We start from the raw sequence: 72,089 nt of genomic DNA on the forward strand, positions 1-72,089 counted from the left end.
ATATATCAGTTAGTGAAGGAAAATGATTAAATCAATTTTCGAAAGCTAGTAAGTAAAAAATCATTATATGCGAATAATTTTTTATACATAAATATTTTTTTCTGTTCATAGATAAAAGACCATACTAAAAATGTGAATTTTAATATAAATGATAAAACTTTTAATATACCTTATGAATTAAGTCAATTAGAATCTGAAGATATGGAGATATTGAAGAAAATTATTACATTTTATTGCGATAATAATCTACCACCATTTTTCCGTTATTATAAATTTGAAGTTTACTACAAATTTTTAAGTCCAGAGCATATAATGCGGACGGTAAATATAAAAGAGAAAATATTTCATAAATTTTTTAATATCAATTTCTTTTTATAATCGAAACTGTTTTTTTTCACAGAATGGATACAGTGCTGTAGATACATATTATTTTTTAATTGACAATGACGAAGATCGTAATTTTATCAAATGTTGTATTGAGAATGAATACGGAATAGAATGAAGTTAATAGTATCAGTGATGAAAAAGAGAATGATTTAATCATAAAACACGTAAATATATTGTACTTAAAAACATTAAAAAATATTACATATTCAAGACACTTTTACCTATCCTTTCTCATAAAAAATATATATTACATCATCATTTTTATATTAATTTACGTACAATACCACTTAATGGTTTATATTCAATAATCTGATCATGAATAATTAAACAATATGCGCTAGTATTCTCAGGTATATTAGAATCACACTCAAATTCTATCTTAATATCTACAGTACCACTTTTAATTGATTCGTTTTGATGAGAACAGTCAATCGCAACAAATGCACCATAGTCTATAAAATTTTCGAAATTAAGCATAGGCATAATATACTTTGATTCACTATTATAATACGAATTAATAAATTTATAATACATATCATATAAAATAGCATAGTTATTATTGGCAAAATTAAGATTTAATTTATAGTAGGGATATGATGCTGAATTTAAATATAATTTTAAATTTCTCAAATTACAATGATCAAATTTAGCCATACTCTTCTTTACATTATCTTTCCTATTGGTTTGAAATGCAAACACTATAAAACGTGGCTTTTCTAATTTTGTTGAAACTTTTACTGACCAAGAGTGGTTTTGAGTTTTGAGAAGCATAGGATATTCATACAATCCCCATGAACGATACGTCATTGTAATAGGATGATCTTTTTCAATAATGTTTAAAAATTGTAATTTTGTATATTCTTCCAACGTAATGTGAGGTATTTTCCACTGAATTTTCGATAGTACTAAGTCTACTTTAACATTAATATTATCCATTGTACAATAAACAGCATTAGAATCATTGTGCGATCTTATTAGTATGAGTTCACGACGTGCATTTACGATAACACGTTTATAATCATCAAAAAATCCCATTGTTTGTTCAACGGTATGCAAAAGCTGAAGTATGCGAAATTCTTAATTGGATTTTTACTATTAATATCAAACGATGCTGATTTCAAAGTTGTTCTCTCATGTGATGATAATAATGCATAGTTTCGCAATGTAGTAGTAATACCTACATTTTTACAACGATCAACTTCAAAACCATTCAATTCATAACGTATTTCATTAAACCAAAAAGCAGCTCCATTTGAATCCAAGAACAATTTATTTTCATCAATAGTGGCATTATTAGTAGCGATTGCAGATACATCTCCTTCAATAAACAAGAAACTTTCGCTTGGTAACACAACGAGGTCCTGTTGTTGGGTAGGAATGCGTATTTCGTCGTTGTGGTTGAGTGATGAATTCACATATGGATTGTAAGAGTGTATTTCAATGTTATTGATACGGTTATAGTAATGAGGTGTTTCGATAATGTTTAATAAATCAACCATTATTTCTTCTTATTTCAAAACTTTTAAACCAATTGATTTTAAAAACTTTTTATTTTTAATATTCAGCTTACTCTGTCGTTTTTTTATCTTTCTTCGTCGCCCTTGTCGTTGTTGTGTTGATTTCGAAGTTTTATTCCAACTAATTCCTGCAGTTCGTGGAGATTGTAATTTATATGTAAAATCTTTGTTGTAGATTAACATTTTCGTAGATGGAGTCTAATTGTAATATATTCACCACTGAGATCTACAATATCGTTATCTTGGTCGACAATGGAAACAGTTAAACTATCAATTACCTTCACGATTATCGGCAGATAAATGACATTATTTGGCGTTTCCGAGATTTTATATCCCGGCTCAACGTTTGGAAAAAATTCATGAATAGTGTGCACAAGTTCACTATTATTGTAGGCTCCTGTAGTTATATTCGTCATTATTCGTATAATATTTATTTTCAATATATTCACAGGCATGTCAGATGCATGTAATTCATTAGCTTTGAGGACTCCTCTTTTTTCCGAAAAACCCAACAATTTTCCTATATTATTTTTTTTACTAACGTAAACATCATATTTACATTTAATTTCACTTTTCAATGTATTATTATTAGCACGTATGATTAATATATCATCTATACTATTATCCGCATCATCATCATTTAACTGATCAAAAAGAGCATCTTGTAGATATTCATTAATAGCGCGAAGCTCATACGATCCATGTGGAATTTCGATTTTTTCCTCAATTTTATTTTTTTCATAATAAAATGTATTATTCGATGAATTTATATTTTGAATTGTATTAAAGGTTTGCAAATCAATCAAGCCAAGCTCATATTTCCCATCACTATTATTTATTGGTGGATAAAAATTAGCGTTCAATATTGAAGAATTACCCGAAAGCGTAATTGTTAAAGAATTCATTATTAAAATATATATATAGACACCAACTCTAATTACTTAATTATTTTTTTTTTAATTTAACACACAACTGACCACATATTGTTTGATTGTACGACTGATATTTATTATAATTATATTCAATGTTTATGTCTTTATTGTACCCATTTTTATCACGATGGAAATACTGTATTAATTCTATTGGTGGCTGCAAATTTCCAAAAGAATCAAAATAATCTATGTTTTTACCATGTTTAATATAACCCACCCAATGATTACCTAAACCTTCGTAATTATCTAAATTGATAATTCCACATTCATGTTTGAATGAATCGGTGGAAGTTTATTGCGCATAAATACACCATGAAAATTTTGTGTATTTTTACACATATCGAGTAATTGAAAATTTGTTGTTAATCCGCTTATTAGTTCTTTCTTCTTTTTCTCCCTCTTAACTTTTTTTCCATGCTTTATACCACTACCACGTTTATAAGGTGTTAGATAAAGACCACGACCTTCCATGGCTCTATTATGACGTTGTAATTCATCCAACTGTTTACGAGCCTGCTTTGCTTTATTCACTGCATTCGCTACACCAGCTGCTCCTCCAACTAATGATCCTAATGCACCCAAAATTGGTAGAATAGGTAAGAATCTACCACGTTTTGCAACTTTTAGTTTTCTTGTCTTCTTTCTTTTTTTCAAACCCATTCCTACTTTTCTTTTTACATTCATTGCAGCCCAAGTTGCTGCTGAAGCGAGTCGTTCACCAAATTTAGTGTCTTTAGAAAAAACTATTTTTTTAGCCTTCTTTGCTAAAATTTTATCTGTTTCGTGTCTTTTCAATAATTCTTTACTTTGAGAATATGCAATATCATGTTCTTGACATGCAGCATCAAGTTGATTTATACTTTTTTCACCGCGTGATAATCTTTCCCGTAATCGTGTTCCGGGTCCACAAAATTGATATCCTGGTACGTGAAGCTCAAAGGGGAGATTGTTTATTACACTATTAACAAATCCTTTACCTTTCTTTATTAATAACATATAACCACAATTCAATGTTATTTTCGAAAAAAATCTATTTTTTAAAGAAATCTCATATAATTGAACGAAAGATTTCAATGAAACTAAGTTCTTTTTTAATATGATTTATATATATAAATATGTGATTTTTATCTTTTTTCCTCATTGTAACATTACTGCTGTGTGTAATTAATGAATTGTCTATTTTGAATTTAAAAAATGCGTTTTATAAAACAACGTTTAACAATACCAATTTATAATTTAAACTATAAAACCATTAAAGAACAACGTAGACATGGTGCTTTATTACCAAATACAATACGTGGATTTATTTGTGGACCATCAAATTGTGGTAAAACTAATGTTTTATGAAGTTTAATAGAATGTTCAAATGGTTTAAGATTTGAAAATATTTATGTATATTCTAAATCTCTACAACAACCTAAATATAAGTATTTAGAAGAGGTTTTGTCAACAATCAATAATATTGTTTATTTTACATATTCGAATAATACCGATGTTATATCGATAAATGATGCATTACCAAACTCTATTTTTATATTTGATGATATAGCATGTGATAAACAAAATCTTGTGAAAGAATATTTTTCTATGGGTAGGCATTCTAATATTGATAGTTTTTATCTGTGTCAAACATATGCAAAAATACCAAAACATTTGATTCGCGATAATGCAAATTTTTTAATTTTATTCAAACAAGATGGAACAAATTTAAAACATATATATAACGATCATGTAAATACAGACATGTCTTATGAAACATTTTTAAAATTATGTAATCGTTGTTGGCGAAATAATTACAACTTTTTGGTAATAGATAAGGATAGTTCAAGTGTTGAAGGACGTTATCGCAAAAATTTTGATCAGTTCTGTGTGTTATAATAGTGGCGATATTTGATTTGAAAATCAGTTGATTTCGTGTACGCGTGTACATTACATTGTTCGTTAAACAAAAAAAAAATCATGGATTTTACCAATAAAAAAGTTTTAGCTAAAATTGCGAAAGCAAGTCGAGTGATTAAAAAAATATAAGGACTTAAAAATGGGAATAGCAGATGCTGAACTATCTGCTGAAGAAGCATATAAACCTATAGTTGAACCATTAAAAAAGTTAGTTCATAATTCATTACAAGTGAAAAAAGGAAAGATTAAAAATGAAGAATACAATGATGAAGAAGAAGATATGGAAAATACATTTAAAGTGGATAAAAAGAAGGGAAAAAAAGAAGAGAAAAAAAGTGGAAAGGAAAGTTTGGAAAATGTGTCAGATAAATCTCTTGCAGAAAAATCGGACCAGTCGATGTTAGTTGATGATCCAGAAGTTTTTTTCGATACTGAGAATAGTATTGGAAATTTATCCTTTGAGTATATTCAAAAATTTTATAATAATAAAAATGTTGACGTTGATCGTATATATGGAGTGTATATGGATCCTATTTCGAATCAATTAATGTTAGGAAATGTATTATTTAATACCGATGAAAATGATGATATTATTATTGGTGAAAATAAATATCCTGGTACACGTGGACTTTACGAGCTTATTTTCATGAAACAACCGAACGAATACACTAAGGATGATGAGAAGAATTATAAAAAAATATTATTAAAAACTAATGCATATCGACGAAATAGGTCATCTGAAGATCAAATTAAAGGTAGTGGAGGTAGTAAGTATAAAAATATTATTTCTAATTTAATAACGAAAAAATCTGCAACAAAATCAACAACATCTAAATCATTATCTGGTTTATCTGAAAATCAATCAAGAACAAGAGCATCTAAAACATTATCAAGTTCATCTGAAAATCAATCAAGAAAAAGAGTAGCTAAAACATTACCAAGTTTGCCTGAAAATCAATCAAGAGTAAAAACATCATCTTCTTTGGAAAATTCTACAACACAGTTAAATACAAGACCAAGATCACAATCATTTTCGGGGAGTGGATTTCAATCATCCTTATATAAACAAAAAAATTATTTATCTAGTGATGATGATGATGATGATGATTATGATGACGATGATGACAACGATCAAAATCAATTGATACCATCTAAAATGTTATTAAATAATCATGTAAAAGATTATGTTTACTGGGACAATCCAAATGAACTTGTCGATAGATTGAAATTATTAATAACATTAAAAAACGCTGGTCATACTAATCATGATGATGAAATCATATCTATTATTGAAGAACTGTGTGAGGATGGTATCATTGTTTAAAACATTATATTCTTGAAAAATTTTGTCAGTGTTTGTTCATAACTCAACGAAGCAAGTCATAAGTTCGTTTTATAGAAGTAGTGAGAATGTCTATTAATAACTTTGATGGTACTAGTGATAGTAGTAGATATAAAGATCATTTACAGTATAAAAGAAAAAGAGAAATATCAATGAATTTCAATTATTCAGAGCGTTCTTTCGACGCTCAAATTAAAAAAAATTATTAATGTATTCGATCCTGAGAATATTAATGATGCTGTTACTTTACAATATTTATATAATCTAATTTCGGAAAACAATGATAAAATTTATCAACATATTCATGAGAATACACTTTCAAAGATTAATGAAAAAGATGTTGATATTCGTAAACATAAGTAGAGGAGCAATGCGGTTCCGATGACAGGGAGTGGGGGAAGCTATTTTGTGGTGTGAAAGGGGGATGGGTGGGGATAAGACTCTCTTAGTATGGTAGTGGTGGGTATGAGGAAGGAAAGGGTCTTATAGTGGGATCGAGTTTGGTCAGGGAGGGTAGGGGTATTTTTCACCCTATGTCACAGTTGGAAGGTCTTATAGTGGAACCGAGTTTGGTTAGGGAGGGGGTATTTTTCACCCTATGTCACAGTTGGAAGGTCTTATAGTGGGACAGAGTTTGGTTAGGGAGGGGGTATTTTTCACCCTATGTACCGTTGGTTAGTTATCCTACGGGGACCTAGTTGAGGGAAAGTTTTTTCACCCTTCGAAGTCGATGGTTAGTTACCTTACGTAGTCTAACTATTTCCGACAGGATAGTAGGAGGGATGAAGAACAATTTGCTTGAAGAGAGGGGGAAATTTTCATGAAACATGCATATTTAAATAGAATTATTTTAGTATAAAAAACGTAGGCATAATGGCACCAACGTTCGTTGATTTTCAAGGATTCCGTTTGACGGATAAGTCATTTATAATCAAAGAATTTGCTGTTGTACAAGAACAAAAAGTGTTCCATATTTTATTTTCGCCTCCCTATTCATATTTATGGCTAAGTGAAGAGGAGCGAAAGCGGACAGAGTAAGTATATGAAAAAGAAAAAATATATATTATTTTTGTTTAATATAATGTTTCTTTTTAGCTGGTTCTTTCTAAATTATCACGGCTTAAATTGGGCGGATGGCTACTCACCCTACTATAAATATAAAGATTTATAAGGAAGTATATCTATGATGATGAGGATGAGATTTTTGTGAAAGGAATTGAAAATACAAATTGGTTAAGAAATATTTGTAATTTAGAAATAACTAATGTAGATAATTTTATGTGGGGGGATTTTGATTTAGAAGATAGCTTGCATAATTCACATCTTCCAGCATGTTTGAATCATGAAGGTGTATATGCCTTAAAAAATGTCTATTATATGAAATATATGTATGAGCAAAAATCTGGAATATATGTATAACTGAAAAAACGCTTGCATCTATTTTCTAACATGTCGTTACCTGTCCTCAATGTTCTTTTACCCCCTGAAGTGTTTCAGAGATCCTTTATCTAAAGAGAGCTCAGTTTTCCACCCACTTTTCCTCAGTTCCTGATTAGTCCTCTCGAAGAAAAGAACAAAAGATGTCTCTACGAAATAGAGTTTTGAAAACGCAAGAAGAATATCGCGAGTGGGTACGCGAGTGTCGTGAATATATTCATAAACTCAGAATCTCTAATCGCAACGCACCTATAGGCACGCTGCAGAAAATTGTTGCAGAAATTGCACAAATACAGTGTCTTCTACTTAGAGCAGCTAAGGATAAGAGTTATTGTTTGAATCATGCTCTCAAGAATCCTGATTTAGGAAATCAGCATAATTATCATGAGTGGGTACGCAAGTGTCGTGATTATATTCAAAGTTTAAGAGATGCTAATAGATCTGCAGCTCCCGATACAGTACACAAAAATCTGACTGAAATAACAACTATCCAGCGTCTACTTCTGCATGCGGCAAAAAATAAGAAATCAATTGGAGTGAGAAAGCTTATTTGGAAAGATCTCGAGTCTTCATTTAAATCTCGAATATGTAGCGGAATGGTTGTAAATTATAATTATATAGAACCACGTGATTTTCTAACAGGTGCAAAAGACTTAGTACAGACCTACACAGAAAAAGTGTTTAATATCGTGAACGCAGTTAAGATAAATTGCATCTTTAACGAACAATTTATTTGTAAAGAGATAAGTGATATTAAACATATTTCAACCCGCAATGCAGTTTTATACAAAACTGATAGTTTTAGTGATTGGTACAATACAAATATAATAGACAAAATTCTAAAAGAATTGAGTGAGTTTCAAGAGCGTGATAGTGGATGGGCGTTGGAAAAAATTCTGAATTTAATTATAAATATAAATTATTATAACCCGCTGCATATAGGTTGTGCAATCGAGCTTCCAGAATCTATTAAGAATAAACAGGCTGTGATAGACATACACAGTGATGATAATACATGTTTTGCATGGGCTGTAACGGCTGCACTCTATCCGGCAAAACCGAATACTCATCCACAACGAAAATCATCATATCCTCATTTTACAACTGTTTTCGACGTTAGAAGTATAACGTTTCCGACTACATTAAAACAGATTCCGAAATTTGAGGAAGATAATAATGTCTCTATTAATATTTTTACTATGGTGGAAGAGACTGAGACGAATGAGAATACAATCATAGCACCTCTACAATTAACAAAATGCAAGAGGACCAGACACGCTAATTTTCTTCTTCTTCTTCTCGAGCATCAAGGAGCAGCAGCACATTTTATATGCATCAGGAACCTTTCGAGACTGCTAAATGGACAGCTTACTAAAGGAAAACGCTCTCATCTTATTTGTGATCGGTATGTTTTACTGTATATATATATATATATATATATAATTACTGCTTCTATATTCTAATATTACTTTTTCCCTCCTATAGTTGCTTACACTATTTCCACAATGATGAGAAACTAAAATCGCATGAACGTGATTGTGCGCAACTCAATAAAAACATCCGAATTGTGCTACCTGACAAGGACCGTTGGGTTTCCTTCAATAACATGAAGAACAGTGAGAGGGTGCCATTTGTCATATACGCTGACATTGAATTCTTGCTTGAAAAAGTTGAGCAAACGGATGACGATATTGGTATTTATCAAAAACACATACCTTTTAGTATAGGTTATTATTTTAAAAGCGTTCGTGATTCAACGCTTTCTAATTATAAATCATATCGAGGACTTGATTGTATTGAATGGTTTGTACATGAGCTTGATAAAATAGCTAGTATAGCGAGTGAAAAACTGAAAACAGTAATACCTATGCATAAATTAAGTATTAGTGAAAATTCAAGGCATTATACTGAACCCAACTGTCATATATGTAAAAAGCCGTTGCTTCCAGATCAAATACGTGTTCGCGATCATGATCATTTAACTGGTAAATATAGGGAACCTGCTCATAATAATTGTAATTTAAACTTTAAAGATTCACATGTAATACCAGTAATTTTTCATAATTTATCAGGTTATGATGCACATTTTATTTTCGGTACAATCGCTAACTTGTATGAAGGTTCAGTACACTTGTTACCTGTACATAAGGAGAAGTATATTTCATTCACTAAATTCATCCGTAAATATAATATACAACTAAGGTTTATCGATTCTTTCAAATTTATGGCATCTAGTTTAGACAAATTGAGTTCATTTTTAACGAGATCACAGTTAAAAAATTTAGAGTCAGAATTCTCATATTTAAACATACAACAATTTAACCTTCTGACAAGGAAAGGTATTTTTCCTTACGATTACATAGATAGTCTGAACCGTCTGGAAGTAACTGCTTTACCTCCACGCGAGATATTCTATAATAGATTATCCGATATTGATATTAGTGAGGGTGCGTATAATCACGCTAAGGAGGTATGGACCAAATTTCAAATATGAACACTTGGGGATTATAGCGATCTCTATTTGAAAACTGATGTACTATAGTTGGCTGACGTTTTCGAAAATTTTCGTGATAGCTGCATGCAAACTTATAATTTGGATCCTGGTCATTATTATACACTCCCAGGCTTCACTTGGGATGCAATGCTCAAACATACAGGAATAAGATTAGAACTTTTCACTGACGTAGAAATGCTACTTTTCGTAGAACGGGGCATACGTGGTGGTTTAAGCCAATGCTCGCACCGCTATGAAAAGGCTTACAATCGATACATGCAAAACTACAATCCCGAGGAACCTTCTAAATATTTAATGTACTACGATGTAAATAATTTGTATGGGTGGGCAATGTCTCAACCACTACCTACTCACGGATTTCGCTGGATTAAAAATGTTAATAACTTGGATATCTCTAATATACCGATAGATTCACCCGAGGGTTATATTTTAGAAGTTGACTTAGAGTATCCAAGCATGCTTCACGATAAACATTCCGACCTTCCATTTTGTCCCGTACGTGATGCACAACCGGGTACACGTCAGAAGAAGCTACTTGCAACTTTAGAAAATAAGGAGCGCTATGTTATACACTATCGTGATTTACAGCAATGTATGCATAATGGTGTCCCGCGTAAAAATATGATGTCTTCCAAATGAAACGGGAAGATTATTAGAAGAGGTACAAAATATCCCTTGGCAAGTCGTCTTCCTATAGCAATTGAGCAAGACTGTGTTGAAATGCTATTAGAAAGACTGTGTTGAAATGCTATTAGAAAGACTATTTTGAAATATCAAATAGAAGACTATTAGAGAGTAAATTTATGAATTACATATTTTTATTGATAAAAAAATATATCTCCTCTTATTTCACTTTCTTTCGCTCTATAAAAAACTGTTAAATAATCATTGTTCCAATATTTATTTAATTACGTATATATTTTTTCATTTTGAAAACAACTATAATTTACATTATTTTATAATTGTTAAAAGGACATAATATAGATTTTATAATTCGTCTTAATTAATTCATATAATATGAAGGTATATATTAAATTTTTTTTAAATTCTATGAACAGCTCAATACATAACCTTTAAACAATCATCAATTATTCCATTTCTACACCATTAATGGGCTCAATTATATATTGGCAATTATTATGAATTAAATTGATAAAAAAACAAACGCATTCTAAATTTTTAACATTAATTGCACAATAATCACTTTTTTCTGCGATAATAGAGTGTATAAAATCAAGTTTTATTTCAGGAATTGAACTAAATGGTTCATTTACGGTACATACTTTAAAAAGTGCGTATGCCTCTGAATTACAATTACAAAAGTTTATGCATTGACAATTTAGCGGTTTTATGAAACATTTAATTTTTCCAAAATATTTATTATTATTTAAACAAATTTACAATATGTTGAATTAGATTTTAACTGTCTTATATGATCTGTTGAGTAATATAAATATTTTCCTTTAAATAATTTATAAAACTTTAAATATTTGGATCCAACCACGTTTGCGTTTCTTAAAGCTAATTCTTCTTCGAAAGAAATTTCAGCAATTACATATTTTCCACATAAAAAGATATCATTTGTAATTTCTTTTTAGTGTTTACGGACCCAACATTATTACAAAACAGAGAGCACTTTTGTGGTAACTGATATTTTTGAATATAATAAAATTCAGTATATTTTAAAACAGATGAACAAATTTGAATTTCCGGTTTCTTACTACCATGAATAAATTTTGTCAATTGCCCATTAATTGATTCCAGCGGAAAGCAAGAGAATGTCCATAAAGGTCCGAAATCTTCAACGCATTTTGCTAGATGTAATAAACAATGAATATTACAGGTCATATATTGTTCCCCGTATAATTTTTCAAAATCCTTGACAAATTTATTTAAATTCGTGTCAGCTAATCGGATATCTTCTTGTGTTACTATTTCTTTGCATAATAATCCTATTCTAGAAATTAATAATATTAAATGATTTAAGTATTCAAAGTCTAAAATTTCAGAGAGAATGGACAAAGAGTAATAAAAGAACCATAATTTAAGCTCTGATGCCTTCCAATAAGGCAAATGCTGCTTAATTGACCTAGGATATCGTACCACAAATGAAGGAGGCTTGATAGTACACAAATTGTTGTCAACCATTTCAAGAGACGAACAAATGGAAAATGGCTTTCCTCTATACTTCGAATCAAACAAATAATTTATCAGATTTTTGGTAACACCTTGAAATATACAATGCATGGGATCAATGCAAGTAGTTCTTATATATTTATATACAAAAGTAGCAAGTATCGTTGGTCCCTTTACACCCTTTATTGCTGATTTTTCAATTAAAGCATTCTTTCCATTTAAAATAGTGTCGTCTTCCTCTCTTAAATTGAACTCTTCATAGCAATACACGTGTGTTCCGTTCAAGTGTTTTCCTTTTTGCGTACATTTCTGGCATCCATACTTTCCATTATACTGTTTCATGTTCAGGAATAAAGCTTTTGCTGGCAAATCACAGGTTCCACAAATTACAATTGCTTTTACAGTCAATTCAATATCATTTACGGTTATTTGTATTCCTTTATATAGCTGATCTAAGCTTTTGTATAAAGGCTTCAAAATTAAGTTAGGATCTGGTTTTTTATCTCCGAACCATAAAATTGATAATAATAAATTTTGAATTTGATACTGTTTGTTATATGGCAACTCATTAATTACGAATAAAAAAGGCCAAACTGTAAATTTAGACGATTTGAATGGACTAATGCCATCTGTATACCAAGTAAGGGAAATGTTTGTAGTTCTGCTTAATATTCCTTCTGAATTACTTAGTTCTTTATAAATATTTCCATCGTAAATATCTTTTAAACCGTTTGCAGTTTCTCTGGTAAATCTGTGTTTAATACTTTTAATGAAATCAGAAGAAGCAAACAAATTTTTAATTTGGTCAATTATTGGCATTTCTATGAAATAACTGGATTTTGTATTTTCGGCACAGTTTTGACAATTTTCATTTTCTTGCAAGCATTTCATGCAGGTTTTACAATAAAAATTTTTCTTTATTTGACCTTGATTTGCGAATATGCCTTTTAACTTATAAATGCTATTAATGCAATTATTTTCGGGAGGACAATGATATTCGACTAGCTTTAAAATGTCCGTTAATAAAGCTCCACTAACATTATGTCGTATAGCAACAGCCAATATAGAGCAGGCGCTTTCTTTTACAGTTAAGGCTGCATTTAGATAAAGCAACTCATCAATCTTTTCTTGTTCATCTTCAGGAATTTCATTTGTCCAATCGTCGCAGTTATAGAATAAATCCTCCTCATCTATATAAATATATTTTTTTTTTTGTAAATTACAAGGTGCAACAAAAATTATACATGACTTTAAGTCTTGTTACCCTTCGGGCAACTAGTTAAACATTCTTAAAGTCCAATTAAAATTTATGCAGTAGACAGAAGTTTGGATATTAACTTCTCACATTTTTCAATAATGGAGACTGAATAGCCGCGATGCTGTGGAATATCACAATTATCGTATCAGCATTTCAATCAGCCAGCAGTTCCTGCATAAACTTTAATGGCATTTAGAGGTTTATAATTTTACACATTTTTTATTGTTCTCTAACATTCTGAGCATCTTATGTACCTTGGGTAGTTTCACTATTTAAGTCAGAGTCAATCCTCTCATTGTCGTTTTCAAAAGTATTACACGAAGACTGCTCATAATTCGTAACTCCTCCTGCTCTATCATCTTCGACAAAATCGTTTGCTTGACTGTCATTAGCATTAAGATTGAATAAATGGTTTGATTTTCATAATATGTGACAAATTAATTTGATCTACTTACTTTATTCCGGGAAGTTCATTGTCATTACATTTTGTGCGTAATATATTTTGATTAAATATTTTCTTTTTCATATAATCTGAGTAATCATTATATAAGAATGGGCGTTTTCTTTTATCCATCTGACATTGAAATCCAGGGTTCACGGCAGTAAAATGTTTTAATATTAATTTCAAGTGAAGAATATAAATTTTTAAAGAAAGCTTGACATACCTCTTATTTTTTATCAGAAACAATGGTTTTTAATAGCAAAGTAGGTTATGCTGAAGTAAATACAGGCCAAATTTATGGCTGATTCTTAATTACACATAAGGGTGTAAAAAGTAATTTTTATTCTATAATAAATGGTGCATAAACTATACACTCCTTAGTCCTTCCGCTTCATACGTATGATGCGTTCGTTTATTAACTGCGCGAAAACTCTATGATATATGTCATATAAAATATAGGTTCACAAATGCAGCCTATACATATATAAGAGCTGACAAATGAAGAATCAATCGATTAATGTACCAAACGCATAACATCGCTCTATATCGATTTTTTTACTATTTATTATGACATGTAGCTAAAGCATTTTGAGTAGTGCAAGCAGTACATAAGTTATACTATTTATAAAAAGTTTATTGTAGAATTATAATTTATACAATGTACGCTCTTGTGCAATGGGTAAAGGGTAAAGAAGTTACTATTCTAAGTGAAGAACATTTTCCAAAAAATAAAGAAATCAGAGAAAATAAAGAGAAAAAAGTTTTATATGGAAGTAAACGTTATAAATGCATCATCTTAAAATTGAGTGGTAATTTCTATTCTTCATAAACTGTTTTGAATTTTTAGACAGTATTCAATGATATTAGATTATATTGATCATTTAATTTTTTTAATATAGGGGAACGTGATTATTTAAAAAGTCTTGCTGTAACAAAAGATGGAAAGATTTTAAATGGACATTCAAAGCATATCACACATAAAAACAACATAACCAAAAAAATATCATTTAAAAAATATAGAAGGAGTATTGAAAAAACGAACTCGGAAACCTCTGCAGAAGAGGTATTAAATATTCGATCAATTTTTCAAGAAGGTAATACAATTTATTTGTAATTTATATCAAGAAAAGTAAAATCAATTTTTTAACAATAAAGGTAAAGATATATTGAAAGATCGCAATGAAGAAAATGCAGAAATAAACGATAATAGCGAAAAACAATTCATTAGCAAAGAACAAATAGATACAGATGATGTGGGAACTAAACATGAAGGTTAGAGATCCTATAGAATTGTATCTAACATAAATAAATTTATTATTTACCTATAACATGAAATTAAAAGTTATTTATTTTTATAAATACAGGCAGAAACATAATACAAGGTCACAGTGCAGAAAATGTGAACATCAATGATAATTGTGAAAATCAATTGATTAATTACGAAAGAGAGACTTCAGAGAATAGAGCAATAGAATATGATGGTTAGAACCATTGAGGGTCCTAGATCTTTACTTTTTTAATATAGATTAATTTAAATCAGTGAACGTAGTACGAAATTAGAACATTTTGTTGCACATGTAGCTTGAATGGTCGTCGTGAAGTGAAATCATTCTTGAAACAGTAAGCTACAGGTGTAAAAAATTTCTTTGATTTCATTCTGTGTTTACTGATATAAATATTCAAAAAAAAAATAAATGTTTCTTATCGAATAAATTATTTTGTAGAAATTAGCGATCAAATTAGTACATATGCAGATAACGGTAATGAAAATAATGATGATTATCATAGTAATGAGTACAATTGTCAACAAGCTTTGGGAAATACACGCCGCCATCTACAAATTCTTTCAAAAAAAATAAGAAAAGTGTTGAATTATCTAAATGAAAAACGTTTAAAAATGCCACCACATTTAAAACAAGTACTAAACATTAATAATGTAGTTAACATGTTTAAAATAGTTATTGAATTTTTCAATTTAATCTAGACAATAAATGAAATACAATTTTTAATTGAAGCATCGTGTAACCAAGAACTAGATAATGACAAGGTAAAAAATTTCCTACACCATAGGGGGTATCTCAAACCGCCCGTCTATTTCTTTTTAAAATTGCAGAAAGCAAATTTTTCAGAGATCTGAAAATTAGTATTAACTGTTTCCAATATGCCTTCATTTTATTTAAATACTATATTTCCAGACCCAAATGAATATTGAAGATAAAAACCAATCAAGGAAATATTTGCTAAGGTTAATACGATCTTTGAGATATAAAAAAAGCAATTTTCTGACATTTAAAAAGGGCAGATGGTTGATTTGAAGCCGTATAGTGTACTCTTATTATAAATGTAAACTTTAACAAAAAATGCTCATTTATATATTTCTCTTAGATTGAAATTAAACCAAATTCTGGAATTTATGTTAGCTCGGCAGAGCTAACATATTTAAAGGTTTGGAAAGATAAACCAAATGAGATGATTCGCCGTCTTCTGAAAATGATTATAAGCCCTGAAAAAATAAAAGATATGTCAGCAAGAGGTAAAGGCGAGCGGGAAGGAATTCCTAAAGAAATATTACGTGCCGTTGAATGTAATTTGTATTACATATTTTTAACAGTAAATATAAAAATCATGCCACTTAACAAAAAATAACATTTTAAGGGTATGTGAAAAGAAATTCCGAATACCATCTAAAAAGATATGAGTTTACCCGCGTGGTGAATCTTCTCTGCTCCAATTTAAGAAATCCAAAAAGAAAATTTAATCCAGGTACTTAACATGACAGTGGTATGAACTATTAACGTCTTCTTATATATTATTTAATAACCCAATATTAGGAATAAAAATTATGCATGGTTTTCAGAATAAAAAATTTTATCTATTAAATCATTACCATCGAAGTGATTGCAGGATGAAGTACGTGCACACAAAACAATGATTGTTTAAGGAATATAAAGTTATCTATTGATAGAACTTAATAAATATTATATTATATAATGAATTCATAGAGTCGATTTATAAAATCTATATTATGTCCTTTTAACAATTATAAAATAATGTAAATTATAGTTGTTTTCAAAATGAAAAAATATATACGTAATTAAATAAATATTGGAGCAATGATTATTTAACAGTTTTTTATAGAGCGAAAGAAAGTGAAATAAGAGGAGATATATTTTTTTATCAATAAAAATATGTAATTCATAAATTTACTCTCTAATAGTCTTCTATTTGATATTTCAAAATGGTCTTTCTAATAGCATTTCAACACAGTCTTGCTCAATTGCTATAGGAAGACGACTTGCCAAGGGATATTTTGTACCTCTTCTAATAATCTTCCCGTTTCATTTGGAAGACATCATATTTTTACGCGGGGTTGTCTTAAAACACATTCATCGCGTTTTAGGATTTCAGCAGTCCACCTGGTTACGTAAATATATCGATCTGAACACTAGTTTGCGTGCAGCATTTAAAAATGAGTTTGAGAAAAATCTTTTCAAATTAATGAACAATGCGGTGTTCGGTAAGACTATGGAGAATGTTAGAAATAAAGTTGATGTGAGACTCGTGAGTAGGTGGGAGGGAAGATATGGTGCTGAAGCAATGATTGCTAAGCCTAATTTTCCCAGTCGCACTATATTCAGTGAGAATTTGGTCACGATTGAATTAACAAAATTAGCAGCTAAATACGATAAGCCTATATACGTAGGTATGAGCATTCTTGATATTTCGAAAACATGTTTGTATGATTTTCATTATGATTATATGCTTCCTACGTTCGGTAGCAAATGTAAAGCGTTATATACCGATACGGATAGTCTAATATACAGCATTGAGTGAGATGATATTTACACTATTATGAGGGAGAATCTTGCTAGATTCGATACAAGCGATTATTCTCCCAACAATCAGTACAATTTACCTCTAGTGAATAAAAAAGTCCCTGGGCTGATGAAAGATGAGAATAATGGGCAGATAATGACAGAGTTTATTGGACTGAGATCAAAAATGTACACATTTAAAGTACAAAATAAAATGATCAAAAAAGCTAAAGGTATTAAGACTTACGTTGTTGCTAGAAACATAACCTTCGAGGACTATAAGGACTGTTTAACAAATTTTACTGTACAAGTCCGCAATCAAAATTTAATTCGCTCAAAATTGCATAATTTTTATTCGATTACGCAACGGAAAGTAACTCTCAGCCCATACGATGATAAGCGTTATATCGTGCACGGAACTGTATCGACTCTACCATGGGGTCATTATAGAATAAATTAATTATATATAAATTGAATAATTTTATTAATAAATATTGTTTTTACAAAATATTATCTTTATTTATCCATGAATTATATTTATTATCGAATCCTAACCACTTCACAAAGACCTTATCACCCTTCTTACGTAATACCTTCTCCACTAGATATACATTAGGATTAGCAGTTTTTAAAAGTTCATATTCGTAGAATCCTCCGTATACAGGGTGGAACGTTAACGCCGCACTTTCTTTAAACGGGTGATTCCTGAGACTTTTCTAAGGAGAACGCCGTTAGCCGTTTTAAAATCTAGCCACTGGTTAAGCAGATATTAAAGATTAAATTTTGTATGCAATTATTGATTTTACATATGATTGCAGTAGTATTGGTAAGTACGTGTGACAAGTGCAAGTATAAGAGAGAAGTTGCTGCTATGACGTTTCACTCTCCCCTTTTATTGATTTTTTCGGATTCGTTGAGAAGTTGCTGCCGGTTAGCTGTTTTGCTTTTTTATTGATTAGCTGGAAATTTTGAGATTTAATTCGCGTTCTCGCGCACAAACTAACGCGTACGCGCAATTTACCTACGGAGAATCTTGGTTAACTGTTATTGTGTGCGTCCCCATACCATTTAATTTCCGATGCCAAATAATTAATGGGCAAATCGAGATAATGTAAATTAAATTCTATGAGGATTGAACACTTTAAACCAAGACTATGCTCCAGTCAATGAGCGCTCAGTTGTGCATATCTGTCGATCATTGACTGTAAGCGAAAAAAAGAAGCTATAGCCGAATAGTCACGTCGTTGACGATTAGCGTATTTAATGAAAATATTGCGTAATCAAATGTTTATTTACCTGATTTTATGTAGCAACTTCAAGGATGGGCAGCATTGTAAATGTGCTCCATATGGCCACCTTCAGCATCGATGCACGCCCTTGCTCGTCGGAGAAGATTTGCTTGGACTGTGGCTACCATCTCAGGTGTGATCTCCGTGATAGCCACATTCAATCGCGCTGCTAGTTCTTCCTGATCCCGCATTAGATGTCTTCCCGTGTAGACCTTTTCTTTCAAGGCCACCCAAAAGAAGAAATCTAATGGATTCAGATCAGGAGATCTAGCAGGCCAAGGGATGGGACCACCACGGCCGATCCATTTGCCGGGAAACTTGCGGTGCAGTACGCCTTTCGCAGTGGCCGCATTATGCGGAGCTGCTCCGTCGTGCTGGAACCACATTTTCTGCCGAATTTCTAGAGGAACATCTTCCAGAAGGTCTGGAAGCTGATTCTCTAGAAATTCGGCATAAATGTCTCCCGTCAATCGAGATGGTAGGATGCACGGTCCAATCTGTATACAATTCACAACGAACTTCAGTTGCAAGCATTATTAGCATTTAAGAAACGTGAATAAGTGTTAGAAACTTACCAAATATTTCCCGACGATGCCTGCCCAGAGATTTACCGACCATTTGTATTAAGATTTCTGTTCTCTTATTACATGTGGGTTACTCTCAGCCCAATGATGGTCGTTTCGCATGTTTATAACACCATTTTTGTCAAACATGCTTTCGTCAGAGAATAAGATACAATTTATGAAATCGTTATCCTCTCCATGTTTTGCGAGAAGCCAGCGGCAAAACTGCAAGCGGTTCCCATAATCTCTGGGCAATAATTCCTGTACACTTGTGTACTTATAGGGATGCATCGATTCGCCATGGAGCACTCGCAGCACCGTGGTGTGATTGCTGCCTAAATCTCTGGCTAAGGCTCGTGTGCTGGTCCTCTGCCTCTCCCGGAACTCGCGCAGCACCCTCTCCTCAAAGGCAGGAACGCGTGATGTTCTCTGCTTGCCGTTTTCACTATAATTTGGCGCCAAACTGCCCGTGTCCCTCAAGCGCTGCACAACCGTCTTGATAACATTTTTATCCGGGTGTCGCCGATTGGGGAACTTTTCCGCGTACACCCTCGCGGCCACGGTAGCCGAAGCATTGTTCTGCCAGTATACCTGGAGCATATCACAATATTCAGTGTTGCTGTAACTCATTTTTCACTAAGTTTACGGTTGAAAAACGACGAAAACGATACACACACTTCTGTCGACAAACTGGTAATAGTTTTTTCAGTTGCTAATAACAACCCTAGCGGTGCGAAAGTAGCCCTTGCTATAAAAAAAGGGAGTGGTTGTTATTAGAAACTGAAAAAACTATTACCAGTTTGTCGACATAAGTGTGTGCATCGTTTTCTTCGTTTTTCAACCGTAAACTTAGTGAAAAATGAGTTACAGCAACACTGAATATTGTGATATGCTCCAGGTATACTGGCAGAACAATGTTTCGGCTACCGTGGCCGCGAGGGTGTACGCGGAAAAGTTCCCCAATCGGCGACACCCGGATAAAAATGTTATCAAGACGGTTGTGCAGCGCTTGAGGGACACGGGCAGTTTGGCGCCAAATTATAGTGAAAACGGCAAGCAGAGAACATCACGCGTTCCTGCCTTTGAGGAGAGGGTGCTGCGCGAGTTCCGGGAGAGGCCGAGGACCAGCACACGAGCCGTAGCCAGAGACTTAGGCAGCAATCACACCACGGTGCTGCGAGTGCTCCATGGCGAATCGATGCATCCCTATAAGTACACAAGTGTACAGGAATTATTGCCCAGAGATTATGGGAACCGCTTGCAGTTTTGCCGCTGGCTTCTCGCAAAACATGGAGAGGATAACGATTTCATAAATTGTATCTTATTCTCTGACGAAAGCATGTTTGACAAAAATGGTGTTATAAACATGCGAAACGACCATCATTGGGCTGAGAGTAACCCACATGTAATAAGAGAACAGAAATCTTAATACAAATGGTCGGTAAATCTCTGGGCAGGCATCGTCGGGAAATATTTGGTAAGTTTCTAACACTTATTCACGTTTCTTAAATGCTAATAATGCTTGCAACTGAAGTTCGTTGTGAATTGTATACAGATTGGACCGTGCATCCTACCATCTCGATTGACGGGAGACATTTATGCCGAATTTCTAGAGAATCAGCTTCCAGACCTTCTGGAAGATGTTCCTCTAGAAATTCGGCAGAAAATGTGGTTCCAGCACGACGGAGCAGCTCCGCATAATGCGGCCACTGCGAAAGGCGTACTGCACCGCAAGTTTCCCGGCAAATGGATCGGCCGTGGTGGTCCCATCCCTTGGCCTGCTAGATCTCCTGATCTGAATCCATTAGATTTCTTCTTTTGGGTGGCCTTGAAAGAAAAGGTCTACACGGGAAGACATCTAATGCGGGATCAGGAAGAACTAGCAGCGCGATTGAATGTGGCTATCACGGAGATCACACCTGAGATGGTAGCCACAGTCCAAGCAAATCTTCTCCGACGAGCAAGGGCGTGCATCGATGCTGAAGGTGGCCATATGGAGCACATTTACAATGCTGCCCATCCTTGAAGTTGCTACATAAAATCAGGTAAATAAACATTTGATTACGCAATATTTTCATTAAATACGCTAATCGTCAACGACGTGACTATTCGGCTATAGCTTCTTTTTTTCGCTTACAGTCAATGATCGACAGATATGCACAACTGAGCGCTCATTGACTGGAGCATAGTCTTGGTTTAAAGTGTTCAATCCTCATAGAATTTAATTTACATTATCTCGATTTGCCCATTAATTATTTGGCATCGGAAATTAAATGGTATGGGGACGCACACAATAACAGTTAACCAAGATTCTCCGTAGGTAAATTGCGCGTACGCGTTAGTTTGTGCGCGAGAACGCGAATTAAATCTCAAAATTTCCAGCTAATCAATAAAAAAGCAAAACAGCTAACCGGCAGCAACTTCTCAACGAATCCGAAAAAATCAATAAAAGGGGAGAGTGAAACGTCATAGCAGCAACTTCTCTCTTATACTTGCACTTGTCACACGTACTTACCAATACTACTGCAATCATATGTAAAATCAATAATTGCATACAAAATTTAATCTTTAATATCTGCTTAACCAGTGGCTAGATTTTAAAACGGCTAACGGCGTTCTCCTTAGAAAAGTCTCAGGAATCACCCGTTTAAAGAAAGTGCGGCGTTAACGTTCCACCCTGTATATCAGTACCACTAGAGTCTCTAAGTAAATATGTAACAGGATTTGTTTTCTGCACTTTTATAATTTCAAATATTTCAGGTGTCCAATTTGGTGTGTATCCTTTTGCGAATACATTCTTGTATTTACTGATTCGTACAAAATCACCTACTTTGAACTTGGCACGGCCAACAATCTTTATATTATTGTATACTGTAGTCAGGAGCATATTAGCATGATCTGGCGTCACATCAACTGGTCGCATTCCTATAGTACGATGTTTTCTTGCGTTGTAGTCTTCAACTAGTCGCTGCAGTATGCCTCGCCACTTATAATTTCCATTCAACGTAAATCGTTTCTACATTTCAGACTTCAGCGTGCGATTCCAGCGCTCAACTATCGTAGCTTTCAATACGCTGTATGTTGAATAATGATTTATTCTACGTTTTTTTATAAGCGATTTGAAATCACTATTATAAAACTCCTTGCCATCATCTGTCTGCAAATTTTTGGGACATCTCCCATTTTTCAGAATCTTCGTAAATGCGTCTGTCACTTCCTTGCCAGTTTTGGTTTTTAGTGCTACTGCCCATCCAAATTTCAACAATGCATCAATAACTGTGAGAATATAGTGGTAACCTCCGTCAGTATAATTCTTCATATCAACCAGATCTGCTTGCCAGAGGTCATCGAAGCCTCGTATTATAACTCTTCTACGTTGAAAATTCCGTCTTGCAGGTACATGCAGTTCTTCGACCAATTTTTTCTTTTCTTCACTATCCATAACTCTTCAGGTATGTGTTGGGTTTACAAGGGTACAACGAGCACTGATGGTAGTAAAAGTTTCTTTTTTCTAATAAAACTCTTTGTCGAATTATTTCAAGAAGAATTCTCCTTAGCATGATTCTCCCCATGAAAAAAGGCACTTTTTTTTTTTAATTTCGCATTATCTTCATTATATGTTTCTTTGATTCAGCATCCTCTTTAGTCTGATTCTCAATGAAAATTGATGCATATTTCTTTAAATCTGCATTATCTTCAGCATGTTTCTGCATGAAATTACTCAATATCACTTGAAAATCATTCAGCCTTAACTCGGTTTCATCCAGTCTTAACGCAATACTTCGTAAAATATCACTGTTTTCTTGCATTTCATTTTTAAGGTTCTCACGTACAGCATTCATATTATCCAGCAGAACACGCATATTCACAGCACATTTCTCATCAGTAGCATCAAATCCTAAATTTGAAATAATATTCCCCTTAGCATTAAATGCATTCATACGTTTATCAAATTTTAATGTTTCATCTTCAGTTTTGCGGAAATATTTTCTCACATTACTGGCAGTGGAAATACCTCCAAATTTATTTATCGACATTGTGAAGTATGTTACGTCCCTAACCAATTAATCCCGAAAAACTAAAACTATTTTTTTAAAAGAAATAGGATAATTGAATGTGATCCCATATGCCAGAATCTGTAGGCACCGTCGCCGGGACCTTATCTTTGTCGACGTTTGCATCTTGCATCGTGCGACTCTAAGTCCGTGAGAGAATTCTACCTCCCACTCACTCTAAGATGCTTTTATTCCTATTGGCCAAAGATAGGATAAACTCATTTTAAAAAATGTTTTGATTGGCTTAGCCATCTCCCTGGATCACGATCTAGGACCCTGCGTCGGTTAACTCGATATGTCTTTAAGACAGTTCTAATTGTACCCTCAACGAAAACAGCCTTGCAAGGCTATTATACCTGTTACGGTTAATAAATAAAAAACCATTAAAAATTATCGAAGTCTACTTTGAGTGTGCTGCATCCTTCTACACGAATCCTTCATCGAATTTCCTAAAACTACTACCAGCTGGTAGGTAGCGGTCACTGGAGCCCACAACAAAAACTGTTCCTGAGTTTACTATACAAGTCAGGACATAACAATTGGTGTCAGAAGTGGGATACCGCTCTTTGGGAAAATCATCGAGGACTCGCCATAATATTTGGTAACTGGCTGGACAACGCTGAACGAAGCATCCTATCGCCTATCCAACACTGAATTGGAATCAACATCGAATTAGCCGCCTTGCCAAATTCTGCTTGGGTAACCTCTTCCAACGACTACAACTTCAACCAACGATTGCACCGCATCATCGCTCATCGACGACTCTACTCACCTCGTTATTCCACGATTAAATAGTAAGTCTAAAAAAATCGATATGCCTGACGAGCACGGTCCTTATGTGAGTAGATCGATCCCCTCGGGGAATCAATCAGTCGGAGAACGTTCCGTCGCGAATATTAGTTGTTCCGATCAGAGAAACATCGTTAAAAGCGTAGTCGAGGGTCTTCCTAGCTATGACGGGACCGACCCATTAGATCTAAACAAACTAGTTAAGAAAATACTTAATGCAAGGAGATACGTAGACAAAGTTGACGAAGAAGAATTAGTTTTCCAAGCAATTAAACACTGCGGAGAAAAAGTGCAGCAACGACTAAAACCGTTAAATATCGAAACGTTGCAAGGACTAGCCGACGCGCTATCTGAAAATTTCCGCCGCGGAGATGAACTCGTAGAGCATATAGAAGAAGCAGTGAAACTCGATCTTCAAGACGGAGAATCCATAGCCGACCTCGCGTGCCGTTTCCGAAAACTAGCTTTGATACTAATAAAGTACACGGAAGAATATAAATGCTTGTCTGCCTCGGAATTTATTAATAGATTTATCGCAAAACTGTATCATCGAGCACTTCCGGAAATAATCAAGAATTTTCTAAGCAATTCTTACCCGACTCTAGAAGGGATAATATGAAGGCTGACATCGAAGACTTCGTCAGAACCTGTGAGGTCTGTCAACGGAAGAAATTGGTCCGAATAAAAACAAAACAACCAATGATACTCACAGATACTCCCATGGAACCTTTCGATAAAATTGCCATGGACATAGTAGGACCCTTCGAAATTTCTGAAAAAGGCAATCGATATATACTAACTATGCAAGACCCATTAACCAAATACAGCCTCGCCATCCCTCTATCCAGAGCCACCGCTGACGATATAGCCAATGCATTATTGGAACATTTAATCCTCAAGTTTGGCTGCCCAAAGATTATCCTAACCGATCAAGGTACAAATTTTGTAGGGAAAATCATGAAAAGCATGACAAAATCCTTGCAAATTGAACAAATCAGGACCACGGCCTTTCACCCTCAATCAAACGGATGTCTCGAAAGAAGTCACCAAGTATTGGTTGACTACCTTAAGAGCTACACCAACAGGAAAGACTGGGACAAGTGGATAACCACTGCCGTATTCAATTACAATACCAGTAAGCACGAAGCCACTGGATATACTCCCATTGAGTTAGCCTTTGGCAAACCTGCACGAATCCCTTCCAAATTTCCTTTCTTGGATAATGCAATTACAGTGGACGAGTATACGCAAAATCGAAAAAACCGTTATCTTGAAATGGTAAACGACGCTCGTACGCGCCTCGAGAGGTCTAAGTTAAAATCGAAAGAAAGGTATGACAAAAACGTAAACCCCGTCGTATTCGAACCGGGACAACACGTCTACCTTACAAACAATATCAAGCATGGTAAACTGGATGATAATTATAAGGGACCTTATCTCATAACTAGAGTCATTCCAGAATGTAATAATTTAGAAATAGAAAGGTCTAAGAATAAGAAAAAAATCGTTCATTGCGATAGAGTTAAGTTAGCCTTTACTAAGTAGCATGACATTTTCAGATGACAATGTACCACGCAGTTCTCGTCATGCTGACGCTGTGTGCGATAAGCTCATGCTCAGGTTTCATCGCCTTCGACTGTGGAACGCCAATTACAGAAATAAGTAATTTCAATGCAATAGAATTAGAAGAATGCGTGAAACCTATTCCGAAACCCAAGGTCACCCAAACTAAAATCCAACTCCTACAGTCCCAAAATTTCCATTCGATACCTGTCAAACAATGCAAAATTGAAGTGAAAAGATTAATTTATCATTGTGGAATGCACTCCCACATTTCCATGGTAAATTTAGGACTCGCGGAATACATAGAGGATACCTCTCGCGAAGCTTGTCTAAAAATATTTCATACCAACATGTATAACGGGAAAAACACTATTTTCAACCAAATACCAATTAACGGAACTACTTCTCGTGCCGTGACGTTCGCCGGAACTGTAACTAACGAAGGCACTTGCCAAGGCGAAAGATATTCGGATTACTACGGGTCTTGGAATAACGTGATCGTCACCGGAGTAATTAAATTCACGATATTAGAATATGACGCTCAGATCAATTTATTGACGAATCAAATCGTACTACGCTCTGGAGTTCGTTGCACTTATCTAGAAGGCCACTGCCTAGACACGGAGGGCGGTAATACTTACTGGGACGTAATTCAAACGGACCAATGCAAATTCTCGTACTACAACGTGCTTTATGAGGGGCCCGCGGAAAACATTAGGGGAGACACACTAGAAAAACTAGGCCAAGAAATCTATTCAGTTGCTATAGGGGATACCTCCTTTGCCCTAGCCGTCAGTACCTACCAAATGGTATGCGGATATAAAATACAGAAAACCGAACACCCTACTCTATTTATTATAGACGATAAGGACGGTAAATTCTTTACTAAAAGGACTTCTCTAGCCACGCGAGATATGGACATTCTGTCATATGTGAATTCTAAAATAGTCTACGTTGAAAAGAAAATGAGAAACCAGATCGCGAAATTGTATAATCTACTCACGGTAGAACAATGTAAAATTAAAAATGAACTCCTGAAAACTCAAATAGGCTATCAACCTCAGGATCCTGCTTATTTCGCGTATTTATTTATGAGAAAATTTGGTTACACGTCAATTAGAACCGGAGACACTATTCGCATTGTCAAATGTTTACCGGTAGAAGTAAGTCTACGCGAAACTACTGAGTGTTATAATCAGCTACCAGTCTTCAAGGGTAATGACAGTTACTTCATGACCCCCATAACAAAAATATTACTTAAAAATGGAGATCATACCGAATGCAATAAAATTCTCGCATCTACCTATCTTATCAATAACACGTGGCTCGAATTTACGCCGCAAGTCAGTAGGGCTATCCCCCCTATGAAATTAACTGCGTCGCCCTCTCCAAATTTCACATACGAATCGCCGCATAACCTGGCCGCGAGGGGAATTTATTCCAACCAAGACATACTAAGACTACATGAAAATATTATGTTTCCGATGGAAAAACCCGCCATAATCCATACTATATCTCGCGAAGCCACAGGGCACAATGACGGGAATCATAACTTACGAATCAATAGTCTCCTAGATGAGGCAACACTCCAGAGCCAAATAAAAAAATCATGGGACAAGTTCTTTAATTTTCTAAACTCAATCGGAAATATTAGTGCCGCATTATTAGGAATCTTCGTGATAATTAAAGCAATAAAATTCGTATTAGATGCTCTAATAAATGGATACGCTATCCATTCGGTGGTAGGATGGAGCGTTTGGTTACTCGCCGCCATATGGAATACCTTAGCTAATTTTGTAATACATACTAAATCAAGAAAACCTAATTCGGACGTAGAAAACCCCGTGGAAAACGAACAGGGAAATAGGACGTACGCTATCCCTATCGCCCCCTCCACTAAACCAAAGCGCAACGAGTCCTTTAAACCTATCCCCCATGACCTACCTCAGCCGATTCCTCGTCAAGAGATGCCTCACCTTAACCCACCTATTTCTCAAGACCTGTACCCTAGATTATAAATTTAAGCGCATCATAAACATTTTGTATAAATGTAAGCAAATCAAAGCGAGCCTTCGCTTCTAGCCTACTGTATGTAAGCTTAATAACTTTTAAGTCACTCTACACAGGTCGACATACCAATATATTATAATCAAACCATGTAATCATTCTAGAATTAAGTTATGGACTGCAACATTGTGGCTTATGGGATTAACATCTTAAACAAATGATCGAGGACGATCTATCTCTAAGGAGGGAAGTGTTACGTCCCTAACCAATTAATCCCGAAAAACTAAAACTATTTTATTAAAAGAAATAGGATAATTGAATGTGATCTCATATGCCAGAATCTGTAGGCACCGTCGCCGGAACCTTGTCTTTGTCGACGTTTGCATCTTGCATCGTGCGACTCTAAGTCCGTGAGAGAATTCTACCTCCCACTCACTCTAAGATGCTTTTATTCCTATTGGCCAAAGATAGGATAAACTCATTTTAAAAAATGTTTTGATTGGCTTAGCCATCTCCCTGGATCACGATCTAGGACCCTGCGTCGGTTAACTCGATTTGTCTTTAAGACAGTTCTAATTGTACCCTCAACGAAAACAGCCTTGCAAGGCTATTATACCTGTTACGGTTAATAAATAAAAAACCATTAAAAATTATCGAAGTCTACATTGAGTGTGCTGCATCCTTCTACACGAATCCTTCATTGAATTTCCTAAAACTACTACCAGCTGGTAGGTAGCGGTCACTGGAGCCCACAACAAAAACTGTTCCTGAGTTTACTATACAAGTCAGGACATAACAAGTAACACAATCAACTGGGAAATTATGGAAAGTGTAATCTCTTTTATAGGATAATACGTTCTTCATGAAGCTCCTCAATTATTGATTGTATCTCATTATGATGATTCGTATGTCCTGCAGCAGATGATGCTATCAAAAGTCTCAAACGTTCAACTAATTCGTTCGGATCATTCCAATGTACATAGTTCACTGGTTTATCATTAACACACATATAACCGCTGCCTTTTACAATATTCTTTGGAGGAAATAATGGACTAATTATTTTCTTCCATTTATGACCCTTATTCCCACGAAGCTTTCCCTCGCTACTGTAATCTGCTCTGTGTACATTAGTTTGAGAAAGAATATTCTTATATGTTTTTAAATCATCTTCAGTATAATCATGTGGCTCTTTCATGAAGATCAATTCAAATAGACCAATAGTACCCTGATAATACTCCTCATCAATAATAATAAAATCTCCACCATCTACTTTAAAAGCACATTTTCCAATTCTCATTTTGTTAAGACTACCATCTTGTTCAACTCCAAAATTATAATCAATTATTTCCTTATTTTTACTCATAAACATCTCTATATATTTACGTCCAATTGCTCCATATTCTGACAAAGAACTATTTAAATCTAAGGATCTTTGCAATGGCGATGATGGAGTTTCTGCTTGCATTGGTGATGGTATTTCTAAACCATTAACATCCTTTTCCACTTTCACTCCCTCCTCCTCCTCATCCCCATCCTCTTCCAGAGAAAGGTATAATGTTTCATTAGGTCGTGAATTTCCTTGCTCATCATCATCAGATGAAGGGGTTGGAATTTTAATTCTAGAGTTGTATGCGAAATCTTTACGTTGTGGAGCCGATGAGAGATAAGTCCTTTTACGTTTCGATGGAATAATAAAAGAATTATCGCTTACAGTAGTCTTCTGTAGCGGTTCCTGTTTATACTCATATTTCGGGGACACGAAGGTCATCTCATTATGTTCAGTGAGCTTCTTCAATGGCTCAACAATTGGTTTAAAAGTTTCATTTAAATTGGTTTCCATCATTTCTCTTCGTGATTTGAGTGCACGATATTTTTCACGAATTACTTTGCTTTTCGCAGCAATCTTCTTAAGCAGCATCTTTTCTTCCATTTTCCTGCTTTCCATGTTTTCCACGTTCAATCAACGTTCAATCCACGTTCAATCCACGTTCAATCCATGTTCAATCCACGTTCAATCTAGGTTCAATCCACGTTCAATTCAGGTTCAGTCCACGTTTTTATTTCCACGTTTATACTAGGTTTCTTCCCCGCTCATTTGATGTGTGTGTTTTGATGGACACTTAGCTCTAAACTGAACAATCTTAAGCAAACGGTATACTATTTAATCTTAGCATACTCATCGAAACCTTTCCGATATCTACCATTTTCAATTGTACTATCCTTGTCGATCACTAGAAATCCATAATCATGGTGCCAGCACTTTGAACACAATTCATTGAATTTTTCAAATGACATATCCGTGTTTACATGATCGTTATAAATATGTTTTAAATTAGTACCATCTTTCTTAAAGATTATGAGAAGATTTGCATTATCACGAATCATGTGTTTAGGAATTTTAGCATAAGTCTGGCAGAGGTAGAAGCAGTCAATATTTGAATGTCTACCCATGGAGAAGTAGTCTCTGATATTATCCTGCTTATCGTTAGCAACATCATCAAATATGAAAATAGAATTGGGTAACGCCTCAGTTACCTTTACAACGTCGCTATTGTTTGAAAATTTAAAATATCCAATACCTTTTAGTCCTTTTAATAACCGTTCAAGGTATTGATACTTGGGTTGTTGAAGCGACTTTGAGTATATATAAATATTTTCAAATCTCACACCGTTAGGACTTTCTACAAGACTAAGCAGTACGTTTGTTTTACCGCAATTCGAGGGTCCGCAAATTATACTACGAATTGTAGATGGAAGTAGGGGTCCATGACGTTTACTCCTTCCTCCACAACCCCCACCGACAATGAAGCGATCGGCGTTGGAGACACGAATGTGCAGTGGTTGCTTTACGAAATCCATAACTGTAAAACTCTATGATCATGCAAGCTATTTATAGGCTTGAAGCAGATTATCTCATCAGCTCTCATTATGTCGTTGTTAATGTTAGATGTGCTACGTTTGGAGGATTTAACTATTGAGCAGCTTGAATACATTGCAAAAATTTTACTATTGAAGCGCTTTCCAAACAGTATTCGACTTGTTTGGTGTAAATTGCCTGAGCACATTCGTGCAGATCCTGAAGTGCAACAATATCGTACCTGTACGGAACATTATAATTTACCTAATCAAGATCATTTTGATGGAATACCGCCTTCAATAAAAAATTGCTGGATGTGTCAACGAACCCGTTAGGAAAGCATGACATAATGAGATATGGTTGTGGATTTATTTTCAATAAGCTGCTAAATAAACTACCCTTCGAGCTGCAAGTACCTGGCTACAATTATTGCGGTCCAGGTACTCGCCTTCATGAACGGTTAGCACGTGGTGATCGAGGAATAAACCCTCTGGATTATGCTTGCCGTGAGCATGATATCGCATATTCAGTATATAAGGACCTGTTCTCGCGTCATCATGCTGATAAAGTACTTGCACGCCGTGCACGACAACGTATCATAGCTAGTGACTCATCCGTAGGTGAACGAGCGACAGCGACTGCTGTCTGGGCATCAATGAATACAAAACGGAAACTCGGCTTAGGACTGCGAGTGTCTAGAAAAAGTACGAAGAAAAGAAAAATTCGTGTACCGAAAAAACGAGGTGGTTTATTGAGGAAAAAGTCACTTACTAAAACAAAACGGGGGGGTTTATTACCATTATTTCCGCTGCTGAGTGCGGTGGGCGCATTAGCTGGCGGTGCGGCAGGTATAGGAAAGGCTGTAAACGACACCAAAGCAGCCAAAAAACAATTGGAAGAAATGCATCGACACAATCGCTTAATGGAAGCGAGACGGGGACAAGGTTTATACCTCGCACCATACAGTCGAATAGGAGAGGGAGTGAAAAGGAAAAGGTAAAGAAAGTAAATGGACTTCCTAAATCTGGACCTACTAGTAATATGCAATTATCAAACGTCTGCCGTAAAATATCACATTTTCGGGGAGTCTTTACGCGTACATCTCTACCTCAAAATGCGCAACGCAATGAGTGCGCAATTGTGAATCTTGATGACGAACAAGGTCCTGGAACACATTGGGTCGCTTACATTAAACGTAATAAGCACGTTAAGTATTTCGATTTCTTCGGAAATTTAAAACCTCCAATTGAACTTGAGGAATATTTTGGACCTTCTGCTATAATCTACTACAACCACGACCAATATCAATCGTATGATTCAAGCATATGCGGTCAGTTGTGTGTCAAGTTTCTACGTGAACAATATCTTTAACAGTTACACTCTCTGGCCGTGACTCGGTAATGGGGTCAGATTTTTTCCCCCCGATTGATCTTCGAGATGGACTTTATGAACTCGGTCTCGTAGACTTTCAGAGCTTCAATTCAATCTCTAATGTTGATGAGACAAACAATATATTTTACGTTGATGATCAGGAGCTAACTATACCTACACGTTGTTATGAGCTCAATGCTATAAATGACTTTTTACGTGCTCAGATGTTCGAAGGTGATAAAGAAGAAGTAATTGTTCTACGTGCTAATAATAATAAATTAAAAAGTGAAATAAAGTGTAAATATCAGATTGATTTTACACAACCTAACAATATAGGCTCTTTGTTGGGTTTTTCATCAGATCGTGTTATTCCACCGAACACACTAGCTAAATCAGACGAGCCCGTAAACATTATAAGAGTAAATATTCTACGAATTGAATGCAACATTGCAGCGGGTGCGTACACAAACGGTAGACCTCGACATGTTGTACATGAATTTTTTCCGAGTGTTCCGCCAGGTTATAAAATCGCAGAAACACCGAAGAACGTCATTTACTTGCCAGTCATTGCGAAAGTAATTGACCGTCTCACCTTGCGTATTCTCGATCAGGAAGATCGTATAGTAAATTTCGGAGGTGAAGAAATCACAATTCGTTTACATATTAGAAAATGTTGATTTACAAGAATACTTATAAATCACCGATACTCGATGAGCCTATCAGTCCAACTGCTGCAGCAGGATAGAATACATTGAGTGAAGGTAACGCTGGAGAACAAAATACATTGAGCGAAGGTAACGTTGGAGCATCATTAACAAGAAGAAATATCACCTTTCTACAATCACTGGGTTTCAACGTTAGAAATAAAAATGGATCCATTAGATGTAACCGCTCAACCGGTGTTCGACAATCGCATCACTAAAATGGAAATGCATGCATACAATCCTTATGCAAATGCCTCATTGGGAAATAGTGATGAAATTCGAATTCCTATACAACAGCAAGATTTAATTCTTCTACCCTGTGAAAGTTATCTCTACATTTAGGGAAAGATAATCGTTGGAACCCGTGCTCCGGATGCAGCAACCCAAGATGTCGTAGGACTTGACTGTAATTCCATGGCATTCTTATTTGATGAAATTCGTTATGAATTGAATGGTATTGAGATTGATCGCTGCAAGAATGTGGGTATTACTAGCTCCATGAAGAATCTCATCTCCTTAACTGCTGAGAAAAGTGCAAGTCTACGTCATTCAGGATGGTTTCTAACAGATCACAGGTCTACGAATCATTTCAACTTTTGTATACCATTGCAAATGCTGTTGGGTTTTTGTGAAGACTACAGAAGAGTTATAATAAATGCACTCATGAACTCGTTCTTATTCGAGCACGTGATGATATAAATTCACTACATTCTTCGAGAAAAATCATCAACTCCAAAATTGATTTGCAAAAAATGCAGTGGAGGATTCCTCATGTATCACTGAATGATTATACAAAACTTAAATTTCTACGTTTGATTGAGCAAAACAAAAGTCTAACCATGGCTTTTCGTTCCTGGGAACTCTACGAATATCCACTTTTACCTGAAACACAGAGGCATACATGGGCCGTAAAAGCTGCAACACAATTGGAGAAACCTCGAAATGTTATACTAGCATTTAGACAAAATAAGAAGAGTACGCAGCATATGGAGGTGCTTAGATTCAATGACAGTTCTGTTCGTGATGTTAAAGTCTATCTGAATTCAGAATTTTATCCATATGACGGAATTGATAGTGATAGCGAAAAAAACCGTTATTCTGTACTATATGATATGTATGTTAAATTTATCCATTCATATTATGCAGGAAAAAACAGTCGAAACCAATGCTTAATTACAAAAACTTTGTGGAATACGGTCCTCTCTTCGTCATCGATTGTTCGCATCAAAATGAATCTATAAAGTCAGGCACTGTTGACGTTAAAATTGAGATTGATTGTACTAGAAATATTCCAAGTAATACTACTGCGTTTTGTTTAATTATACATGATAAAATCGTTGAATATAACCCGCTTACTAGTATTGTTAAAAATGTAAGTTAATAGACTAGATTTATATGTATCTTACTAATGTAGTGAGGGATAAAGAAAAAAAAAATAAATAAGATATAATAAACATTTATTGATGTCACTCCTTAAAAACATTCCTTACAAACATTTGCAAAATTTATCTTATGATTATCATTGGGTAACTTTAAATTCTAAATTATTGTATCGTCCTCCAACATATAAGATTTTTAATGTATTCGCTGATGCAGCATTTTGAAGTTCTTTGATTAGTTCAGGCGACTCCAGTAATTTCATCATCCTTGAGGGTAGGAAGAACCATTCATCTGTAGCCAGCTTCGCTATTAATTTCTCTCCATATTTGGTCTTAATTTTCACTAATTCAGTGATTTGATACTCCTTATTCTCCTCAAAAGTATTCAGCTTTACGAAAGTCTTAGGTTCGTAAGTTACACTTGCAAGTGCATTGATCTTGGTTAAATCCATTTTTCTGTGAAAAAACATAGAAATTGAGAAAAGAAAAACATTGAAATAGAATAGCAAGAAAAGAGAATAATAATAAAAGAATAATTCTTACCACCCAAAAGAGTTTCTGTGGTACAGCAAGGAAAATATTCGGAATATAGCTTTGCACTGGATCTTTCAGCTCCTTGAAGCTTCTAATGAAAACTGACTGACTGAAATTTCCCGATTGCTAACAACAAGGGTTTTAAAAATGGTGGAAGGGATGAGATGCATTCATGGAAGGGGATGAGATGCATTCTTATTGGAAGTTAATATTTGGGTGGTTGGGTATTCTTGCCCGCCTACGAAATTTACGTCAAACAAGTCGTAACACGTTACAAGCGGTTTCTCCTGAATTCATTTAATTGCATAATCATGTTGTAGACTTTTCTAAAGTGAACAACGGAAAATTTGCGTTAAACAAGTCATGATACGTTACCAGTGGGTTCTCCAGAATTCTTTTAATTGCATAAACGTGTTGCAGACTTTTCTTAAGTGAAAAGTGAAGCGGGAAAATTTACGATCACATTCCTCTCAATAGCTAGACATATAAAAAAATGAGAGAATATGAAAAAATCGGGGCTCTAAAGGGGTCATAAATCAAGTAACATTAGTCTAGACGTTTGTTTTGAACAAGTCATGGCACGATCTCAGACGTCCGGTGCTCGAGCATATCCGTTCTAGAAGATATCTGCACACTCTACAATCAGTTCTTCAATCGCTAGAATGGCGCCAATACAGTTTCTTAAAGTCTAGGTAAAAGTTACGTTTTTTTTGCTTTACCTACTCCTCAAAACAAAAAATGAAGTGCACTAACAACTCTTTCCCTTTCTAATACCTAGCCTGCTTGTTAGATGGATCGTATGATATGCTTACCTGAAAAGCTAAAAATGGCTAAAAGATAAGTCAGGGAAGGCTATAAAAATTCTTAAAACTGTTTTTTATTCAATAACTAAAGTTTTACTATCAGTTACTCATCCAGTCTCCATGTCTCACCCTCCTCTTCCTCCTCCTCCTTTGTTTTTCATCCACATCCTCCTCTTGAAGGCTAGCTTCTCTATAGCCGTATCCCGTGGTACCGCGAATGTATAATTTTAGTCAAACATCTTTTTTAAATTGAACTAGTTCACCCGTGTGTGTAATTACGTAATATTAAAATACCATTAGCGCGAAAGAAGATTAAGGAAGGCAGTAACCTAGCGGTGACTACTGGAACTAGCAATTAACTCAACCTAGTTTATCTGTGTAGCAGAGTCGGAAATAGTTAGGCTACGTAAGGTAACTAACCATCGACTTCGAAGGGTGAAAAAACCTTCCCTCAACTAGGGCCCCGTAGGATAACTTAGGTCCCCGTAGGATAACTTAGGTCCCCGTAGGATAACTAACCAACGGTACCATAGGGTGAAAAATACCCCCTCCCTAACCAAACTCGGTCCCACTATGAGACCTTCCAACTGTGACATAGGGTGAAAAATACCCCCTACCTAACCAAACTCGGTCCCACTATAAGACCTTCCAACTGTGACATAGGGTGAAAAATACCCCCACCCTCCCTAACCAAACTCGATCCCACTATAAGACCCTTTCCTTCCTCATCCCCACCACTACCATACTAAGAGAGTCTTATCCCCACCCACCCCCCTTCCACACCACAAAACAGCTTCCCCCATTCCCTGTCATCGGAACCGCATTGCTCCTCTACTAACATATACAAAGTGAATTACAAGATCTTAATACTAAAATATTATCACAACTTAATAGCAAGATCACAAATGTTGAAAAAATTTATTCATTAATTGAAGGAAAATTCAAAGATCTTCGCGATCACATATTAACTAAAATAAGAAATCTTTCTGATGAAATAAATATACATAACGAGACGAATGATATCAAGTTGAATAAAGTAAAGAATGATATTTTAACATATTCAAACGAAGAATTGACTAAATTAAGTAATTCCTTTAAAGATTTAAGAACAATAGTTAATTCAGAGATAAATAATTTTGAAAAAGCAATAAAATCATTAGAGGTGAAAATTGATGAGAAAGCGAAACTAATGACTGAGGAAGAAGTTAATGAAAAAATAAATGCAATTGTGAAAGAATTTAATGAGAAACTAAAAGATATTAATAAACCATTGAGAACACAATTACTACAAGAAAATCAGTCTTTCTCTGAAACAGAAATAACTTCAGGATCAATTCCACTAAAAGTTATACCTAATCCAAAAGAAGTATTGAATAAACAAATTGATCATTTAAAATTAATCTCAAACACGCAAAATAATGAACCTTTCTTTGGAACAGGAATAATGACTTCAGGATCAATTCCACTAAAAAAAGTTATACCTGACGCAAAAAACAATGAAAAAGGAGAATAAATAACGTGAGTAAATTTAAGGATTTTTTTTTTAAAGCAGAATAGTAATAAAAAGAGTTTTGATTAAACAACAACAATAATAATAATATCTACAATGAGTAAGGAGAAAGTTCAACTAGTAAAAGAACTTCATAGATCAGCAAGAAAAAATTTTCCACGACGTCGAGTAATAATAAAGGGATATAATGATTTATGGCAAGCAGACTTAGTTGATATGCGAGCTTACACTCATCAAAATAAGGGTAATCAATATATTTTGGTTGTTATTGATACTTTATCAAAATATGCATGGGTAGAAACGATAAGAAAGAAAACAGGAAATGAAGTGACTAAAGCATTTAGTAAAATTATAAAAAGTAGAAAACCAAAAAATTTACAGACTGACGATGGTAAAGAATTTTATAACAAAACATTTCAAGATCTCATGAAGAAACATACAATCAATCATTATTCAACATATAGTATTATGAAAGCAAGTATTGTTGAACGCTTTAATCGAACTTTAAAAAATGATATGTGGAAATTATTTACAATGAATGGAATTTATAAATGGATAAATATTCTTCCAACAATAATTAACGACTATAATAGAAGAAAACATCGTACTACTGGCATGAAACCTATTGGTATTAATGCAAAAAATTCAACACATTTATTGAATACAGTGTATAGTAATATGAAAATTGCTGCTCTAGGAAAATTTAAAGTTGGTGATTTTGTGCGTTTAAGTAAATATAAGATGTTATTTGAGAAAGGATATACACCAAATTGGACTACTGAAGTGTTTAAAGTAAAAGTTATTCAAAAAACTAATCCAGTTAGTTATCTACTGCAAGATTTGAGTAATAATGATATTAAAGGAGCATTTTATGAGCAAGAATTGTCAGAAGTTAAAGATAAAAATGTATATCTTGTGGAGAAAATATTGCGTAAAAAGGGAAATAAAGTTTTTGTAAAATGGTTAGGTTTTGATAAATCACATAATTCATGGATAGATAAAGATAATGTATTGTAAACAATTATAAAATAAAAAATATTTTATTACTTAAATATATATATTTAAGTTTTATTTTCAAACTACTTTTTCTCATATTCTTTTCCTTTCTTTCATTAACCACAACGATTGTGATATATATCTAAAACGTTGGAGTGGGGAGAATAGGGTATAAAGAGACATGAAGTAACTCTTTCTATATCAATAGGTCCATTACCGTCAATAACATCTATTCTACAGCTAATTTTTATTTAAACAGTTCTATAAAAATTTCAATCCTGTCTCTCTCTCTCTCTTTCTCTTAACCTACTAATTTCAAAATGGATAAGTAAGTGTTATTTTCTATCAAAATATTATTTTTTTAATAACTAATATTTATTCGTTATTTTAGAATTACACATATATTTGATGTAGATGGTTTTAACGTGGATAATGAAATTAAATTTAAAGATGCAGCTCTTATAGATATTAATCCCACAAAAAACAGACTTCGCCTGTAAAAAAAGGCGGCAAGTACATAAACCATCTAGCATAAATAATATAGTAAAATTATCTAATTAAAAAAAGTAGTGAAATCCAAATATTAGACAAGTATATTTTTTCACCTTAGCAAAAGTTAAATTTTCGAAAAAAAAGGAACAAAAAAGTTACTTGCCGGGCCCGTAATGTCCATGCACAGTGAGAAATAGAGTCGTCTGTGGTTCGGCTAACTTCACTCTGTATTTAACATGAAATTTGCTATACAACGCTATAGCTGAATCTCACACACAATTCAATTTCCCACTGTGCATGGACATTACGGGCCTGGCAAGTAACTTTTTTGTTCCTTTTTTTTTTCGAAAATTTAACTTTTGCTAAGGTAATAAAATATACTTGCCTAATATTTGGATTTCACTACTTTTTTTAATTGGATAATTTTACTATATTATTTATGCGAGATGGCTTATGTACTTGCCGTCTTTTTTTTACAAGCGAAGTCTGTTTTTTGTGGGATCGCTATATACTGCAATCGGAAAAATACAGTCCATGGTACCAAAATCATAGAGAAATCAATTAAAATAATTCAAACTAACCTACGTGAACTGGGACTCCAGCTATGTGCTCATAAAACCACATATATCCATTTTAATAAACGAAACATCAAACCAGGAACTTTAAATCTTAAAATTGACAATGTCACTATTAAGTCCGGCAACAGTGCCAAATTTTTAGGAATTATTTTCGACTATAAACTGAACTTCAAAGAACATATCAACTTCGTTCAAAGTAAATGCTTGAAAGCTCTTAATATCCTTAAATTTCTTAGAGGCACTTGGTGGGGGACCGATCCCGCCAGCCTAATTGTAATATATAAAAGTTATATTAGATCGATTATTGAGTATTGCTCTTTCGTCTATTTTCCCACTCAAAAAGCACAAATTTTAAAGCTGGAAAGACTACAATATGCTGCTATTATACTGTCTCTAGGTTTGAGAACCTCCACTCCAACCAATATTCTACTGGCTGAATCAAATCTACCTTTGCTCCAGGATAGAGCTATATTTCTTTGCTGCAACTATCTAATCAAGGTTAAATCACACCAAAACCTCCTAATTCATAAAAATCTAACATGGTATAGCAAGAGCAATAGTGCTCGCTTAATCAAACACTGTCTGAATGTCGTAGACTCATTCGCAAACATCATAATCTCAGAACCCCAATATCATATATATGATTTCAATTACAAAGTACCTTTCCTCAAGGTTAAAACTAATACCAGCCTAGGACAGTTAATGAATAACTCTAATCAACCTGACCTAATCATACGTGATATACTAGCCAAAGAAAATACAATAGCAATTTATACAGATGGCAACAAAAGCCAAAACTCTACAAGTGCGGGCAGCTCTACCGCTTGCCCTGAGCTAAATAAAATTGTCTCAATCAGCACATACAAAGAAGCCTCCATTTTTACCGCTGAATGCATAGGAATACTTTTCGCTATTGAATTAGCTATAACTAACCCTACATACAACTATATCATATTCACGGACTCTCTCAGCGCTGTCATGGCTATAGAAAATACCAAAATTAATATTCACTCCAATCCCTACATTTATCACATCAAAAATAAAATCATAGAATTCTACAACAAGTCTAAGGATAAAGAAATTCAGATCATGTGGATACCTGGCCATAAACCTGGACTAGTGGGCAACGACATAGCTGACAAAGTTGCCAAAGAAGCATCCAAGCTTCCACCAGATCATTGCTGCAAAATTCCCTTCTCAGACTTAAAGGGATTTTTCAGAAACAAAACCACTGAAAACACCATCTTATTTATAAATGAAAGTAGCAAGAATAAGGGATCCATATATTTCAATCGGTATTATAAGTGCAAATCCAAACCATGGTTCCACAATAAGCACCTAACAAGAGAAATTATTACTACCATCAACCGGATCAGATCGGAACATTATAGTCTTAATTCCTCTCTGGCTGAGTGCAATCTGGTGGATAATCCTCATTGTGATTGTAACAATCAAGAATATATTCAAGACATAGAACATATCCTTTGGCAATGCATTACATTTGAGCAACAGAGAAAAGAATTTATTACAGGACTCTTGAAACAAAAACTCCAACTACCTCTTGCGAGCTTCGTCATCCTACATAAACCAACAATCGGAGTATGCAAATCCCTACAAAATTTTTTTAAAGATTGCAATCTTTTAATATAGATAATAGATGTAAATGAAATTATAATTATATTCTCAATTATTAGTTTAAGAACACAACAAAATAACCTCTATATAAAAATCCTGTATTGTAAAGTATTATGTAACCTTCTTGCTAGATAATCCTCTTATGAGGATTCTAATAGCTTAAATAAATAAAAAAAAAAGTAACACATGAGAGTAAATAATATACTAAAATCAGAGGAATAAATTTTTTTATTTTTATACAATGCAAACGTGTGGGCGTTGTGTGTGTGTGTGTGTGTGTGTGTGATTTACGTCAAACACTGATTACACATTTGATGACCAAGACTGATGGGGGGAAGAGGGAGAAAAACCTTTAATCCGTAAAAAAAGAGAGAGAGAATGAAATAACAAAGAAACAAAATAAGTTATTTTAAAACATTTATACCATATTCTCTTAATACTTACTGTAAGTTTTAATTTGATACATCATATTTAAATACTCTTTCTTTTCTTCTCCCTCCTCTTCTTCTCCTTCCTCTTCTACAACTCTTTCAACTCCAGAAGCTCCATTGCCTTCTGTGTTTTCATCGTAATCATTCTTTTTGTTTAACAACTTTTTCTCTTGATATATGTGAAATTTAAAAGTTTTTCTCGTTAGATCTTCAAATTTGATATTCACTTTTTTATATTTTTCAAGTATTTCACAGATTTCATCAACCATCTCTGGATGATTTTTCGGTATATTTCGACTTATTTTAAATGGTAGTCGAAGACATTCTACAGCGTTTAACATTAATTGTATTTGCTGACCATACCTCGTTATAACCTTTGAAATTTTAGTTAGCTGATATTCATGGTATAGTCGAATATTTGGTACAAATATGTTTCTCACTCTATTTACACTCAACGAAAATAAATCTTTCTTCCTTGGATTTCCACTCATTTTCTCTCTCTCTCTCTCTCTCTCTCTTCTTCAATAACACTGTTTTTCACTCTCTCTTATGAATAAATATCTAGACTTTTCAATTCGCTCAATCGTTTATACGTCTAACTCAAAGTGAGTTATATCGACAACTGATGCATACTTATGAAATTTGAATGGTTTTAAGGTGGGGGGAGAGTTTGAGCCCATGACTCACATACATTCAAATTTTGTAGTCAATATTATCACATTCTTTTTATCTCCCCCCACTCTCTCTTTCTCTCTCTCTCTTCATTTTAAGAAAAAATAAGGAGCTAGATGTGTTTTGTTAAGGACTATATCTTTTCCCGAGAATGATGAGTGGCTAACTCTCTTATCATAATTATTTTTTATTTTAAATAAAAAAAGACCATTAGACAGGATGATAAAACCTACACACGATAGAAAATTAATTAGCATTTAGATTATACTAAATGATTATACGCACGCGTATCCTGTTTTAAACTTTTTCAAGGATAAAAGGAGCTACACGTGTTTGAAGGACAATATATATCTTTTTCCAGAGGATGGGTGGTTAACTCTCTTATCATAATCATTTTATTTTTAAATAAAACACCAATAGAACGGATGAAAAATCTACGCACAATAGAGAGAGAAATTAATTATCATTAGATTGCACCAAATGATTATACGCACGCGTATCCTGTTTTAAACTTTTCAAGGATGGAAATGGTTAACCTTTATATACATCTCTCTCTCTCTCTCTGAAAAACCACAAACAAGAGAGAGAAAGAAAGCTGAAAATCATACTTGCATCCTTAACGGGATCCCTCAAGCCCTCTGTAGCCAACATTACGGAACGAAAAACGAGGGAGAATTGTCCAGCGCTATTTTTCAACCGATTTCAATGTTTTTGGGCTTGTTGGAATCGTTAGGACTCGCCTTTCGTCATAAATAAAGCCGTGTTTTCTAAAAAACGTAAAAAAATAAAATTGTTTAAAAATTCGCATTAATAATATTTAAACGCAAAACAAATCGAAAAATCGGGCTTCTTTATGACGAGGTGCCAGACCTAACGATTCCAACAAGCCCAAAAACATTGAAATCGGTTGAGAAATAGAGCCGTACCATTGTCCCGCGTTTCTGAGGTGGACGAAAACCAAAAATTTTTAGGAAGGCAGCTAGGCTTCCGCCCCTTTCGCGGCTCACGCTAACGTGTTCCCCACTCCAGCATCGAAACTTACTGCGAAACTTTCCTCATATTTACGCTATTCCCCTATCTGTAGCTATACACATATAAATACCGCTAAAATAATGTTGAGAACATTTCATTTCGCCGATATAATGAAATTGCTCAAAATGCAATTATCATTTTGAAATAAAATTGTAGAAAAGGAGATTTCGTAATGCTTGAAATATAGGGCATACGGCGAAACATGGGACAATGGTACAGGCGTATTTCTCAATAGAATTTGATGAGACTAGTCATAACTAAAGCCGTTCTTCATGTGGATTGTCCTAAAGAGCTCGCATTTTCGATAAAGCTTATAGTTTTTCAGTTATGAGTGATTGAAGATGGACGTGCGCAACAGCTGATCTACGCGAGAGAAGAAATATGTATTTGTGCGCCGTGCAACTTCAAACGTTCATAGCTGAAAAACTATAAGCTTTATCGAAAATGTGAGCTCTTTAGGACAATCTACATGAAGAATGGCTTTAATTATTACTAGTCTCATCAAATTCTGTTGAAAAATACGACTGTACCATTGTCCCGCGTTTCGCCGTATGCCCTATATTTCAAGCATTACGAAATCTCCTTTTCTACAATTTTATTTCAAAATGATAATTGCATTTTGAGCAATTTCATTATATCGGCGAAATGAAATGTTCTCAACATTATTTTAGCGGTATTTATATGTGTATAGCTACAGATAGGGGAATAGCGTAAATATGAGGAAAGCTTCGCAGTAAGTTTCGATGCTGGAGTGGGGGAACACGTTAGCGTGAGCCGCGAAAGGGGTGGAAGCCTAGCTTTCTTCCTAAAAATTTTTGCTTTTTATCCACCTCAAAAACGCGGGACAATGGTACGGCTCTATTTCTCAACCGATTTCAATGTTTTTGAGCTTGTTGGAATCGTTAGGTCTGTCACCTCGTCATAAAGAAGCTCGATTTTTCGATTTGTTTTGCGTTTAAATAATATTAATGCGAATTTTTAAATAATTTTATTTTTTTCACGTTTTTTGGAAAATACGGCTTTATTTATGACAAAGTGCGAGCCCTAACGATTCCAAAAAGCCCAAAAACATTGAAATCGGTTGAAAAATAGCGCTGGACAATTCTCCCTCGTTTTTCGTTCCGTAATATTGGCTACAAAGGGCTTGAGGGATCCCGTTAAAACACGTGCCAGCGGTGATAACCGATGATGCGTGCACGCTCTCACGCGCGCACATCCGTCATTAGTTTACAGTATCTGGACTTTTGTATTAGAGTAACAGAGAGAGAGGGAGGAACAAAACTCTACCTTGCTCCCCCACCCTCCAGCAATACCAACCCCAAAGAAATTATCCCCAACTTTTTTAAAACATACTTTTTAAATCTACCACCCCCCTCACAGGCCGGGTTGCAGCGGCGGCTGCAGCGGGGGCTGGACCTCGCACACGCCGCCACCTAGCCGCGCCGCCACAAAAAAATTTACTGTATTCGCCGCCAGGCGCCGCCACAAAAAAAATTTATTATACTCGCCGCCAGGCGCCGCCACTAGTATCTAGGGGAAAAAGTACGTTCAGAAATTTACCCCCACCACATCTAGGGAAAAAGTAAGTTCAGAAATTCACACGGTCGGGGTGGTGACGTAGATATGCTACTAGCAACATTAAAATCGTTGGACGTCCCAAGTTCAAGGCCGGTGATTCGTGCGAATCAGTAAATACAAAAATGTGTTTGCTAAAGGTTACACACAGAACTGGACTACTGAAATATTTCAAGTTACAAAAGTGCAAAGGACAAATCCTGCCACGTATCTACTTAGAGATTCTCGTGGCACAGAAATACATGGTGGATTTTATGAATATGAAATATTTAGAATGTTATCAATATTTTGTTCAGTAAATAATCTGTACAATTAAAATACACCCATTTTTTGTTGTGGAAACTATCACGTTAAGCAAACTCGGTAGACTGAGAATGGAAGAGATGTAAGCTCAATACGAAATATATTAACAATACGTATTATTATTTTCTCTATCAATACCTATTAGCTTTCGCCACCTCACAATAGCTATCAACACGTTATTATTCTCCTCTTCCATCTCACTGCTATCTTCTTCTTCTACTACTACTTCGTCTATAATTTGGATGATCTCAATATTTTAACTAGCATCCTGTTATGACGAACGTTAATAATATTGTTTTATCATTTTTCGCGTGATTTCAAGGGTAAGGAGCAGGGGGATAGGGGTTGCGAGTTGAACGATCGTTGGAGTTTTTAATTAAAATTTATATATTTTTAATAATAATAATAATATTATACACATAATAACAGTAATAATAATAATATTGCTCCTAAAATGCAGCAGCAGCAGAATCTGCGATTAAAAAATTGAAAATAATTTATTATTATTAGTCTTAAATTTTAATTTCATGAAGTACTTAATGTTAGAAGAGTTTAAACTTTTCTTACCGATTGGTGATGGTGGCTGTTAAATGCAATCACGACCCCTATGCTCACGTAGACCGCATATTGCACTGCGTACAAGACGTGATATAGGTTGATGATCGGCATCAGCAGCACCAGCAGCAGCACCAGCAGCAGCGGTGCATTTAAAGGTCTACGAAGTGGTTGATGCTGCTGCAGAAGTCTCCATCTATTTGGTACAACTAACTGCGGTGTTGGCTGTTGTACAATCCTATATGGCTTTACGATTGCTACAGGCAATCCTGATTGTTTAATGTCCAATAATGTTAATTTTTTTTCTGGCAAACTGTTTTTTTTTGTTTGAATCCATTTCGTCTACTGTCAGAAATACTACTTAAATCGAGATTGCTCTCAATATTAACAGTACGAATAATTCTTATCTATCTCTACTCTAGATTGAGTTACATCTCTTAATCAAAACGTATTAGATTTCTTTCCGTTTACTCCTGATAAAATAGGAAGGGGAATATTTACAATAATATTTTTTCAATAATTTTTTTTATTTAACCTCTGCTTTTTTTCTCATGTTTTTAAAAAAAACTATTCTATAAAAAATTTAATAGTAAAAGAAATAGAAATGTGGTGGTTCCTCTTCTTCCCTCTTAGTCTGCTTGTTTATTCACAAACTATCCAGACTTATTGCGAACTGTTTCTTTTCTCCAGGGCAACTGAAACTTATTCACTACTTTGGGAAGGACAATGAAATAATTTTCCACAGGTTTAATTGATCCTCCAGTCAATCAAACAAAGCGTTTATTGGATCACTTTTACACAATGGCCCAAAAAAACCTCGTCTCATCAGAGGAAAAAAGCCTCACCAAATACATTATTCACTAGTCAAATTTTACAAATGTATTTGTCGCTGCCGTGCATGTCAACGGCTACAATTCACGAATTGTCCAATGACAAAAAAACTACTAGCACTTCACAGATTGTGCCATAAGTCCCAAATTGCTGTGCCCAAACAACAGCAAGTACTTTTCTGATTCGCAATCAGTTTCGCTTCGCACGATGTCGTAGATCGATCTACCGCTTCTCGTCCTCACCTCTATATATTAAACTACGCGTAGTAATATTACAGCCTAAAGTAGTCCCTACAGGACTAAGCGTGTCGATTCCGGATGGCTAGCGCCCAACTCATCGGCGGCAATACTCTAGAATTCATAAATACATGAACATTTCCCGCCCGCCTTCGTCAATATGACGAACTCTCAGTGAAATTGTCTTAGCTTATATTTGACAGCAATACTGCTTCCTGATCCGTAGTATACAGTGGACATAGACGCGATATATGTCGGCGGAATCTTGAGGTCGCAGTCTTAATTGTAACAACTCTTACTATACCATCGACAGAAAGATGGAGCTCGATTATTCGACCCAATGGCCATTTGGCCGGTGGATATCGGTCGTCACGCATGCATACTAGCTGTCCAACAGTAACATTTTCTTTACGGGTTTGCCATTTGTTCCTTGTTTGCAGATGGTGAAGGTACTCCGTTGACCACCTCTTCCAAAAGGAATTCCTTACTCTCTGAATACTGCTTTGACTCAATATCTTCCTCCTCCTCCTCCTCTACTTTTTTCTCCTCTTCCTCTTCTTCCCTCTTTGTCTGCTTTGACTCCATATCTTTTTCCTCCTCCCCCTCTTCTTCCTCCACTTCTTCCTTAGTCTGTTTTTCTTCTTCTTCTTCATTCTTCGTCTCCTTTGACTCCATATCTTCCTTACTCTGTTCCTCTTCTTCCTCAATTTTTTCCTTAGTCTGTTTTTCTTCTTCATCTTCATTCTTCGTCTCTTTTGACTTAATATCTTCCTTAGACTGTTCCTCTTCTTCCTCTTTTACTTTATCAAAAAAAAAATATTATGAAAAGGTAAAAAAGAAATTGTAAAATAAATACTTACAGTTTTTATGCAAATAATGATGCAGTTTCCGTTCATACTCTTCGAAGTAACGATGGAAAAATTCGTTAATTCGATTGACATATTCCTCTGTCAATTTTCTGGGAAAAGTGGGTGAAAGAGGAACAATATCCTCTTGAATCATGATTAATTTACACTTTTCGCAGCTCATTTTTTTTTTACTGTGTGCAGCACCGACGACGGTATAAGATTGAATGAGGCTTTGAAGACTTGTTTTCTCCTCTTTATTTCTCTAAATCATTTTTTTTCCGATGATTTTTAAAGAATTACATTTTTGCTTTTATCCACTTGGCAAAAACTGACACCTCCTCGTAAGGACAGTGGATACGTTCATTGTCCAAGTTCTTCTCTCGAACGTGTAACTTACACGGTGTTTTTTTCAAAATCATATAATTTAATTAAATCCTCAAACTTAGAACAACCATACACTTCTAAATTGATATTTTCCACATTCATCCTATTCAATATATTTTTTTCAATATTCCCTCCCTTGTAGGCTACTACGGGATTCTCGCAGGTTAAGCAATCTCTAATAAAATCTTCAACATCCTCCTGCTCGTATTTCTCTAAACCCGTATCACTGTATTTTATACCATGCACCATATTGAGCAAATACCACACAGTTTTTTTGTCTTTCTCAATAAGGTTGTTCATAGTGTCACGCAAACGAAAAGATGCGTAAGAAATTTGGTTACTTTTTAAATCAATTATAGCTATATCTTTATATTTAAGTTCTTTTTTATAAACTAAGAAAGCTTCTATATCCATTATGTGAGTTATTCTATGCATTGTTGCGCTCGTGCTATTCTCGACGAAGAAAAAAACTGAAATGAAGCATCCGAAGAAATATCTCCGTCGAGAGAAAGACTTTATCGTTTCTTTAAAATATAAAGTTACATTTGATAAGGAGTCCATTCTTTCTTAATCACAATGGGAAAAAAATCTTAGAAAATATCCCCTCCAAAAAAAAGAAACATTGAATTATAATACGTTTAGCATATTTGTTCCCTTGATGGAGGGGGAACAAATTTCTTAAATGCGATAAAAGAAAAAGATCGTTCAGTATTGCATCGAGCGACTGACGATAATGACACGGACATTCGTTGATTTTCAAGGTTTTGTATTGACCGACAAAAGTTTTATAGTTAAAGAGTTTGCGGTGTTGCGTGATAATGAATTGTATCACAATGTATTTTCACCACCATTTCAAGAAGCTTGGTTGAGCGATCTCGTGAGAGAACAGAATGAGTAAGTATTTGTTTTTTTTAAACGATAAAAAATATAATGTTCTGTATATAATTTTTTTCTTAAAGTTGGCTTTATTTTAATCGCCATGGATTTAATTGGACCGACGGTCATTCACCTTATTACAAGTATAAAGATGTAATAAGAAAGTATGTAACGTCGTACGAGGAGAAGGAGTAGGAGGATTGGATTTTCGTGAAAGGATGGGAGAAATATGATTGGTTGTGAAAAATTTGCAACTTAGAAAATATATACAGATGTGAAGGAGTGTGAGTGGGGTTACTTTAGTCTTAGAGGGAGTAAAAATTTCGAACCACCGTTACCCAAATGTATGATTCATTGTGGTATATGTTCACTGCAAAATGTCTATTATATGAAATCTGTATATGATCAAAGAAATAAATGAATTCTGTGAAAAAATTGATAACAATGTATATCTAAAAATATCGATTGCATCTCGGACGAAACAATGGGATGTGTATATCACCCCTACCCCCATTTTCTATTCGCTATATATGAGCGTTACTCTTCGCGAAAGACACATTCACAATTAATAATTTATTGTTGTCTACCGTATGACAGAATCTTAAATTTTTTAAGAAACAAAAATGTCTACTGAATTGCGAAGAAAGTTTTTTACAATTAATAGTGCGAACGAATACGATGCATGGGTACGAGAATGTCGCGAGCATATTCGACGATTGAGCAACGCGGATCGAGCTTTGCCCGTTGGAACGAGTCAAAAGAATTTCGCCGAAATCGCGTGTATAAAGTGTCAATTGCTACGAGCACAGAGAGAACTGAATTATATTAAATCAGGTGCTGGTTGTAGCAATGACGTACAAGGACTTATCTGGGAGGAGCTTGATTCGGCGTTTCGAAGTCGAATGTGCAGCGGTATGGTAGTGTAACGTGTTTTGCTGACGAGTTTAGTCGTCGCAAAACCGTTCGGTTCGCTTGACCGAGAAGGATCAAAATAAATTTGGACGAGTTTAATGTAGATAATAAAAAGTGTTTATTCAGGATAAATAAAAGACATATAGTATTTACAATGTTTTTGTACACAATAACCTTAACCTATTGTGTTTATGTTGTTCATGTACTGCCGCTGCAGGTGTGTACGCAAATGTGTCGGTCGCTATCTCGCAGGTACAATGATCGCCCGCTGGCGGCGCTGCGCTCGGTAGCCACACGGAAGGGCTCGGGTAGGCGGCGCGACGGTCGGTAGCCTCTCGGTAGGGCTCGGAACGGACCGGTAGGCGGCGCGACGGTAGGTGGCCTCACGGGAGGGCCCGGGGAGCCAATATGGCGGTAGCCAATATGGCGGTCAACGGGGGAGCTGCAAAGTAAGAACATTAGCGGCTGAAAGAAAATGGCCGCTGGTCCGGAGAACTCCTGGACACGACCGTTAGCATGGCATAGGCGGCGGGATCGGTGTGGATGACGCGGAGAACTCCTGCGCCAGGAAGTGCTCGGAGAACTCCTGAGCCAAGGATGGGTGTACGCGGAGAACTCCTGCGTAGGATAGGTGGAATATACCCGGAGAGCTCCTGGGTACGGAATGCTCAACTGGGTCGGAGCTCGGTCTTATATACCCAGTTGAGCCGCCGAAAACGGAATCGGCGCTGCGGAGCGGCCGTTCTGGGTAGTTAGGGAGGGGCATGACGAGGACCCTATACTTTGCGCACGCTACAGTATAGACCGCGGTATCGGCACGTACGCCACAGCTCTCCCCACCACGCGGTATCGTGCATGGGGCAGCGACAAAGCAAGCGTCTCGTCACACCTCCCCCCTCCTTACCAGACCGAAAAGATGGTGGTTCGGTCTCTTATTCTTCCTTGCTCTCGGATTGGCCGGATGGTGGGGCCCGTCTTGTCCAAAATTTCCCCTAGGGACTTTTTCACGGCAGTTGGCAGGCCTGGTGACTCGGACTTATGGCGGGCTGGCGGTGAGCTGTCACCACGTGCGACCCGTCAACTTCGGAGAAACGGTATAAGATGGATGTTTTTAGGCCTCCCAGCCTCTGTGCGGACCTAGGGGTTATGTTTGGGATTCTTACGGCCCGGAATAAATTCCGAGCACTGAAAAATGCTCACTACTTTAGGTTTTTAGGCCTGAAGTAGGAGTGAATTTGCGACCCTCGTCGTCGCAGGATCCAGCAACCAGCATCGGTCTCGACGCGGAGGCGAGCATTGTGCTGCTTCAGCTGCCGCATCTCCACACGGTGCCGTATCTCCTCGGGGATCCCGACCCTGGAGGTGTCCCGAGGGATCTCCACGGCGGTTGTAGGAGGCGGCACCGGCTTCGATGACGGCAGCGAAGCCGGGCTGGGACGAGGGGAGACCCGATGGATGGGCCTGTGGCTCGATGGTGCCGGTGGCGTTGGCCTCTTCGGCCTGTTCGGCGGTGGCGGCATCATTACAAAGTCCTCAAACGACCCAGAAGGGGTCGGAGGCAGCATGGCGACCAGTTCGGCCTCTATTTCCCGGAGGGGAGATAGCCTCGCCGGCACTGGAGCTGTCATCTCGGCCAAGATGGCGTCGATGTCCAGCTCCAGGACGTCGGGGTCGGCCGACCTGGTCGCTGGTTTACTCGCGGACGGTGCGGGGGCGGACGCTGGCACATTGGCCGGCGGGCCCGGAGGCGCGGAGGCGCGCGGGCGCGCGGGAGCGCGAGGGCGCGCGGGAGCGCGAGGGCGCGCGGGAGGCGCGGGTGGCGCGGCGGACGCGCGTAGGGGGCGCTTGGGCGCTGAAGCGGGTGGAGGCGCGGGGGCCTTCCGCTTGGCGGCCAAGCGAGCCACTATTGTGGCGCGGCTGACCGGAGGACCGACCGGAGCGGTTAGATCCGGTAGCCGGTTCTGCGGGGGGTGTCGGGGGACGGGAATCACCCGTCTCTCGACGCCTAACGTGGGTTGCTGCGGGGGAGTCGGAGGGAACATCTCGCGAACGCGACGAGCTTGCCGGTGCTGGTCCATGATCGACCAGGGTATGCTTTTTGGGCATCGGCTCCGGCCTTATATAGCCCACTGACGCGATAGGGGAAAGATGTACTTCCCCTTCCACCTGCATTTCCGGACAGGGTTTTAACTCCTTTATATGATGGTCACCTATAGTCCGACCATCTATACTGCGGAGCCTAAAAATGACAGGTGATGGTGCTGCCACTATCGTGTATGGGCCGGAGTATCGAGGGGCCAGTTTACTTGCGTAGTTTTTGGACGCGTCCGATAGGTGGTGCTCGCGCTTCATTACTTTGTCGCCCGGCTTGGGGCGCCAATTTCGGCGACGGAGATTATAATGCCGTTCCTGCGCATGCGTGGCTTCTCGTTGCCGTTTGTGGGCCTCTTCCCTCGACGTTCCTAAACGCATCAATTTTTGTTCATGGGCCTGAACGTCCTCCCCGGTGGTTTCTCGGTCGGTAATGTTGGTGTGTTCGGTATGAAGTGCTCCGGGTGCGTTCAATGATCTTCCAAAATTTAGGAAAGCTGGACTAAAGCCAGTACTGGCTTGTTTAGCTGTATTTAGAGCAAATATGAGCTCGGACAGCTTTTCATCCCATTTTTGGTGATCTTTACCGACATATTGACAGATCATTGTTTTGATCGTCCGGTTTGCCCTTTCTACGGGATTGCACTGCGGGGAATATGGCGGCGTCCGTCTGTGCTGAATCCCGAGTTTTTGAAGACCTTCGCTGAATTCATGGCTAATGAATTGTCGGCCATTGTCAGTCGTAAGGACTTTAGGGCACCCAAAGCGGAAAATTACCAGCTCTTGGAGGGCTTTTAGGCAATTTTTAGCGGTAGCGGTTCGGAGGGGTTTAACTTCTACCCAGCGAGTGAAACGGTCCTGAATAACCAACAGGGTATTATTACCTGTTTTTGACCTAGGTAGTGGCCCGACCAAATCCATGGAGACCGAAACCCACGGTTCGGTGCTGTGTTTAGTGAACATTTTTCCGGCTACTCCTCGTTGGTCAATTTTATGTTGCTGGCAGGAGGTACATTTCTGTACATGTCTTTTTCCTTCTCGCAACATTCCGGGCCAGAAATATTGTTCGGCTAAGCGAGCCTGGGTACGGGCAACCCCTTGATGTCCGGCCGTTGGTTGGTCGTGACACTCTTCTAATACTCGCGGGCGGAGTTCGGTCGGAACGCATTGACACCAGCCATGCTGAGGATGGTGGTGGTACAATACGTTTTTGTCCACTAGATAATTGGATAATTTCTCGGGTTCTTTGGACAAATTTTTGATTATCCGGCTGTACCAGGGACAAGTGACCCCTTCTAACTGGTATATCTCAGGATCCAAGTTAGTTTTAACGGGTGCTCGGGATAAGGCGTCTGGTACGTGGTTGGAAGCGCCTTTTCGGTATTTTACTTCAAAGTCGTATTGTTGGAGAGCCACGGACCATCTGGCTAGTCGGCCATTGGGTGCGGAGAGATTGCGAAGCCATTTTAACGAAAAATGATCGGTGATTACCGTGAAGTGATATCCTTCCAGGTAAGGTCGCATCTTCTCAATTCCCCAAATGACGGCTAGACATTCCTTTTCGGTGGCAGAGTAGTTAATTTCGGCTCCTCTTAGCGTTCGACTTGCGTAAGCAACCACGTGTTCTTCGCCTTCTGAATCCTGAGTGAGGACTGCTCCTAATCCAACGTCACTGGCGTCCGTTTGTAGTGTAAACTCCTTTGAGAAATCTGGACAAGTCAGGATGGGGGCCTTGGTTAACTGTTGTTTAAGTTGCTGGAAGGCGTTTTCTTGTTCGGATTCCCAATTCCAGGGTTGCTTCTTCTTAAGGAGTTTATTCAGCGGTTCGGACGTGGTGGCGACGTTTGGTAGGAAGCGGCGGTACCATGACACCATACCGAGGAATCTTCGGAGTTCGTGTAGATTGGTCGGTGTGTCTATGGCTGTGATTGCTTCTACCTTGTCCGGGTCGATGTGTAGTCCATTCTGGTCAATTATATGGCCCAGATATCTGAGGCTTGTTTGTCCAAATTTACATTTTTCTGGATTTATTTGGAGATTTGCCTCTTTTAGCCGGCGTAATACTTCTTTTAAGGCTTGAAAGTGTTCCTCGAACGTACTCCCGAGCACGATTATGTCATCGAGGTACGCGAAGGCATAAGGTTCCATAGCTGGACCTATTACTCTGTCCAAAAGCCTTTGGAAGGTAGCCGGTGCGGAATGTAGGCCAAAAGGCATTACCTTGAATTGGTAATGGCCTCTGCCTGGTATAGCGAAAGCCGTAATCGGTCGACTTTCCGGATCTAGGGGAATTTGCCAGTATCCGTTTTTCAAGTCAATCGTTGAAAGATATCTGGCCCCCTTAAGTTTGTCCAAAATATTTTGGACCGGCGGTAACGGGTATGCATCCCGTTCGGTAACAGTATTGACTTGTCGGAAGTCAATACAGAAGCGGTATTTTCCGTCTTTTTTTCTGGCTAGAACGATCCCTGAATTCCATGGACTGTCGGAAGGCTCTATTACGTCCTCAGCTAACATTTTGTCCAGTTCCTGGTCAATGATACCCTGTAGTTTAGGATTGTAGGTCCGATAGCGTTGACGGATGGGTTCTTGTCCAGTTTTTACCCGGATGCAATGTTGAGTCCAAGTGGTGTGCTTCCTGGAAGGTTCGGTAGTCCGGAGCTCTTCTTGTACCATTTTGTCCAGTTTTTCTTTCTCGGCGGGAGAACATTTGTGCAGGCCTCGACTCGCCTCGGAGGCGATAAGGCATGCTTTTACTGGAACAGAGGTATTCCATTGGAATCCGATACGGTTCAGAAAGTCTAGTCCTAACAAGACGTCTACTGGTAAGGTCGGTAAGATGCGGAAGATGTGATTTAACTTCACTTTTCCTATCCGGATCTTTAAGCGGGCGGTTTTCGTAACCGGAATTTTCTCGCCATTAGCCAATCGCGTCGCTTCCTGCAAGGGATTGGTTAATGGTGTGCACTCTTGGAATACTTTTGTTCCAATATAGGAGTGTGTAGCTCCTGTATCAATCAGGGCTCGGTAATTCCGGTTATTAATACGGAGTAAGATATGAGGACGCGGGTCTCTCAATCTTCGGTAGGGGGCCGGGAGGCTCCGGTTCCCTCTCGGCCCGCTACGGGGTTTCCCGGACACGGACATTCACGGGAGTATACTCCTTCTTTTCCGCAACGGGAACAGAACAACTTCCGAGGTCGTTTGCAATTCTTGCGGTTATGTCCTCGTTGTCCGCAATTCCAACAACAGTCTTTAGCGTTATAAGCAGGGCTAGCGGTGGCCACTGCTTTTTCGGATCGAGGTTTCCTAGATTCGGATTTGCTGGAGAATGCCTTGTTCAAATCTAGGTTAATCTCGAATTCTTGTCCAAGCTCGATTAGGTCGGCTAAGTTGTGTACCTCCCTTCGCTTGATATAGTTCCTATAAGCCGGTTGGAGGTTGTTATAGTAACGATCCAATTGCGAGGCTTTGGACATTTCTCCATGGCGGCGCATAAGAGTTCCTAATCCCGTGATGTAATCTAGGATTCTTTCCTGCGGTTTTTGTAATCGCTGGTGGATACTTTCCTCCATGGCGACAAGAAATCGTGCCGGTAAGTATTGCCTGCGGAAGAGAGTGTTAAACTCTTTCCACGTGTTTATTTCCTCTTTTACTAAACGATACCATAAAAGAGGTTGTCCTGCCAAAAGGACCGGTACACAGGCAAGCAACTCGGCTTCCGAAATCTGGTAACTTTCCTGCAATTCCTCGATTCTTTCTAGGAAACTTAGGGGATCTTTCCCTTCAAAACGAATACCAGACTTACGTGCCCACTCTAGCGCTTGGCGCGGGTTAAAATCGGGCTCTTCGTCCATGGTGCTAGCTGCCGAAGTATTCGGTTCAATATTCGCCAAGTGATATTCCACTAGCCGGGCGCGTAGTTCGTCTCGGTTTCCCTCGGTGGACAATTGCAGTGAAGCAAGTTTCTTTGCTAAATCCGCCTTGCTGAGCTTATAAATGAAGCCGGTCGATGTTTTCGGTCGGGGCATTAAACCGTCCTTTTGATCGCTCTCGGTCCCTGTTCGGGCGCCAATTTGTAACGTGTTTTGCTGACGAGTTTAGTCGTCGCAAAACCGTTCGGTTCGCTTGACCGAGAAGGATCAAAATAAATTTGGACGAGTTTAATGTAGATAATAAAAAGTGTTTATTCAGGATAAATAAAAGACATATAGTATTTACAATGTTTTTGTACACAATAACCTTAACCTATTGTGTTTATGTTGTTCATGTACTGCCGCTGCAGGTGTGTACGCAAATGTGTCGGTCGCTATCTCGCAGGTACAATGATCGCCCGCTGGCGGCGCTGCGCTCGGTAGCCACACGGAAGGGCTCGGGTAGGCGGCGCGACGGTCGGTAGCCTCTCGGTAGGGCTCGGAACGGACCGGTAGGCGGCGCGACGGTAGGTGGCCTCACGGGAGGGCCCGGGGAGCCAATATGGCGGTAGCCAATATGGCGGTCAACGGGGGAGCTGCAAAGTAAGAACGTTAGCGGCTGAAAGAAAATGGCCGCTGGTCCGGAGAACTCCTGGACACGACCGTTAGCATGGCATAGGCGGCGGGATCGGTGTGGATGACGCGGAGAACTCCTGCGCCAGGAAGTGCTCGGAGAACTCCTGAGCCAAGGATGGGTGTACGCGGAGAACTCCTGCGTAGGATAGGTGGAATATACCCGGAGAGCTCCTGGGTACGGAATGCTCAACTGGGTCGGAGCTCGGTCTTATATACCCAGTTGAGCCGCCGAAAACGGAATCGGCGCTGCGGAGCGGCCGTTCTGGGTAGTTAGGGAGGGGCATGACGAGGACCCTATACTTTGCGCACGCTACAGTATAGACCGCGGTATCGGCACGTACGCCACAGCTCTCCCCACCACGCGGTATCGTGCATGGGGCAGCGACAAAGCAAGCGTCTCGTCACAGTAGTTAATAGTAATTATATAGAGCCAAAGAATTTTTTAGTAGATGCTGAAGTATTAGTACGTATGCATATAGATAAGGTATTTGTTATTGTGTAACGTAGGGGTCAGCCACCTCGCCGAACCAAAGTAGATCGCACGCGTCTGTGTGCAATACCGGTAGTATTGCACATTGCTGACGCCCGGACTTCTTTTCCGGAAATGCGTCAAACCTTGGACATTGGCTGTGGATGTGGAGACTTTTGGTTGTCATGTGTCGAAAGATCATGGCGCTACTGACGGCACTGACCTATTAAGCCTTCTACATATATGCGAGTTCCGCGACCCTCAAGTCGAGTCTTATTCTGTGCAAGCTTAGCCGCTGCCGCATCATCCGCGTTCCAAGGTCGTAACTCTAGTGTTCGTTCCACGGGAGCAGAGTACTCCACTTTATTCTAATAAACCTCTTGCCCAGTCGCCGTGTACTGGTAGTTAAGTCTAGTAATATTCAATCCGAACAAGTCGTGTAGTAATCATCGCGAGTGTACATCTTTCAGTCGTGCCTAACACGTACCGTTCTGAAAGATAACAACAACTACTACGAACTGATCACAGAAAATTAGTGCGCGTAACCCACAACCATAAGAGAGTCTAGTCTCCCCAATAGTTGTGACGAATAGTTAATAAGCCTGCGAATGCTGTTGCAGCATAATTAGCGTTTACTGTAAGTACAATTGTAATAGTTGAAAATACATAGTTTTGTGTCAAATCTGCTGTTTCAATGAATGTTTATACATACTATCATTCACCCCGAATCTTGCCAATTCATTACATTCTTACCGCTCGGAGTATAATATTCTAGTTCATTGTACTGTGAGTCGCAAAGCTCAATCGGCGTTTCTACTGACCCAGACTGTAGTGTCAAGTCAGCCGAAACTCGACCGATAGGCGGCCACGACTCCCTAGTACGTAACATTGCAAATAGTGTTAAGGTTAATTGTGTGTTTAACGGACAATTCATCTGCAAGGACAATAGTGATGAAAAAAACATTAGTACGACTAACGCAACATTGTATAAAACTGATAATTTTAGTAATTGGTATAGGAAAAATATTTTAGACGTTATTATGAACAAATTAAGTGAATTTCAAGAGAGTGATAGTGGATGGGATTTCCGAAAAATCAATTATTTACTGGATAACATTAATCGTTTTAATCCGTTGCACGCGGGTTGTAGAATTAATCTGTCATGTGCTATCGCAAGTAGGAAATCTCTGATAAATTTGGAAACCAGCGATAATGCATGTTTCGCGTGGTCGGTGACGGTGGCACTCTATCCGGCAAAACCTGCGGCTCATTCAAATCGTACGTCCTCTTATCCACATTTTTGGACAGTTTTAGACGTCGATAGCATAACCTTTCCGACTACGCTAAAACAGATCCCGAAATTCGAGACGGATAATGACGTGTCGGTCAACATTTTTACCTTGCAGAATGAAGAGCAAAATACCGAAGCAAAAATAAGAATTGTACCTCTTCAGGTGACGAAGAAGAAGAGTTCGAGGCATGCTAATCTTCTTCTCGCCAACGATGAACAGGGAGCTGCACATTTTATGTGCATAAGAAATCTTTCAAGATTGGTGCGAAGCCAATTCACCAAGAACAAAACTGCACATTATATATGCGACCGGTATGTAATAATAATAATAATAATGATACAAATATAACTGCATACGTTTTATATTATTATTTTTTGTAGATGTCTCCACTACTTTCGCACAGTGGAGAGGCTCGAGTCGCATGAGCAGGATTGCGCGCAGCTCAACGATAATCACCGATTGATGCTACCGAGAGAGTCCGAGGATCGCTGGGTTTCCTTCAAGATCATCGAAAATGGGGAGCGAGTGCCATTCGTTGTATACGCGGATCTCGAGTGCATATTATCCAAAGTTGAACAATCGAACAGTAGTAATATTTATCAGAAACATGAACCTATCAGTGTAGGCTATTATTTGAAAAGTGCTCGCGATGCGTCACTCTCGAGATACGATGCTCATCGGGGTGCCGACTGCATCGAATGGTTCGTACGCGAGCTCGAGGTCATTGCGCGCATCGCGAGCGAGATACTGGGCACTATCGTGCCCATGGGTAATCTTAATCTTACCGAACGATCGCGTCACTATAATGACCCCAATTGTCATATATGCAAAAAGCCGTTTCTTCCGAATCAACTTCGAATTCGCGATCACGATCATCTGACCGGCAGATACAGAGGACCGGCTCACAATAATTGTAATTTAAATTTTAAAGATTCACATGTCATTCCAGTCATTTTCCACAATTTTTCCGGCTATGATTCACATTTTATTATCGAGACGATCGCTAATTTGTACGAGGGATCGGTATATCTGCTGCCTGTACACAAGGAAAAATACATTTCATTCACCAAATATTTGCGAAATTATAATATACGGCTGAGATTTATCGATTCGTTCAAATTTATGGCCTCCAGTTTGAACAAATTGAGCTCGTACTTGGCGGAATCTCAGCTGACAAATTTGAGGTCACAGTTTTCGGACTTGAGCGTCGAGCAGTTTAACTAGCTTACGAGGAAAGGTATTTTTCCTTACGACTATATAGATAGTGCGGCTAGATTGGAAGAGACGGCTTTACCACCGCGCCAGTCGTTTCGCAACAGACTGACCGACAGTGATATCAGCGAGGAAGCATACAATCATGCCGTAGAGGTCTGGACCAAATTCCAGATGCGCACACTTGGAGAGTACAGTGATCTGTACTTGAAGACCGATGTCCTATTGTTGACCGACGTTTTCGAAAGTTTTCGCGATAGCTGCATTCTAATTTATAACTTGGATCCAGCCCATTATTATACGCTTCCGGGCTTCACCTGGGACGCGATGATGAAGCATACGGGAATCAGGCTGGAGCTTTTCACGGACGTGGATATGTTGCTGTTCGTAGAGCGCAGTATATGCGGTGGTTTGAGTCAGTGCTCCCATCGCTACGAGAGGGCCAACAATCGGTACATGCGGGACTACGATCCGGCGGAACCGTCGAAATATCTCATGTATTACGACGTAAACAATCTGCATGGGTGGGCAACGTGTTAGCCGCTGCCCACCCATGGATTCCGATGGATCGAGGACGCTGCCAATCTCGATGCCTCCGCTATACCCTCAGTTCATCCCGAGGGTTATATTTTGGAGGTCGATTTGGACTATCCGCGCGAGATTCACGACAAACACGTGGACCTACCGTTCTGTATGGTGCGCGAGAAACCGCCAGGCGCGAGGCAGGAGAAGCTGCTCGCCACTTTAAACGATAAGACGCGTTACGTAATACATTATCGCGCTCTGCAACAATGTATGCGTAATGGACTCGTACTGAAGCGTATACATCGCGGTTTAAAGTTTCAGCAGTCCACTTGGCTACGCGATTACATCGAGCTGAACACGCGTTTGCGCACCGCGTCCACTAACGAATTTGAGAAGAATCTCTTCAAGTTGATGAACAACGCGGTTTTCGGTAAAACAATGGAGAACGTGAGGAATAGAGTTGACGTGGGGCTCGCAACTAAGTGGGAGGAAAGATACGGGGCGGAAACCCTGATTTCCAAACCGAATTTTCATAGTCTCGCGTTTTTCAATGAGAATTTGGCCGCGATTCAATTATCGAAATTGTCCGCGAAATTTGATAAACCCATTTACGTGGGAATGAGTATTTTAGATATTTCCAAAATTTGCTTGTATGAATTTCACTATGACTATATGCTTCCCACATTCGGCAGTAAGTTTAGAGCGATGTAAACCGACACGGACAGTCTGATGTACAGTGTCGAGTGCGACGACGTTTACTCGTACATGAAACGCGATCTCGCGCGATTCGACACCAGCGATTATCCTGACGATAATCAGTATGACTTGCCACGCGTCAACAAAAATATAATTGGTCTGATGAAGGATGAGAAAAATGGTCGTATCATGACCGAGTTCGTAGGACTGAGGGCAAAAATGTATACTTTCAAGGTGCAGGACTACACGAGAATTGTTAAAAAAGCCAAGGGTGTCAAAGGTTACGTTATCGATAGAAATATAACATTTGACGACTACAAGGATTGTTTGGATAATTTCACCGTACAGTCTCAAAATCAAAATTTAATTCGATCGAAGCTGCACCAAGTGTTCTCGATCAGTCAGAGAAAGGTCGCCCTCAGTCCGTACAACGACAAGCGTTTCGTTACACCCGGCACCGCGGCGACTCTACCCTGGGGTCATTATAGTCTAAAAGAATAATTTATTTATTTATTTTAAGAATACATATATTTTTTGTAATGATACATCTTAATAAAAGTTCCTTTAAGATATTGTTCTTATAAAACATTGTTCTTATTGATCCAGGAATTATGCGTCCTGTCGAAACCCAGCCACTTAACAAACACTTTATCGCCCTTTCTGCGCAATACTCTCTCCACCAGATACACATCGGGATTGATAGTTTTCGAAAGCTCGTATTCGTAAAATCCACCCAACAGTTCTGTACCCTTGGAATCCTTGAGGAGATACGTAACGGGATTGGTCCTCTGCACTTTCGCCACTTCGAATATTTCAGTTGTCCAATTTGGCGTGTAGCCTTTGGCGAACATCTGCTTATATTTACTAATTCGTACGAAATCGCCGAGTTTGAACTTGGCACGACCTGCAACCTTGATGTGGCTGTATACTGTCTTGAGTAGCTTATCTGCATGCTCGGGTTTCACATCCACGGGACGCATTCCCGTGGTACGATGCTTTCGCGCATTGTACGCATCCACCAACTCTTGCAGCATAGCGCGCCACTTGTAAATGCCGATCAGCGTAAATCGTTTCCACATTTCCGTCTTCAACGTACGATTCCAACGCTCGACTATCGACGCTTTCATCACGCTGTAAGTCGAGTAGTGATTTATTGCGCGTTTCTTCATCAATGCCTGAAAGTCACTGTTGTAAAACTCCGTGCCATTGTCGGTCTGTAAACTTTTCGGACATCTGCCGGTCTTTAGGATTCTCGTCATTGCCGTTGTCACTTCTCTGCCGCTCTTGGTCTTTAATGCCACCGACCAAGCGTATTTCGAGAGGGTATCGATTACAGTGAAGTAGTGTGGCTAGGAGGATTATGGGACCGGTGGCGAGGGGGTCGGGGTTCCGCGGGGGGAGGAGAGGTAGGGGAAATGCCCCCACTCCTTAGCGGAGGGGGGAAGGGGGATTGCCCCCACTCCAGGGTGGTGGGGGAAAATTAATCACGTGACACCCCGGTGGTGGGGGAAAATTAATTACGTGACATCCCGGTGGTGGGGGAAACTTAAGAGCACGTGACCCCCCTGGTGGTGGGCTTGCGCGTGCATGTGTGCGTGCGCGTGTGCTGTCGGAGACACGTAATGAGCGAGCTATGCGGCTTGGTCAGACCTGATGCAATGACATTTACACTCGTAATTTCTACCAGTGTGTGTAGTAGGGGAATTGCCCCCACTCCTCGGCGGAACTTCGGTTGTGCGCATTTTTTTTGTATGCCCGCGTGTATCCCCCCTGAGGTTAAACTCCTTTGGTGGGGGGTACACATGTGACCTCCCCCCCTCTTACGTTAAGCCGTAGACGCCTTAGAGAAAGAGAGAGAGAGAAAGAAAAAGAGAGAATGGGGGGTTGCGAAATGAACGATAGTTGGAGTTATTAATTAAAATTTATGTATTTTTCATAATATACACGTAATAAAAATAATAATAATAATAATGCTCCTAAACTGCAGCAGCATCAGCATCTGCGATTAATTGAAATACAATGCTTGTTTTTTAGAAGTTTTTCTTACATTCTGTGACATGATGTACGTATGTTCTGCAAATAGTACACCACTCTGGAAGTGAGCAATTAATATGCAGGTGACGATAATTTTTGCAATTTACACACCAATAATGTGGCGTTAGATCTATCGCAGGTTCCATTTGCGTAGCCTCTGTTATTGCGGAAATAGGTTCCGTTTGTGTACCACTATATTTCACCTGGGACATATTTGAAAACATTTTATTTTTTTTTTTTTTTATATTGTAATAACTATTTTACAAAGCAAGTATACTTACAAAAATCACCTCCTCTTCTTCTTCTTCTTCTTCGTCCTCCTCCATCTCCTCTTCTTCTTCCTCCTCCTCCCTTTCCTCTTCTTCTTCCTCTCTCTCCTCTTCTTCCTCCCTCTCTTCTAAATCAATAGCTGGTAAAAAATAAAAGAAAGAAATTAATTTTTTTCGTTATTCTTCGTTTTGAATAAAAAAACAATGGGGCAAAACAATTGGTCAAATAGTGGGATAGTTGAAAGTTTTCAAAAATATGTGTCGTCAAATTCTTTTATGATTCTATTTATTGACATTATCTCATGTATCAAGACATAAACAGTCTGTATGGATGGGTGGGTTTTTTTTCTTTAAAAGAAATAAAAATAAGTACTTACAGTTGAAGTGCATATTATGATGAAGCATCGCTTCATATTCTTCAAAATAACGATTGTGAGAATCGTTAATTCTTTTGATGTAATCCTGCATCGATTCTGCAGGATTTTCATCCTCCTCTACTAGATTTTTTGTCACAAAACACCGTTCACTTTCCAATTTTTTTTTTAAATATTATATGTTACAATCTATACCACACTGATGAAGGTTCGACGATTGAATGAAGCCTCTGAAGAAATCTTGTCGAGAGAAAGTCTTTGTCGTTCATTTTTTAAATATAAAGTTACATTTGATAACACTTAGGAGTACATTCTTTCTTAATCAAAAAAGATACACTATAACCTATGAATAATCCCCGTATAGATATTTTATCCTATTGTGTTATACTGTTATAAACCTATAGGTCAATCACAATGGAAATGCATCGCAAGAAAGAAAAGAAAATTGCCCCTTCCAAAACATTGAAATTAAATACGCTTAACATACGATAATATCGTTTGCAAAGAAGTCAAGTGAACAGCAGAAGAAGAAAAAGCTTCAGTCTGTAAAACTTATTCTGCAAAGCAGATCCAGTAGTGTCAGACGTATCGAAAAGAAAGAGATTAAGTATGTTAGAAAAAACTTCTTTTTCTTTTTACATAATAAAAAATAAAGGTAAGGAGACATTTTTTTTTTCATTTGATTAGTGAATGCATTTTTAAAAATGATTTTTCTAACTCTAATAAGGTTAATCATTTTTTTTATAGAGAGATCAATAAATTAACAATGAATTTTACAAAAGTTAATAATCTGGGAAACATAACACCTAACACATTTGTTAAATTGGATAGTTTAAAGGAGGATCAAAACTATGAAATTTTAGAAGTTGAGAAAATTAAAACATAACATGGGATGAAAATAATTGTAAAATTGGCAACTGATGAATGGCTATTCTTGTCTGGAAGAATGGCAAAACTGGCAGATGACTTGGAGGAATTGAAGCAGCTGCAAAACGCTCCGGTAGCAAATAATTTAATAATGATATATAAAGGTGGTAAATACCACAATGTAGAATTTAAGAATAAAAATTAAAAATTGTTTGTTTAAGAAATAAAACTTAATTGCTGCTTATATTTATTAATATTTATTTATTTATTCCCCACGTCTCATCTCCCGAAATGTAGAATTTAGAAATAAAACATTAAGAACTTTAAAAAAGTATTTTATTTTTTTTATAAACTTATATTTCTAACAATAATTTTTTTAACTTACATTTCTAACAATATTCGTAAGAGGATTATATTGTACAATTTTATCGTGTATGATTAAACAATAGGCTGTAGCAGAGATGAAACGGGAGATTGCTCATACGAGGTCCCGAGGCAATCCCTACCGGTAGGCAGCGTTGGTGTTGGCAAACGCGTCTCAGGTCCATCTAACCCCTAACGCCATCTATCGGAAGAAACCACGAAGCACGAGCGTTAAGCTTAGAATAGAGTAAAACAGATATGCATTGTTGCCAGAAAGCGGACTAAAGAGAGAGCGGAGATATTTTCTCGGACCTCTCTGTCTTTCTCGCTGTTAGCATCTAGCAGAAGAGTCGAGGCAAAATCTTTCCGTTTCGCTTTGCCGAAAATCTACCAATATTCGATGTCATTTATATTTGCAGCCCAATGCCTTTATACATGATTTTTTCAGCATATTTATTTATGAGCATTGACATATTTAAATCAATATTAAATTAAGGAAATGCGTATTTGATATATAATAATTATTTTAACTATAATTTCATCGTTATATTTCGCTTATTTCCGTAAAGTCTACATTTCTTTAGTTTATTATTGATTATTGTAAGTCAATGGCCATTAAAAAAAATTTAATCTTAAAAAAAAAAAGAAAAGTACCAATCAGGAATCGAACCCGGACCCACGAATCGCCACGCGATTACCTTACCGCCTAGACCACGAGGCTTCTTCAGTGTACCGTAAACAGATAGTCTTCTTAAGGTCTTGAAATCTTCTTTTAAACCATATAATAAACGAGCAACCGACAGCTTTATTCATTATTATTCTGTCATAATGGTACACAAATTAAGGAATAATTATATTTTGAATAGTTTTCAAAAGCTTTTCCAATAGCCAAGAATGAAGATAAATAATCAACGCTCGCATTTTCCGTTCTTGGTTATTGGTAAAGCTTTGGAAAACTATTCAAAATATAATTATTCCTTAATTTGTGTACCATTATGACAGAATAATAATGAATAAAGCTGTCGGTTGCTCGTTTATTATATGGTTTAAAAGAAGATTTCAAGACCTTAAGAAGACTATCTGTTTACGGTACACTGAAGAAGCCTCGTGGTCTAGGCGGAAGGTAATCGCGTGGCGATTCGTGGGTCCGGGTTCGATTCCTGATCGGTACTTTTCTTTTTTTTTTAAGATTAAATTTTTTTTAATGGCCATTGACTTACAATAATCAATAATAAACTAAAGAAATGCAGATTTTACGGAGATAAGCGAAATATAACGATGAAATTATAGTTAAAATAATTATTATATATCAAATACGCATTTCCTCAATTTATTATTGATTTAAATAAGTCAATGCTCATAAATAAATATGCTGAAAAAATCATGTATAAAGGCATTGGGCTGCAAATATAAATGACATCGAATATTGGTAGATTTTCGGCAAAGCGAAACGGAAAGATTTTGCCTCGACTCTTCTGCTAGATGCTAACAGTGAGAAAGACAGAGAGGTCCGAGAAAATATCTCCGCTCTCTCTTTAGTCCGCTTTCTGGCAACAATGCATATCTGTTTTACTCTATTCTAAGCTTAACGTTCGTGCTTCGTGGTTTCTTCCGATAGATGGCGTTAGGGGTTAGATGGACCTGAGACGCGTTTGCCAACACCAGCGCCGCCTACCGGTAGGGATTGCCTCGGGACCTCGCATGAGCAATCTCCCGTTTCATCTCTGGCTGTAGTATTATCCGGAATGATTTCCATACACTCGATCTCGAGTTTGACGTCGACCGTACCGGTTTTTATGGACTCGTTCTGATGCGAGCAGTCGAGGACGAAGAGTGGCCCGTACGTCAAAAAGTCCGTATAGTCGAGCATGGGTCTCGCGAGTTTCTCACCAGCGTAATAGGAGGTGAAAAACTTTACATACATGTAGTAGAGGACGGAATAGCGGGATTTCGTGAAATCAGTGTCGAGACGATCGTACGGATAAGTTTCGGAATTCAGATAGAGTTTGACATCGAGTACTTTGCAATGATTAAATTTGAGCACATCCTCGTGCTGATTACTCTTTTTGTTCGTTCTTAACGCCAGAATGACGTATCGCGGCTTCCCCAATTGCGTGGACGCTTTCACGGACCACGTGTGTCGCTGCGACTTGGGCAGTAGCGGATACTCGTAAAGTTCCCAGGCGCGAAAAGCGAGTGACAGACTCTATGAGGCTGAAGTTAGCCCACACTTTCAGCCCACAGTTACGGGCGCAGGTTGAGAACCACTGCGAACCCCTTATTTCTCTGAAAATTCGATTTTTTCGTATTTTCAGTAAATCAAGGGCTCACTTTACATATAACTCAATAAACTAAATTAATTTATATTAAAAATAATAACCTTATTAATGGTTTTAATAAGTTCGCAATAGTGGTTACCACCAACAAATAGCTTCTGTATTTTTCATAGTAGAAAATTTTTCTAATTTGTCTTAATTGTACACTCTTGAAGCCCAATAAATTCTGAATTGAACTGTATGCATTTCGTGAGGGTTCCCAACTCCCTTAATGTCCTTTTTAACAACGAAATAGGACTTTAACTCCCATAACCAACGTTTTCTAACATTGTGCTGGATTTTTTAAATAGCAGGCAATTTAAAAAATTTTTTTTTCACCTAAACAATCTGCTAGCCCATTAAATTCTGAATATAACGTGTAACGTTATTCCCGTCAGTGTGAGGGGCCACTCACACTACGGGTTTTCCCATTACCTTCGCCAGTCCTTTTCTATCGGTATCAGGGCGCCAGTTGGTCAGTTGGGTGGCCAACAACCCTACGTTATCAATTGGGTCCTTCGACCCCATTCTCTATGCATCTTATACAGCCCTGCGGCCATGCACATGGACGGTAGCGGTAGCCAGGGTCGCTCAGTATGCTAGGTCGTGGAGAGAGGGGAGGGTTCCTTACGGAAGTCCGAGCCTCGCAGACCTACCTGCTGAGGGGCATACATTCATCCCTCACCGCCCACACCCAGGTGGTGGTGAGGAGTGCGGGAACATGCGGTATCATTAGCGAAGCACAGAGTTTGCCAGGAGCGGACCACCACGGAGGCAATGTTCGCGGCCCGTCCAGCCATAGCGCAAGCCTATGGGATTACGGAGGGCACCGGGACACATTCCAACGGGCTAACTACGCCCCTGCACAACCCACTATGCATTGGCCGGTATCCAGTCGTGACGTACGTGCAGGCTGGCCTATAGCACACGCCTCACGTACGCGAAGCGACCCATGGCTGTCTGAGTCCCGCGTCACGCGCTCACCAGCATGCACGGACACATCAGCACAGTCCCATGGTCGCGTTCCGACTGACTGCTATGGCAGTCTGCGCACGACATTCGCGCAGCCTGCTTGACGCGCGTAACCAGCGTTCAAGCCAGACTCGATGTTCTATTTCCCCTCCTCGTGGGGACTTATAGACACTGTCATTCCTTTAGGACTCCCCGAGGCCGCTTCTCCTTATCTCAGGTTGCCTGGGTTGTTTGGCATGGCCCTGCCTTACTTCTCAGGACAACCTGGACATCGTTTACTGGACCGCCGGTCTTTTCATCCGGGCCTCTGCCTGTCAACGGGGTCTATCCTTGACGTTAGCTACAATCCACTCGTGAGCCTATCTCACGAGTCGGTAACGTAGGGATTAATAATATCCACTGTTCCGTAGATTTCACACTTTTTATTCGGTATCTTCCATACGTAACGGGGAATTTCGTTACATACCCCCCTCCGTAACGGTGGTTTCGACCCGAAACCGAAAGCGCCCGAACACGAGTTCGTTTTTCGCTGCCACGCCCAAGCGTGCAGTGATGCACTTCAGTCTGGGTTTACTCTTGCGGTAGCTCAGGCTTGTATGGCTTGATGTCTGCCGTAGACATTTTGCCAGTAACGTTTCCTGCCAAATCAGACAATTCTACAACTGTCTCCGATAACTTCTTCGTAATCATAAACGGTCCACCGAATGGTTTGTTCAGTGCAGCCGATATGTGTTTTGCGGCATTCGAGAGTTGTCGGTTGCGAACTAAGACTAACTCGCCAATCTCATAGTGCTTTTCACGACGACGTAGATTATACGGTCTTGCCTGTCGTTCGTGCGCTTCTTCGAGAGCATACTTGATAACTGTTCTGAGTGTTTCCAAGCGTTTCATGCGTGCCAACCACTTTTCTGTCGTTGCTGCATGATTTCGGTATCGCCTTCTAATTCACGTCGCATCGACCTTGCCGATTCTGGTTCTCTACCCAGATTAGCAAATGCAGGTATAGCTTGTAGTGAACCATGGTGGGCAGTATTAAATGCAAATCTAAATGCATCCAAATGCTGATCCCACTCTCGATGATCAGAATCGAGAAAGGCCCTTATCATCATCTTCAGGCTTCTATTCACCCTTTCGGTGGGGTTTGCCTGGGGATGATATGGAGGTGTCGTGGTTTGCCTCAAACCCGTTAATTGTAATAAAGCAGTTATGTCTTTATTTACAAATTCGGTACCATTGTCGGTAACTAAAACTTTTGGTGTACCCCATCTATGAATCACCAAGTTTTCGATAGCCTCTGCAATCTTTTTGCCGTTAGCGCGTCGAAGTGGAGCTACTTCGATCCATTTTGTGTATAGGTCTTGGATTACCAACACATACGAGAACCCTTGTTTACTTGGCGTCAGTGAGCCCATAATATCTGCCGATATTACAGTCCACGGCTGTTCAACAATTCGACGTCCCATGAAGCCGACGGGAGCTTGTTGTTCTACCTTGCAACGCTGACATTCGTCGCAGTGACTGACGTAAACCGTTACATCTTTGAACATACCTGGCCAGAAGTAATTTATCGAAAGGCGTCGATATGTACGATCGATACCTTGATGGCCGGCTTGCGGTAGCTTATGGCATTCTTCGAGCACTTTCTGTCTGTACTCCCTGGGTATCACCAGTTTCCAAGCATCAAGATCTTCGAGCTCAGCATCTGCCAAATCTGAACGTCGTTGATGATACATCAACTCTCCAACTAATTTCTGATCAAGAAATTTTTCTGGCGTTCTTTCGATATCCTTTACGCGCTTTAAATACCACGCATCCTTGGTATCGGCGTAAGACGGTAGCAAAGCATTTAAACTTTCCGGTGCTCTTGACAAAGCATCAGGAACATGATTTAAAGCTCCTTTACGAAGTACGATCGTAAAATCGTATTCCATCAAGGCGAGAGCCCAACGAGCAAGTCTTCCAGATGGATTTTTTAAATTATGCAACCATCGGAGACTGCTGTGGTCGGTAATTACAGTGAAGTGGTAACCCTCAAGGTAACATCGAAACTTCCTTATTGACCACACCACTGCCAAGCATTCCTGCTCGGTTACGGTATACTTTCTTTCGGGATCCGTAAGCGCTCTACTCGCGTAGGCGATTACTCTTTCTTGACCTTCGATAACTTGCGTCAAAACAGCACTTAAGCCAACATTGCTAGCATCGGTCTGTAATGCAAACGGGATCGAAAAATCTGGGCATGCAAGCGTTGGCGCGCTTGTCAAATATCCTTTCAGCGCGTCGAATACTGACTGCTGATTGGCTGTCCATTCCCATGACTGATTTTTCTTTGTCAATTTCGTTAGCGGTTCAGCAACTGTTGCAAATTCTGGAATGAATCTTCTATACCAAGATGCCATTCCCAAGAATCTACGAATTTGCTTTAAATTCTTCGGTATCGGGAACGTGATTACGGCTTCTGTTTTCGCCGAATCCACGCGAAGACCTTGACTGTCTACGACAAATCCAAGATATTTTACTTCCGTTCTACAGAAGAAACTTTTCTCCCTATTTATCGTCAGCTCAGTTTGCCTTAACTTTTCGATAACTTTATCCAACCATAATAAGTGTTCGTCAAATGTTTTGGTGACAATGATAATGTCATCCAAATAGACGAATACATGTGGATAAAATTCGGGACCCAATAATTTATCCAGAGCACGCTGGAATATTGCGGGAGCATTAGTTAATCCATAAGGCATTCGCTTAAATTGAAATAAGCCTCTGCCTGGAACAATAAAAGCCGTGATACCACGTGACTTTTCTGCTAGCGGTACCTGGCAATACGCTTGGCTCAAGTAGAGCGTTGTTAAATAATTGGCATGTCGTAACTCATCTAGGATCGCAGCCATGTTCGGTAATGGGTACGCATCCTTTTTAGTTACAGCGTTAACGCGCCGGAGGTCCACACAAAAGCGGAGCTTGCCATTGGCTTTCTTCGCCATGACTACCGGGCTCGCCCAATCACTTTGCGACAGTTCGATAATGCCATTGGTTAGCATATCGTCGACCTCTTGCCACATAGCTTGGCGGATTTTATCCGTGCACCTATGAGCTCGCTGTCTGATTGGCTCGTGATCTTGCACGTCAATTATGACTGCCGGTAACTTTGAAATTCCAGGTTTTCCAGAAATGGGGGGCAGTTTAATTTCTAGAAACTCTTGTAATTTCTTAGCGTTATAATTATCGGGAACCATTAAGCCGTTATTCACCACTACACAGTTTAGTGATTCGGCATTCGAGAACCAATGTTTATTTTGAGGTTTTTCCTTATAAGCCCATCCTCCCGTGGAGAAGTCCACGACAACATGAGCATCTTGTAGGAAATCAAGTCCCAAAATAAAATCACTTGATAAAGAAGGCATCCATAGTGTGTCAACTATAGTTGTCTTCCCCTCAAGAAATATCGGGATCTTGGCGGACTCAATTACTTTACATGTGTAATTGTTGCCAACGGTAACTCTTAAGGGTTCTATTTTATTGGCTTGTATACCAATTGAATTAAACAATTCAATGGCTACCTTGCCTGCAAACGTGCGTGAGGCTCCCGAGTCCACCAGCGCACGCAGCTTTTCCCCTTGTACGGTAATCGTGGTGTAGAATGCTAGTTTCCTAGATCTATCGCCAAACGTCGTAATTACTATATCAGTAATATCACCGACCGGTAACTTATCGACCGATTGATCATCGTTCGAATTTTCGGTAGCAACCACTCGAGCGCTTATGTCCTCTGAGTGTTTGTTTACATTCTCCGTCTCCAACATAACATATTGGTCTGAGAAGTCGCGGGAGCGATAATTATGGTTAATATTCACACATTGCTGTACTGAATATTCTTCGACATAATTATCCGGGATCACATTATCTTGGTTTTCACCCAAGATTTTCGGTATCATGTTTTTCTGCTCTTGGAGTGTCGTAACATTCCCGGGAAATTTTACGGACTCCTCTTGGCGTTTTTTGAACAGCATTTAGGGCACTCCGCTGTAGAAACCCCTTTGCTGCCACATCGGTAACAGAACATTGTTCTCTGCTCTTTACACGCACTCCAACCGTGTCCAGCTTTCCCGCAATTAAAGCAGGTAGCGCTCGGGCCCGGTTGTTTACGTTTTGAGCCCTGCCGGCTGTTATTGTTGCCCGCTGCCTTATCTAACGAAGGTTTCGACTTAGAACTGGTTCCTTGTTGGTTCCTTGTTGATTTAAAGGCTTTCAAATGCTCTTCGTTATCATTCGAATCTTCCGTTGTTGATTCGTCGGTATCAGAGCTGGATGTTTTATCCACTTCTAGGGCACGCACACCGTGTCGCCTAGACTCTCGGGAGCTTCCATGACTGCCGGTATACGCCAGCTCAGGAACTAAGCTTTCCTCAGGCGCGGCAGGTGGACGGTATTTTAATGACGGCCTATAAGCGGCTTCGAAATTGAGCGCCAAACGCTCAAATTCTCGATACGTCATATTTTTGTGTATAGCGATACCTCTTCTATACACCGGTAGCATATTCTTGTGCGCGATAGCGATTCGGCTCCAATCCGATCTTTCTCTGCCTATTTTCCGAATATA

General features: G+C 38.0%; 4 protein-coding genes across 4 annotated transcripts; 3 read left to right on the top strand and 1 right to left on the bottom strand.

The window, feature by feature from the left end:
* Nucleotides 1-648: 648 nt before the first annotated feature.
* LOC136773173 (uncharacterized) lies at nucleotides 649-1,886 on the bottom strand. The gene is made up of 3 exons (XM_066726600.1): nucleotides 1,569-1,886; nucleotides 1,023-1,446; nucleotides 649-839 (listed from the first exon to the last, which is right to left on the bottom strand). Exons 1-3 carry the CDS (start codon nucleotides 1,884-1,886, stop codon nucleotides 649-651), a joined length of 933 nt encoding a protein of 310 aa, XP_066582697.1.
* A 2,988-nt stretch (nucleotides 1,887-4,874) lies between these two features.
* LOC136773178 (uncharacterized membrane protein-like) lies at nucleotides 4,875-6,059 on the top strand. Its single transcript, XM_066726611.1, has one exon. It carries the CDS (start codon nucleotides 4,875-4,877, stop codon nucleotides 6,057-6,059), a length of 1,185 nt encoding a protein of 394 aa, XP_066582708.1.
* Nucleotides 6,060-20,871: 14,812 nt separating this feature from the next.
* On the top strand, nucleotides 20,872-21,558 carry LOC136773186 (uncharacterized). Its single transcript, XM_066726624.1, has 2 exons — nucleotides 20,872-20,937; nucleotides 21,088-21,558. The coding sequence occupies exons 1-2, from the start codon at nucleotides 20,872-20,874 to the stop codon at nucleotides 21,556-21,558; spliced, it is 537 nt and encodes a 178-aa protein (XP_066582721.1).
* An 18,314-nt stretch (nucleotides 21,559-39,872) lies between these two features.
* On the top strand, nucleotides 39,873-40,820 carry LOC136773203 (uncharacterized). The gene has a single exon (XM_066726661.1). The coding sequence runs from the start codon at nucleotides 39,873-39,875 to the stop codon at nucleotides 40,818-40,820; it is 948 nt and encodes a 315-aa protein (XP_066582758.1).
* The last annotated feature ends 31,269 nt before the right edge of the window (nucleotides 40,821-72,089 follow it).

The sequence above is a fragment of the Prorops nasuta genome, unplaced genomic scaffold (assembly GCF_024137725.1).
Source record: "Prorops nasuta isolate Cenicafe-Biocafe unplaced genomic scaffold, Cenicafe_Pnas_1.2 PNAS00001, whole genome shotgun sequence".
Taxonomy (NCBI): Eukaryota; Metazoa; Arthropoda; class Insecta; order Hymenoptera; family Bethylidae; genus Prorops; species Prorops nasuta.

Excerpts from the sequence above, each read along its gene's own strand:
- LOC136773178 (XM_066726611.1), top strand. The coding sequence starts at position 4,875 with ATGGGAATAGCAGATGCTGAACTATCTGCTGAAGAAGCATATAAACCT.
- LOC136773203 (XM_066726661.1), top strand. The coding sequence starts at position 39,873 with ATGAATAACTCTAATCAACCTGACCTAATCATACGTGATATACTAGCC.
- LOC136773186 (XM_066726624.1), top strand. The coding sequence starts at position 20,872 with ATGTTTGACAAAAATGGTGTTATAAACATGCGAAACGACCATCATTGG. Across the intron at positions 20,938-21,087 it reads GGGCTGAGAGTAACCCACAT|ATTGGACCGTGCATCCTACC; the intron begins GTAATAAGAGAA and ends AATTGTATACAG.
- LOC136773173 (XM_066726600.1), bottom strand. The coding sequence starts at position 1,886 with ATGGTTGATTTATTAAACATTATCGAAACACCTCATTACTATAACCGT. Across the intron at positions 1,447-1,568 it reads AAGTTGATCGTTGTAAAAAT|CTTTTGCATACCGTTGAACA; the intron begins GTAGGTATTACT and ends CGCATACTTCAG. Across the intron at positions 840-1,022 it reads TATGGCTAAATTTGATCATT|ACTATGGTGCATTTGTTGCG; the intron begins GTAATTTGAGAA and ends AAAATTTTATAG.